The following is a 72,089-nucleotide window of genomic DNA, read 5'->3' as shown; positions in this document are numbered from 1 at the left end:
GGAAAGCGTATCTATCTTATACGTACGTGAGAGCAGAAGAGTAACTCCTTACCTCCCCTCTCATCCGCAGATGAGTTATTCTGTAATATTTGGATTTTATTCCACAATTTAATTTCCCCAAAATTGCAATTTTCATTAGTTTTTACTCTTTTTTTCTTTTTTGTTGTTTTTGCTTTTTCAAAATTCTATTTAAATAATTTGTCAAATTTATTCCTGGAATATTTGGATTTTATTCCACAATTTAATTTCCCCCAAATTGCAATTTTCATTAGTTTTTACTCTTTTTTCCTCTTTTGTTGTTTTTGCTTTTTCAAATTTCTATTTAAATAATTTGTCAAATTTATTCCTGGAATATTTGGATTTTATTCCACAACTTAATTTCCCCAAAATTGCCATTTTCATTAGTTTTTACTCTTTTTTCCTTTTTTGTTGTTTTTGCTTTTTCAAAATTCTATTTAAATAATTTGTCAAATTTATTCCTGTAATATTTGGATTTTATTCCACAACTTAATTTCCCCAAAATTGCAATTTTCATTAGTTCTTACTCTTTTCCCCCCTTTTTAGTTGTTTTTACTTTTCCAAATTTATATTTAAATAATTTGTCAAATTTATTCCTGTAATATTTGGATTTTATTCCACAACTTAATTTCCCCAAAATTGCAATTTTCATTAGTTTTTACTCTTTTTTTCCTTTTTTGTTGTTTTTGCTTTTTCAAAATTCTATTTAAATAATTTGTCAAATTTATTCCTGTAATATTTGGATTTTATTCCACAATTTAATTTCCCCAAAATTGCAATTTTAATTAGTTTTTACTCTTTTTTTTCCTTTTTTGTTGTTTTTACTTTTCAAAATTCTATTTAAATAATTTGTCAAATTTATTCCTGTAATATTTGGATTTTATTCCACAATTTAATTTCCCCAAAATTGCAATTTTAATTAGTTTTTACTCTTTTTTTTCCCTTTTTTGTTGTTTTTACTTTTCAAAATTCTATTTAAATAATTTGTCAAATTTATTCCTGGAATATTTGGATTTTATTCCACAATTTAATTTCCCCAAAATTGCTATTTTCATTAGTTTTTACTCTTTTTTCCTTTTTTTTGTTGTTTTTACTTTTTCAAATTTCTATTTAAATAATTTGTCAAATTTATTCCTGTAATATTTGGATTTTATTCCACAATTTAATTTCCCCAAAATTGCAACTTTAATTAGTTTTTACTCCTTTCCCCCTTTTTTTGGGTTGTTTTTACTTTTTCAAAATTCTATTTAAATAATTTGTCAACTTTATTCCTGTAATATTTGGATTTTATTCCACAACTTAATTTCCCCAAAATTGCAATTTTAATTAGTTTTTACTCTTTTTTTTCCTTTTTTGTTGTTTTTACTTTTCAAAATTCTATTTAAATAATTTGTCAAATTTATTCCCGTAATATTTGCTAGGTTAATTAGCAACTCCAAATTGTCCATAGTTATGAATGTGAGTGTGAATGGTTGTTTGTCTATATGTGCCATATATAATATATATATAATTCCAAATGAACATCCGGCAACTTTGCATTGGGAAGCAATGATGCCCGGGTTGGGGTATTATGCGGCGGCGGCGGCGGCGTAGTATGAACCTCAAAAAACACATAAAGGTGCGCATCTGGGAAAGCGCATCTATCTTATACGTACGTGAGAGCAGAAGAGTAACTCCTTACCTCCCCTCTCATCCGCAGATGGGTTATTCTGGCGATGGCGCTGACAGGCCATGGTTTGGATTTTGATTTATGTTCCCGTGAAGCTCAAATCAAAGATTCCATCTACTGCTGCTTTATGGCAGCTCGGATGATGAATGGCGTAGTCTCTCGGTCAAAGCGAGCCTCTGTGTCTTTGGCCCACATTTTAATTGCTAAAGTAGCCAGTCATCGCTCAGCCCTCCTACCCGATTCCCTGCCTCCCAAGCTTTAGATTTTTTTTTTTTTTTTTTTACTGCGCCCATTGTCTTTCGCCCCTCGCCCTCATTCACGCTCGATAATGTTACCTTTATCTCCTCGCATGTATGTGTGTCGCTTTCCTGCGTAAAGCATCAAATTGGCACCCGGAGAGTCGCCATGTGAAAAAATTAATAATGACTGCCGATGATTGCCGAACTTTTTCAGTGTATGCAAAGGTCTGAATATTTTTATTTTGTAAAGTGGCAAAAAAAAAAAAAAAATACTGTATTAACAAATTTTAAAAAATAATATTCATTATATAATATTGAAAAAAAAATTATGTATGGATTTTTACTGTCTCAAAGTTATGTTTTCTGTTATGTTATGCTTCTCAAATTATTTTGTAATATTTTAGTTTATTCCCATAATATAAATCACTTTTTCACCATCCCAATTTTTTCCCCCAAATTTAAAAAAATATATATATATTGTGAATTTTTTTTTCACAATATTAATTTATTCTGATAAAATTATGACTTTCTCGTCCTTGTATTCTGACTTCATTTTTTTCCAAATGAATGCAGATTTTTTTTCAATTTTATTTTCAATATTTAAAAAAAAATATTGTGAAAAAAAAAAATTTCAAAAAAAATATTGTGAATTTTTTTTTCTTCACAATATTAATTTATTCTGATAAAATTATGACTTTCTAGTCCTTGTATTCTGACTTCATTTTTGTCCAAATTAATGCAGAATTTTTTTGGAAAAAATGTACCATATTAACATGTCTCACTTTGTGAGACAAATTTTAAAAATAATATTGATTATGTGATATTGAATAATATTGAAAAAAAATTTATGTATGGATTTTTACTGTCTCAAAGTTATGTTTTCTCATAATATCATGTTGTCTATATGTGCCAAATATAATATATATAATATATAATTCCAAATGAACATCCGGCAACTTTGCATTGGGAAGCCGCATGCACCGCGCCGTGTCTGTTTTCTGGCTTCCAGATGATAATAATGATAATAATAATATAATAATAATAATAATAATAATAATAATGATAATTTACCTGCCACTAAAAAACAAGCTTCTCAAATTATTTTGTAATATTTTAGCTTATTCTCATAATATAAATCACTTTTTCACCATCACAAATTTTCCAAAAATTGCTCTTAAAATTTTATTTTTTTTCATTACATTAATTTATTCTGATAAAATTATGACTTTCTAGTCCTTGTGTTCTGACTTCATTTTTGTCCAAATTAATAAAGATTTTTTTTGTAAAAAAATTACTGTATTAACATGTTTTAAACAAATTTTTAAAATAATATTGATTATATAATATTGAATAATATTGAAAAAAAATAATGTATGGATTTTTTTTCAAATTTATGTTTTCCTAATAATATCATGTTGATTGTTTCATTATTTTTAGAATGTGGAGCAGGCCAATAAAAACAGCAGCTTTGGACAAAAAAAATAATAATAAAATAAATAAATAATTTAAAAAAAAATTACTTTATTAACATGTCTCACTTTGTGAGACAAATTTTGAAAATAATATTGATAATTTACCTGCCACTAAAAAACAAGCTTCTCAAATTATTTTGTAATATTTTAATTTATTCCCATAATAAAAATCACTTTTTCAATCACAATTTTCCAAAAATATTTTTTTTCCTAATTTATGATAATAATTTAGTTTTATTCTGATAAAACTATGGCTTTCTAGTCCTTGTATTCTCTACATTTTTGTCCAAATTAATGCAGATTTTTTTTTTCTTGTTATAAAGTTTTATATTTATTTATTATTATATTTTATATTATAAATATATTATTACTATATAATATAATAATATTATTTACATAATATTATAACCTCAAAGACATACGCAGGGATCTATTTTCTATCTATGTTACCTTTATCTCCTCACATGTCCGTGTGTCGCTTTCCCTCATAAAGCATCAAATTGGCACCCGGAGAGTCGCCATGTGAAAACATTAATAATGACTCTCAGCACTCTCGGCGGTGGAGAACAATGGCGGCTTTCTCGAATATTCATTTACAACACGTACGGGAAACACGGAAATAAAAGGGCTGCATCAACGCGTCGACATAAAAAGCCTGCTGAGATGCCAACCTCTGATGGAGTTTATGTTTGTGCTCTATTTTTCAAAAGTAAACACATTCTGCGGTACATGACATTACTAAGTAGGTTAAGTATAGCTTCGGGCTATCATCCATCAGGACGGAATATGAAGCGAGCATATTCTGCCCGACGAGAGGTGAAAGTTTTTTTCCACTGTGCCGCCATGACATTTAATTTTTCACATCTCCCGCGTCTTTCCTGGGATGAATTTTGGCACACTTGGTGCAATTTAGCCGCATGGCAGTTTGAAATTGGGCGATGAATCACAACACCGATTCAATGGGACGCAAGTCGCTGTCTAATATTTTCTCGGTGTCAGAACAGAAAAAGAGGAGAGGTACAAGTGGGAGGACGACATAGAGAGAGATGCAACGGTAGAGGCTGGGGATTGTGTTCTAGAATCATACCCCCCTCCGCCGTCCGGCCGCCCGCCCGCCCTTGCCGCCGCCACCCGGCTTCAAAAACAAAGCACCGCACCGTTGAGTATTATTAGATATCTTGATATGTTCTGTCAGGACTTGGCTTGACCCGATATGTTCTGTCATGACTCGACTCGATATGTTCTGTCATGACTCGACTCGTGACTCGATATGTTCTGTCATGACTCGACTCGATATGTTCTGTCATGACTCGACTCGTGACTCGATATGTTCTGTCATGACTCGACTCGTGACTCGATATGTTCTGTCATGACTTGACTCGATATGTTCTGTCATGACTCGAGACCTGACTCGATATGTTCTGTCATGACTCGACTCGATATGTTCTGTCATGACTCGACTCGATATGTTCTGTCATGACTCGACTCGATATGTTCCGTCATGACTCGACTCGATGTGTTCCGTCATGACTCGACTCGATGTGTTCTGTCATGACTTGGCTCGATATGTTCTGTCATGACTTGAGACTTGGCTCGATATGTTCTGTCATGACTTGGCTCGATATGTTCTGTCATGACTTCACTCGACATGTTCTGTCATGACTTCACTCGACATGTTCTGTCATAACTTGAGACTTGACTCGATATGTTCTGTCATGACTTGAGACGTCACTCGATATGTTCTGTCATGACTTGACTCGATATGGTCTGTCATGACTTGACTCGATATGGTCTGTCATGACTTGACTCGATGTGTTCTGTCAGGACTTGAGACTTGACTCGATATGTTCTGTCATGACTCGATATGTTCTGTCATGACTCGAGACCTGACTCGATATGTTCTGTCATGACTCGATATGTTCTGTCATGACTCGAGACCTGACTCGATATGTTCTGTCATGACTCGATATGTTCTGTCATGACTCGAGACCTGACTCGATATGTTCTGTCATGACTCGATATGTTCTGTCATGACTCGAGACCTGACTCGATATGTTCTGTCATGACTCGATATGTTCTGTCATGACTCGAGACCTGACTCGATATGTTCTGTCATGACTTGACTCGATATGGTCTGTCATGACTTGACTCGATATGGTCTGTCATGACTTGACTCGATGTGTTCTGTCAGGACTTGAGACTTGACTCGATATGTTCTGTCATGACTCGATATGTTCTGTCATGACTCGAGACCTGACTCGATATGTTCTGTCATGACTCGATATGTTCTGTCATGACTCGAGACCTGACTCGATATGTTCTGTCATGACTTGAGACTCTATATGTTCTGTCAGAAGCTGGGGATTGTGTTCTAGAATCATCCCGCCCGCCCCACCTCCACCGCCCACCCGGCTTCAAAAACAAAGCACCGGCACCATTGAGTATTATAAGAGGAGTCGTGTGTGTGTGGCTGCGAACGCGGCGGAGGTCTTTAAGGGCCGCGCTTGGATATTTTTGACAAAGAGCACTGGAGAAAGAAATCAATGAAGTCGGGACTTTGCCAGTCAGCGAGCAGCGCAACGGCGAATGCAAAGTTGGAAAGTCAAGCTCAGTCAGACGTGACTCGATATGTTCTGTCATGACTCGACTCGATTTGTTCTGTCATGACTCGACTCGATTTGTTCTGTCATGACTCGACTCGATTTGTTCTGTCATGACTCGACTCGATTTGTTCTGTCATGACTGCATATGTTCTGTCATGACTGCATATGTTCTGTCATGACTGCATATGTTCTGTCATGACTCGAGACGTGACTCGATATGTTCTGTCATGACTCGAGACGTGACTCGATATGTTCTGTCATGACTCGACTCGATATGTTCTGTCATGACTCGACTTGATATGTTCTGTCATGACTCGACTCGATATGTTCTGTCATGACTCGACTCGATATGGTCTGTCATGACTCGACTCGATATGGTCTGTCATGACTCGACTCGATATGGTCTGTCATGACTCGACTCGATATGGTCTGTCATGACTTGACTCGATATGGTCTGTCATGACTTGACTCGATATGGTCTGTCATGACTTGACTCTGTGTTCTGTCAGGACTTGAGACTTGACTCGATATGTTCTGTCAGAAGCTGGGGATTGTGTTCTAGAATCATCCCCCCACCTCCACCGCCCACCCGGCTTCAAAAACAAAGCACCGTTGAGTAAGAGGAGTTGTGTGTGTGGCTGCGAACGCGTCGGAGGTCTTTAAGGGCCGCGCTTGGATATTTTTGACAAAGAGCACTGGAGAAAGAAATCAATGAAGTCGGGACTTTGCCAGTCAGCGAGCAGCGCAGCGGCGAATGCAAAGTTCGAAAGTCAAGCTCAGACAAACTCCAAATGAGCAACCGATAGACTGACTCAGCCTCTGACACAAGCCATTTATTAGCCCGGCAGCAGAATATGCTGCATTGCACAGCTGATGGGCTGTATCTGAGAAAAGGGGGGACCGGGGGGGTTTTGGAGACCACCCCCAATGCGTACATTACTCGGTAAAAAGGCCACAATGCATCTTGGGGATTTACAGGACGAGTGTCGATGACATACATGCGTGCTCGATATTTGCATCATCTGCTCCACTGAACGCTGCAAAAAAAAAAAAAAGATCTCTGATGATTGTTTTGTGTGCGTGACCATGCACTGCGACCTCTTCGCCGAACGGGGGTCGTGGCGTGATGCGACGACAGGAAGAAGAGACTATAAATAATATACGTTTAAATGACCGACAAGTATATTGGGAGCAAAAGAGTAAAAGGGCAACGTTTATATATAGGCCTTGTGCGACTTATATGCCAGTGCGACTTATGTATGTTTTTTTATACATAATTATGCATTTTTGACCTTGTGCGACTTATGTATGTTTTTTTTCTACCTAATTATGCATTTTTGGCCTTTTGCGACTTATACTCTGGAGCGACTTATGTATGTTTTTTTTTCTACCTAATTATGCATTTTTGGCCTTGTGCGACTTATATGCCAGTGCGACTTATGTATGTTTTTTTATACATAATCATGCATTTTTGGCCTTGTGCGACTTATGTATGTTTTTTTCAAGCTAATTATGCATTTTTGGCCTTGTGCAACCTATGTATGTTTTTTTCTACCTAATTATGCATTTTTGGCCTTGTGCAACTTATGTATGTTTTTTTTTCAACCTAATTATGCATTTTTGGCCTTGTGCGACTTATACTCCAGCGTGACTTATGTACGTTTTTTTCTACCTAATTATGCATTTTTGGCCTTGTGCGACTTATGTATGTTTTTTTCTACCTAATTATGCATTTTTGGCCTTGTGCGACTTATGTATGTTTTTTTTCTACCTAATTATGCATTTTTGGCCTTGTGCGACTTACATGCCAGTGCGACTTATGTATGTTTTTTTCTACCTAATTATGCATTTTTGGCCTTGTGCAACTTATACTCCGGAGTGACTTATATGTTTTTTTTCTACCTAATTATGCATTTTTGGCCTTGGGCGACTTATACTCCGGAGTGACTTATATACGTTTTTTCTACCTAATTATGCATTTTTGGCCATGTGCGACTTATACTCCGGAGCGACTTATGTATGTTTTTTTTCTACCCAATTATGCATTTTTGGCCTTGTGCGACTTATACTCCAGCGTGACTTATGTACGTTTTTTTCTACCTAATTATGCATTTTTGGCCTTGTGTGACTTATACTCCAGCGTGACTTATGTACGTTTTTTTCTACCTAATTATGCATTTTTGGCCTTGTGCGACTTATGTATGTTTTTTTCTACCTAATTATGCATTTTTGGCCTTGTGCAACTTATGTATGTTTTTTTTCAACCTAATTATGCATTTTTGGCTTTGTGCGACTTATACTCCAGTGTGACTTATGTATGTTTTTTTTCTAACTAATTATGCATTTTTGGCCTTGAGTGACTTATACTGCGGAGTGACTTATGTATGTTTTTTTCTACCTAATTATGCATTTTTGGCTTTGTGCGACTTACACTCTAGTGTGACTTATGTATGTTTTTTTCTACCTAATTATGCATTTTTGGCCTTGTGCGACTTACACTCTAGTGTGACTTATGTATGTTTTTTTTCTACCTAATTATGCATTTTTGGCCTTGAGTGACTTATACTCCGGAGTGACTTATGTATGTTTTTTTTCTACCTAATTATGCATTTTTGGCCTTGTGCGACTTATACTCCAGTGTGACTTATGTATGTTTTTTTTCTAACTAATTATGCATTTTTGGCCTTGAGTGACTTATACTCCGGAGTGACTTATGTATGTTTTTTTTCTACCTAATTATGCATTTTTGGCCTTGTGCGACTTATACTCCAGAGTGACTTATATACGTTTTTTTCTACCTAATTATGCATTTTTGGCCTTGTGTGACTTATGTATGTTTTTTTTTTACCCAATTATGCATTTTTGGCCTTGTGTGACTTATACTCCGGAGCGACTTATGTATGGTTTTTTTTTTACCTAATTATGCATTTTTGGCCTTGTGCGACTTATACTCCAGTGTGACTTATGTATGTTTTTTTTCTAACCAATTATGCATTTCTGGCCTTGAGTGACTTATGTATGTTTTCTTTTTACCCAATTATGCATTTTTGGCCTTGTGCGACTTATACTCCGGAGTGACTTATGTATGTTTTTTTTCTACCTAATTATTAAGTGTTATTTTACATAAACACTGGACACCAACACTTCTAGAACCTTCCTCATTTACCATGAATTCTATTGTGTTTCTCACCTCCAACAAAGTTGTGCCATCATTTTGATAAAGAAAGTAACTCTATTGAATTGTAGAACTATCTCATGGCAAAACAGGAAGGTGGTGTTTTCGTCATGGTTATGGTTTCATTTTATTTGAACACACACATAATTCACGACCAAACTGTCATCAGTCTGTGATTGTGATTCTGACCTAAGATTCCACAGGATATAAATACACAAGCAACAAGAACATTTAACTTTGGTTCCACCTAGTTCCTTAACACTTGGTAACTTGCTCCATGGTTTTATCCTGTGGGAGAACACGGCCCAGTTCTTGTGTCCTTATATCGTGAACCGCCCAAGGCACACCTGAGGACGATTCAGCCGTCCAATCAGCACCTTGATTGGCCTCACCTGTGAGCTGCATGCTAACACATAAGTGTGTTTATATTCAACTAGATCCAACTAGATAATATCCAATCAAATTCAGTCATGCTATATGGACATAAATTATATATTTTCAGGCCTTTCCGTGGAAACCAAACAAGGAACTAAACGCGTTTTCACTGCCATTGCTCTTTTTTTTTTTTTTTTTTCCTTGCTGCCAAAGAAGCCAAACTCAATTTATGTCAAACAAGGTTTAAAGGACCTTGGGATTAAAGCTATAAACTGGCTGCTGTCAGACCTGAAGCTCTGCTAACAATTTAGTGCCAAAGCCACGTTGTTCGATATCATTTCATATTATATCATGTCACCGCAACGGTGACAGCTACACATCAGCCCAGTCACAGCTGGTTTGCCCTGAAGTACTCCTCCGATGTCGGCTCCGATCGAAGCTCGGGATTTGAACTGATCTGAAATAGTCTGCAGGCTGGAGGAGCTCCAGAACAGATTGATGAAGTCATGGACGGAGATATTTTTGAATGATGCCCGGTGAGGTGTTGAGGCCTTGCAGGGATACGTCTGCTAATTGTATGCTAATTGATGACATGCCAAAAAAAGTCCGACACACCGAGATACTTCCCAGTTGAGTGACACTTTTTGACCGAACGTCCGACCTCGTGATTGTCGTCATTTTTTTACGAAATAATTTGGTTCTGCATTCGCACAAATGTGTAATATTGTTATTCTCACTTTATACCATGGGTCTCAAACATGCGGCCCGCGGGCCAAATGTGGCACGCAGGACACTACTTTGAGGCCCCCGCCTTGATATGAAAGTTTAATGTCGGTATCATGTACCCGAAAAAAATTATTACGTTTTAATTAATGTTCATGTTAAAGGTTAAATAACTGTTAATAGTTATCCTCACTATCCGTGTGGAAGTGGTAAGTTTTTGGCGGTTTAAGTTTAAAGGAAATAACTTGAAGGCTACCGTTTAGGTCGCTAGTGCGCTAGTTTGCGAGTTAGCATGTGTCTCGAGACCCTGCAGTTACGCAATATGTTGTAAATCACGGGTCTCAAACACGCGGCCGGTGGGGCAATGTGGCCCGCAGGACTCTACTTTGAGGCCCCCGCCTTGATATGAAAGTTTTATGCTAGTTTGATATGGATGCTGTATGGTATCATGTACCCGGAAAAAATTATTACGTTTGATTAATGTTCATGTTAAAGGTTAAATAACTGTTAATAGTTATCCTCCCTATCCGTGTGGAAGTGGTAAGTTTTTTGGCGATTTAAGTTGAAAGGAAATAACTTGAAGGCTACCGTTGAGGTCGCTAGCGCTCGAGTTTGCGAGCTAGCATGTGTCTCAAGACCCTGCAGTTGCGCAATATGTTGTAAATAAAAAAGTATTAATGTGAGTATAGTCGTGTTTTGTCATGTCTACAGGGCTCTAATAATGTCATGATTTGAGACTTGAGTTGATATTTTCTGTCATGACTTGAGACTTGACTCGATATGTTCTGTCATGACTTGAGAATTGATTCGATATTTTCTGTCATGACTTGAGACTTGACTCGATATGTTCTGTCATGACTTGAGACGTCACTCGATATGTTCTGTCATGACTTGAGACTTGACTCGATATGTTCTGTCATGACTTGAGACGTCACTCGATATGTTCTGTCATGACTTGAGGCATTGACTTGATATGTTCTGTCATGACTTGAGACTTGACATGTTCTGTCATTGAGATTTGACTTGATGTTTTGTCATGACTTGAGTTTTGACTCGATATGATCTGTCATGACTTGAGACTTGACTTGATATTTTCTGTCATGACTAGAGACTTGACTTGATATTTTCTGTCATGACTAGAGACTTGACTTGATATGTTCTGTCATGACTAGAGACTTGACTTGATATGTTCTGTCATGACTTGAGAATTGATTCGATATTTTCTGTCATGACTTGAGACTTGACTCGATATGTTCTGTCTTGACTTGAGACGTCACTCGATATGTTCTGTCATGACTTGAGACTTGACTCGATATGTTCTGTCATGACTTGAGACGTCACTCGATATGTTCTGTCATGACTTGAGGCATTGACTTGATATGTTCTGTTATGACTTGAGCATTGACTTGATATGTTCTGTCATGACTTGAGACTTGACATGTTCTGTCATTAATTGTGATTTGACTTGATGTTTTGTCATGACTTGAGTTTTGACTCAATATGATCTGTCATGACTTGAGACTTGACTTGATATTTTCTGTCATGACTAGAGACTTGACTTGATATTTTCTGTCATGACTTGAGACTTGGCTCGATATGTTCTGTCATGACTTGAGACTTGACTCGATATGTTCTGTCATGACTTGAGACTTGACTCGATGTGTTCTGTCATGACTTGAGAATTGATTCGATATGTTCTGTCATGACTTGAGATTTGACTTGATATTTTCCGTCATGACTTGAGATTTGACTGGATATGTTCTGTCATGACTTGAGACCAAGCGTAGAAAAATTAACCGTAGGAAATTAAAGCAGGAAGTCCATGTAAACACTACAGAAATAGGTGCAGAATCTGGAAGCTCTAGAAAGCTTTAGTTTTTTTTACCAATTATTTTTTATAAATGTTATGTGACGGTCCATGAGAAGCATTCCCTCCACTATCATCTGGAATTGAGTCGGTTTAGACGGACTGCAGCAGTTCCACGAACATTATTTTCATATTCGGCCACTCACGCTGATTGATTTACTAAAATTAGTTCATTAAATGTTAGCAATGCGATCAGCAATAATTCATCTTGACATATTCAAATGTCAAGTCATGCCATAATTGTAAGGATTATATTTTGCCCATTTTGTTTGGACTACAAAAGCAGATTATTAAAAAAAAGATGACATACACAGGCCACAACATTAGGTACACTTGTGCTTTTCCAATTCTTTCAGTTTTGATTGACACTGTCAGGGAGGTGTTAATTAGGGATGAGACGATTTCTTGTTATAAACGAGTAATAATGCATTTTTGCCAGATTTGACTTGACTTGATATGTTCTGTCATGACTTGAGATTTGACTTGATATGTTCTGTCATGATTTGAGACTTGACTTGATATGTTCTGTCATGATTTGAGAATTGGCTCAATATGTTGTCATGACTTGAGACTTGATTTGATATGTTCTGTCATGACTTGAGACTTGGCTTGATATGTTCTGTCATGACTTTAGAATTGACTTGATATGTTCTGTCATGACTTGAGACTGGACTTGATATGTTCTGTCATGACTTCAGACTTGACTTGATATGTTCTGTCATGACTTGAGACATGACTCGATATGTTCTGTCATGACTTGAGACTTGGCTCGATATGTTCTGTCATGACTTCAGACTTGACTTGATATGTTCTGTCATGACTTGAGATTTGACTTGATATGTTCTGTCATGATTGGAGATTTGACTTGATATGTTCTGTCATGACTTGAGACATGACTCGATATGTTCTGTCATGACTTGAGACTTGGCTCGATATGTTCTGTCATGACTTGAGAGTTGACTTGATATGTTCTGTCATGACTTGAGATTTGACTTGATATGTTCTGTCATGACTTGAGAATTGGCTCAATATGTTGTCATGACTTGAGACTTGATTTGATATGTTCTGTCATGACTTGAGACCTGACTCGATATGTTCTGTCATGACTTGAGAAATGGCTCAATATGTTGTCATGACTTGAGACTTGATTTGATATGTTCTGTCATGACATGAGACTTGACTTGATATGTTCTGTCATGACTTGAGACTTGACATGTTCTGTCATGAATTGAGACTTGACTCGATATGTTCTGTCATGACTTGAGACTTGACTTGATATGTTCTGTCATGACTTGAGACTTGACATGTTCTGTCATGAATTGAGACTTGACTCGATATGTTCTGTCATGACTTGAGACATGACTCAATATGTTCTGTCATGACTTGAGACTTGATATGTTCTGTCATGACTTGAGACATGACTCAATATGTTCTGTCATGACTTGAGATTTGACTCGATATGTTCTGTCATGACTTGAGACTTGACATGTTCTGTCATGAATTGAGACTTGACTTGATATGTTCTGTCATGATTTGAGACTGACTCGATATGTTCTGTCATGACTTGAGACTTGACTCGATATGTTCTGTCATGACTTGAGACTTGGCTTGATATGTTCTATCAGGACTTTAGACCTGACTCGATATGTTCTGTCATGACTTGAGACATGACTCAATATGTTCTGTCATGACTTGTGACTTAACTCGATATGTTCTGTCATGACTTGAGACATGACTCAATATGTTCTGTCATGACTTGAGATTTGACTCGATATGTTCTGTCATGACTTGAGATCTGACTCAATATGTTCTGTCATGACTTGAGATTTGACTCGATATGTTCTGTCATGACTTGAGACTTGACATGTTCTGTCATGAATTGAGACTTGACTTGATATGTTGTCATGACTTGAGCATTGACTTGATATGTTCTGTCATGACTTAAGACTTGACTTGATTTGTTCTGTCCTGACTTGAGACCTGACTTGATATGTTCTGTCATGACTTGAGACTTGACTTGATATGTTCTGTCATGACTTGAGACTTGACTCGATATGTTCTGTCATGACTTGAGACTTGACTTGATATCTTTACTTGAGACCTGATTGGAGACTTGCCCCCCCCCCTCGGAGTATGCTACCCGATGTTAGCATGTCACAGTTTTCCCTTTCACACAGCAATCACTGCAGTTTGGATGGTCAGCAAAAGGTGGAAACCAAGGAAACGATCCGTGTCTCGCACTCGGCGACACAATGTTTGTGTATCTGTTGCTACGTGTGAGTCACTGAAAATGAAACATCTTCCGCAGGGGTGCAGGACGGAAAGGTGGGTGGAGGAAAAAAAAAAAAAAAAAAAGGCTGCAGGAGCAGAAGGACAATGGGACAACTTGAGGAGGGTGGGAGCGTACGTGTTTGATGCCGATTGGAGACGTCGCTTGCACAAACGGTGAGGAAGGGGATGACAGCATCTTCTGCATGACGAGCGTATTCGTGAAGGCTGCACTCACACAGCGAGACGCCACTCCGAATCATCCTCACGCCGAGACGCGAGCACACAATGACACACGCATCCAAACACACATGCGTGCACAAAGGGGATTTCACTTCACATTTTCCAGCCTGACATGCGAGTGCGTTGCTACCAAAAGATGGAGGGAGGAGACTTCGGGTCACTTTGAAAGAGCGATGCGTCTACGCTGTGTCTATCGCTCGGCATCGAGTGGAAAGAAATGACTTGTCGTTCTTGAATGCAGCGGATTCCGCTCTTGTGGGGCCACGTTGATATTTTCTAATGTGGCTATGCTAAGGAGTTATAAACAGTATTGTTAATATCAACTTCATTTTTACTCTTTTTTTCACTTTTTTTTGTTTTTACTTTTTCAAATTTCTATTTAAATAATTTGTCAAATTTATTCCTGTAATATTTGGATTTTATTCCACAACTTAATTTTGCCAAAATTGCAACTTTAATTAGTTTTTACTCTTTTTTTCCTTTTATTTTGGTTTTTACTTTTTCAATTTCTATTTAAATAATTTGTCAAATTTATTCTTGTAATATTTGGATTTTATTCCACAACTTAATTTTGCCAAAATTGCAACTTTAATTAGTTTTTACTCTTTTTTTCCTTTTATTTTGTTTTTACTTTTCCAAATTTCTATTGACCGTAATATTTGGATTTTATTCCACAACTTAATTTCCCCCAAATTGCAACTTTAATTAGTTTTTACTCTTTTTTCCATTTTTTTTTTTGGTTTTTACTTTTTCAATTTCTATTTAAATAATTTGTCAAATTTATTCTTGTAATATTTGGATTTTATTCCACAATTTAATTCCCCCAAAATTGAAACTTTAATTAGTTTTTACTCTTTTTTCCCTTTTTTTTGTTTTTACTTTTCCAAATTTCTATTTACTGTAATATTTGGATTTTATTCCACAACTTCATTTCCCCCAAGTTGCAACTTTAATTAGTTTTTACTCTTTTTTCCATTTTTTTTTGGTTTTTACTTTTTCAATTTCTATTTAAATAATTTGTCAAATTTATTCCTGTAATATTTGGATTTTATTCAACAATTTAATTTCCCCAAAGTTGCAACTTTAATTAGTTTTTACTCTTTTTTTCCTTTTATTTTGTTTTTACTTTTCCAAATTTCTATTTACTGTAATATTTAGATTTTATTCCACAACTTAATTTCCCCCAAATTGCAACTTTAATTAGTTTTTACTCTTTTTTTGGTTTTTACTTTTTCAAATTTCTATTAAATAATTTGTCAAATTTATTCTTGTAATATTTGGATTTTATTTCACAACTTAATTTTGCCAAAATTGCAACTTTAATTAGTTTTTACTTCTCCAAATTTCTATTTAAATAATTTGTCATCTTTATTCCTGTAATATTTGGATTTTATTCTACAACTTAATTTTGCCAAAATTGCAACTTTAATTAGTTTTTTACTCTTTTCTTCCCCTTTTTTTGTTTTTACTTTTCCAAATTTCTATTTAAATAATTTGTCAAATTTATTCCTGTAATATTTGGATTTTATTCCACAACTTAATTTTGCCAAAATTGCAACATTACTTAGTTGTTACTTTTTTTTATTTTTTTATTTTTTTTACCTTTTTTGTTTTTACTTATCCAAATTTCAACTTAAATAATTTGTCAAATTTATGCCTGTAATATTTGGATTTTATTCCACAACTTAAATTTTGCCAAAATTGCAAATTTAATTAGTTTTTACTTTTTTTTTTTTACCTTTTTTTTTTTTACTTATCCAAATTTCTATTTAAATAATTTGTCAAATTTATTCCTGTAATATTTTTATTTTATTCTACAACTTAATTTTGCCAAAATTGTAACTTTAATTAGTTTTTACTCTTTTTTTCCCTTTTTTTGTTTTTACTTTTTCAAATTTCTATTTAAATAATTTGTCGAATTTATTCCAGTAATATTTGGATTTTATTCCACAATTTAATTTCCCCAAAATTGCAACTTTAATTAGTTTTTACTCTTTTTTCCTTTTCTTTTGTTTTTACTTTTCCAAATTTCTATTTACTGTAATATTTGGATTTTATTCCACAACTTAATTTCCCCCAAATTGCAACTTTAATTAGTTTTTACTCTTTTTTTGGTTTTTACTTTTTCAAATTTCTATTTAAATAATTTGTCAAATTTATTCCTGTAAATTTGAATTTTATTCCACAACTTAATTTTGCCAAAATTAAAACTTTAATTAGTTTTTACTTCTCCAAATTTCTATTTAAATAATGTGTCACATTTATTCCTGTAATATTTTGATTTTATTATACAACTTAATTTTGCCAAAATTGTAACTTTAATTAGTTTTTACTCTTTTTTCCATTTTTTTTGTTTTTACTTTTTCAAATTTCTATTTAAATAATTTGTCAAATTCATTCCTGTAAATTTGAATTTTATTCCACAACTTAATTTTGCCAACATTAAAACTTTAATTAGTTTTTACTTCTCCAAATTTCTATTTAAATAATTTGTCAAATGTATTCCTGTAATATTTGGATTTTACTCCACAACTTAATTTTGCCAAAATTAAAACTTTAATTAGTTTTTACTCTTTTTTCCCTTTTTTTGTTTTTACTTTTCCAAATCTCTATTTAAATAATTTGTCAAATTTATTCCTGTAAAATTTGGATTTTATTCCACAACTTAAGTTCCCCAAAATTGCAACTTGAATTAGTTTTTACTCTTTTTCCCCTTTTTTTGTTGTTTTTACTTCTCCAATTTTCAATTTAAATAATTTGTCAAATTTATTCCCGTAATATTTGGATTTTATTCCACAACTTAATTTTGCCAAAATTGCAACTTTAATTAGTTTTTACTTCTCCAAATTTCTATTTAAATAATTTGTCAAATTTATTCCCGTAATATTTGGATTTTATTCCACAACTTAATTTTGCCAAAATTGCAACTTTAATGAGTTTTTACCTTTTTTTCCACTTTTTTTTTTTACTTTTCCAAGTTTCTATTTAAATAATCTGTAAAATTTATTCCCGTAATATTTGGATTTTATACCACAACTTAATAAATTTTTTTTCCCCTTTTTTTGTTTTTACTTCTCCAAATTTCTATTTAAATAATTTGTCAAATTCATTCCCGTAATATTTGAATTTTATTCCACAACTTAATTTGTTTATGTATTTTTCATCTTATTTTGTGCAGAAAAATAAAAATATAAAATATTTGAGAACAGTGTCCCCCAGGTAAATTGAGTTTGCGACCCCTGCCTTAAACAGTCATCATCACGTTGCTGCGATGATGTCGACATCCGCTTTCCGATCTGGTGATAAATCTGCTTCGCTGAGCTCTACGAAAAGCCCGAAACACGCGTTCTGAGGAACCCGTTACCATGACGAATGCTCCCGCTGACAGCCAAAGATAAGACTTATCCTTCACCTCAGCACAGCCATTTCTCAGCAATAATACTCGTAATTGAGTGCTCCGATGTCATTATTGTTTGAATATATTAAAACGTGATTTAAGTTATCGGGTAGCAAGGTCACCGGTGAACAACACACCGATAAAAAATATTGCATGCATATGCGTGCAGAAACAAAATAATCCGATGAGAGCTAAGAGCTAAGAGGTTCAATTAGATGTACAGGCGACATCTGTTCTTAAAGGGAAAGCGCAACTCTGGCACATTAATTCAGTTTTGTAATGAATGAACGGACGTCGGTGTGGGCTGCAAAATCATCACAAGGGGAAGTGAGTGTGCAACATAGTGACGCTTTTCCATCTGTTTGGCGAAAAAAAAAAAAAAAACAACATTCACACTAGTGTGCAGTAGCCAGAATGAGGAGGGATTCAAGATGGCCTAATGCTGATTGGAATGCAGTTTGAGTGAGGGAAATGAAACAAAGATGGAGTGGACATTATGCTGCTGAATCTTAGTTAAGGATGCTTCACGAGTGTGTGACAGTGTCATTAATCTTTTGAAATTACAAAAAATACAACACAATAGCCAGCTGGTGTTGGGGGGGGGAAAGACCACCTTTGTGTGGTATGGATTTGCTGCAAATAAGCAATCATGAGCTTTTTTCCTGGATATGGTGTACTTCCTGGTTATAGCTTTAGGGCAGGGGTCTTAAACTCAATTTACCTGGGGGCCACTGGAGCTAAAAAAAAAAAACGCATTTATTAAAAACAGAAAAATATACACAATTTTTCAGTGCTTTGGTTCCGATTTCAGAATATTTTCATTTTTATTTTTCTGCACAAAATAAGATGAAAAATAACTAAATCAAGAATAAAGAAAATCAATCAGTAATAAATATAATAATAATAATAATAATATAATAATAACAAACCACATATAGTTGGTGGGTAGACAAATTATTTTTTTCCACATTAAAATTAGCAAAGCATTATTAGAGCCCTGTAGACATGACAAATAGTCACTTTTATACTTTTTTATTTACAACATATTGCGCAACTGCAGCTTCTTGAGAAACATGCTAACTCGCAAACTAGAGCGCTAGCGACCTAAACGGTAGCCTTCAAGTTATTTCCTTTCAACTTACATCGCCAAAAACTTACCACTTCCACACGAATAGGGAGGATAACTATTAACAGTTATTTAACCTTTAACATGAACATTAATCAAACGTAATAATTTTTTTCTGGGTACATGATACCATACAGCATCCGTATCAAAATAGTGTCCTGCGGGCCACATTTGGCCCGCGGGCCGCGTGTTTGAGACCCCTGCCATACAGCATCCATATCAAACTTGCGCGGGCCGCAATAACATTAAACTTTCATATCAAGGCGGGGGCCTCAAAGTAGCGTCCTGCGTTCCACATTTGGCCGGCGGGCCACGTGTTTGAGACCGATGCCATACAGCATCCATATCAAACTTGCGCAGGCCGCACTAACATTAAACTTTCATATCAAGGCGGGGGCCTCAAAGTAGTGTCCTGCGGGCCACATTCGGCCTGCGGGTTGCGTGTTTGAGACCCCTGCCATACAGCATCCATATCAAACTTGCGCGGGGCGCACTAACATTAAACTTTCATATCAAGGCGGGGGCCTCAAAGTAGTGTCCTGCGTGCCACATTTGGCCGGCGGGCCGTGTGTTTGAGACCCCTGCCATACAGCATCCATATCAAACTTGCGCGGGCCGCACTAAAATTAAACTTTCATATCAAGGCGGGGGCCTCAAAATAGTTTCCTGCGGGCCACATTTTGGCCCGCGGGTTGCGTGTTTGAGACCCCTGCCATACAGCATCCATATCAAACTTGCGTGGACCGCACTAATATTAAACTGTCATATCAAGGCAAGGGCCTCAAACTAGTCTCCTGCGGGCCACATTTGGCCCGCGGGCCGCGTGTTTGAGACCGATGCCATACAGCATCCATATCAAACTTGCGCGGGGCCGCACTGACATTAAACTTTCATATCAAGACGGGGGCCTCAAAGTAGTGTCCTGCGTGCCACATTTGGCCCGCGGGCCGCGTGTTTGAGACCCCTGCCATACAGCATCCATATCAAACTTGCGTGGACCGCACCAATATTAAACTTTCATATCAAGGTGGGGGCCTCAGACTAGTCTCCTGCGGGCCACATTTGGCCCGCGGGCTGCGTGTTTGAGACCCCTGCCATACAGCATCCGTATCAAACTTGCGTGGGCCGCATTAATATTAAACTTTCATATCAAGGCGGGGGGCCTCAAAGTAGTCTCCTGCGTGCCACATTTGGCCGGCGGGCCGCATGTTTGAGACCCCTGTTGTAGATTATAGTGGTGTGTAATTCTGCAATCAAGGCTTATAATCAAGGATTATAAGCGTTTTTTAATGTAGTTTCTGATGGTTTGGATCCCACAAAGAGACGTTATTGTTTCTTTAACAATTTACGGCTAAACATAATTTCCTGTGCTCCGTATTAGAAATTTCGTTGTGTGCAGATGGATAAAAATGTGAGTGACTTGAGTCCAAAGGGACCACTTGGCACCTGAAGTGACAGGCTGCCATCAGCGTGCAAAGATGCTAATATGAATTCTGATCACTCCCTCCAATAGCCAAGGGACTTTCTGCCCATCACCGTCTTCTACGCTGCTCCACACATGGCGGTGTCAAGGGGGGGGGGGCATGCAGTAAAAACCCTGGCAAATGGAGTTGGCACGGCAGCCAAAGCCAGATTCTGCATTGACACTTCCCTCACCCTTCTTAAGTGATAATGCGGCAAAATGTACTCCGTAATGTCGTAAACGCGGCGCTCTGCCCTCAAGATTTTCAGCCTGATGAGAAATTCCGATGACAAATCAAGCGCTTAAACTATGTCTGTCCTTCATCGGAAGCAAATGTGCGAGCGCTGGATGGTCAGAGGCTAATTACCAACCGGGATAAGAGGCAGGGAGGCCGGAGAGACGGAAGAGTCACAAGTTTAATTGGTGTAAATTTATGCAGATTTTTTTTTTTTTTTTGTCTAAGACTGGAATTCAAAAGAACACCTCGTTTTGTTTATTAATCCATAGTCAGGCTCAAAAGCAGGTCTGGTTTAAGACCAGTTTATGTTGACGTCATACAAATAACAGCAGGTGCATTTTATTGATATTATTATGCAAAAAAAATGTTAGTCGGATGTAAAAAAATGTGTTTTACTTTTAATTTATAGTAATAATTTCACTCTGATGGTTTTTGTACAAGGCAAAGTGTGAGAAGTTTCAAGTCATTCATTCTGAAGCGTTGGGGAGCATTTTGATTTTTGTAAAAACTTGAATTATTTGTGGAAAATTGAAAAAAATAAAGTTTCAAGATAATCCAGTCCCCTTTTTGATTGGAAATGTTTGTGTTACAAGCTATTATTAGTGAAAATATGAATAATAATTGTCCTTCCAATACTGTCCTTCCCCGAACCCAAACCCAAACTCAAAAACCCCAAAACCAAAACCAAACCCTTTGTTCCAACGATGGACAATGACAGTCACGACTGATTTTGAATGGACTCCCAATCCAAGACGCTTAGGCGCGTTTAAACATTTGTTTTTCCGTTCTTAACCCGAACCCAAACTCGAACCCGAACTCGAACCCAAACGCAAAACCAAACCCAAACCCTTTGTTCCAATGATGGACAATGACAGTCACGACTGATTTTGAACGGACTCCCAATCCAAGACGCTTCGGCGCGTTTTAATGGTCGTTTTTCCATTCTTAACCCAAACCCGAACTCAAACCCGACCTCGAACCCGAACCCGAACCCGAACCCGAACCCGAACTCGAACCCGAACTCGAACCCGAACCCAAACTCGAACCCGAACCCGAACCCAAACCCAAACGCAAAACCAAAAACAAACCCAAACCCTTTGTTCCAACGATGGACACGACTGATTTTGAATGGACTCCCAATCCAAAACGCTTAGGCGCGTTTAAACATTTGTTTTTCCATTCTTAACCTGAACCCAAACCCAAAACCAAACCCAAAACCAAACCCAAAACCAAACCCAAAACCAAACCCAAAACCAAACCCAAAACCAAACCCAAAACCAAACCCAAAACCAAAACCAAAACCAAAACCAAAACCAAAACCAAACTCTTTGTTCCAACGACGGACAAAGACTGATTTTGAATGGACTCCCAATCCAAGATGCTTAGGCACATTTAAACGTCCGTTTTTCGATTCTTAACCCGAACCCAAACTCGAACCCAAACTCAAACCCAAACTCGAACCCAAACTCAAACCCAAACTCAAACCCAAACTCGAACCCAAACTCGAACCCAAACTCGAACCCAAACTCGAACTCAAACCCGAACGCAAAACCAAACCCAAACCCTTTGTTCCAACGATGGACAATGACAGTCACGACTGATTTTAAATGGACTCCCAATCCAAGACGCTTAGGCGCGTTTAAACGTTCGTTTTTCCATTCTTAACCCGAACCCAAACCCAAAACCAAACCCAAAACCAAACCCAAAACCAAACCCAATACCAAACCCAAAACCAAACCCAAAACCAAACCCAAAACCAAAACCAAACCCAAACCCAAACCCAAACCCTTTGTTCCAACAATGGACAATGACAGTCACGACTGATTTTGAATGGACTCCCAATCCAAGACACTTAGGCGAATGTTCGTTTTTCCATTCTTAACCCAAACTCAAACCCGAACTTGAACCCAAACTCGAACCCGAACTCGAACCCAAACTCGAACCCGAACCCGAACTCGAACCCGAACTCGAACCCAAACGCAAAACCAAAACCAAAACCTAAACCAAACCCTTTGTTCCAATGATGGACAATGACAGTCACGACTGATTTTGAATGGACTCCCAATCCAAGACGCTTAGGACCGTTTAAACGTTTGTTTTTCCATTCTTAACCCGAACCCAAAACCAAACCCAAACCCTTTGTTCCAACGATGGACAATGACAGTCACGAATGATTTTGAATTGACTCCCGATCCAAGACACAAGGCGCGTTTTAATGGTCGTTTTTCCATTCTTAACCCGAACCCAAACTCAAACCCGAACTTGAACACGAACACGAACTCGAACCCGAACTCGAACCCGACCTCGAACCCGAACCCGAACCCGAACTCGAACCCGAACTCGAACCCAAATGCAAAACCAAAACCAAACCCTTTGTTCCAACGATGGACAATGACAGTCATGACTGATTTTGGATGGACTCCCAATCCAAGACGCTGAGGCGCCTTTAAACATCCGTTTTTCGATTCTTAACCGGAACCCAAACTCAAACCCGAACTCGAACTCGAACTCGAACCCGAACTCGAACCCGAACCCGAACTCGAACCCGAACTCGAACCCGAACTCGAACCCGAACTCGAACCCGAACTCGAACCAGACCTCAAACCCGAACTCAAACCCAAACGCAAAACCAAAACCAAACCCAAACCGTTTGTTCCAACAATGGACAATGACGGTCACGACTGATTTTGAATGGACTCCCAATCCAAGACGCTTAGGCGCATTTAAACATTTGTTTTTCCATTTTTCCCAAAACCAAACCCAAAACCAAACCCAAAACCAAACCCAAAACCAAACCCAAAACCAAACCCAAAACCAAACCCAAAACCAAACCCAAACCCAAACCCAAAACCAAACCCAAAACCAAACCCAAAACCAAACTCAAAACCAAAACCAAAACCAAAACCAAACCCAAACCCAAACCCAAACCCAAACCCAAACCCAAACCCAAACCCAAACCCAAACCCTTTGTTCCAACGATGGACACGACTGATTTTGAATGGACTCCCAATCCAAAACGCTTAGGCGCGTTTAAACATTTGTTTTTCCATTCTTAACCTGAACCCAAACCCAAAACCAAACCCAAAACCAAACCCAAAACCAAACCCAAAACCAAACCCAAAACCAAACCCAAACCCAAAACCAAACCCAAAACCAAACCCAAAACCAAAACCAAAACCAAAACCAAAACCAAAACCAAAACCAAAACCAAAACCAAACCCTTTGTTCCAACGACGGACAAAGACTGATTTTGAATGGACTCCCAATCCAAGATGCTTAGGCACATTTAAACGTCCGTTTTTCGATTCTTAACCCGAACCCAAACTCGAACCCAAACTCAAACCCAAACTCGAACCCAAACTCAAACCCAAACTCAAACCCAAACTCGAACCCAAACTCGAACCCAAACTCGAACCCAAACTCGAACTCAAACCCGAACGCAAAACCAAACCCAAACCCTTTGTTCCAACGATGGACAATGACAGTCACGACTGATTTTAAATGGACTCCCAATCCAAGACGCTTAGGCGCGTTTAAACGTTCGTTTTTCCATTCTTAACCCGAACCCAAACCCAAAACCAAACCCAAAACCAAACCCAAAACCAAACCCAAAACCAAACCCAAAACCAAACCCAAAACCAAACCCAAAACCAAACCCAATACCAAACCCAAAACCAAACCCAAAACCAAACCCAAACCCAAAACCAAACCCAAACCCAAACCCAAACCCAAACCCAAACCCTTTGTTCCAACAATGGACAATGACAGTCACGACTGATTTTGAATGGACTCCCAATCCAAGACACTTAGGCGAATGTTCGTTTTTCCATTCTTAACCCAAACTCAAACCCGAACTTGAACCCAAACTCGAACCCGAACTCGAACCCAAACTCGAACCCGAACCCGAACTCGAACCCGAACTCGAACCCAAACGCAAAACCAAAACCTAAACCAAACCCTTTGTTCCAATGATGGACAATGACAGTCACGACTGATTTTGAATGGACTCCCAATCCAAGACGCTTAGGACCGTTTAAACGTTTGTTTTTCCATTCTTAACCCGAACCCAAAACCAAACCCAAACCCTTTGTTCCAACGATGGACAATGACAGTCACGAATGATTTTGAATTGACTCCCGATCCAAGACACAAGGCGCGTTTTAATGGTCGTTTTTCCATTCTTAACCCGAACCCAAACTCAAACCCGAACTTGAACACGAACACGAACTCGAACCCGAACTCGAACCCGACCTCGAACCCGAACTCGAACCCAAATGCAAAACCAAAACCAAACCCTTTGTTCCAACGATGGACAATGACAGTCATGACTGATTTTGGATGGACTCCCAATCCAAGACGCTGAGGCGCCTTTAAACATCCGTTTTTCGATTCTTAACCGGAACCCGAACTCAAACCCGAACTCGAACCCGAACTCGAACTCGAACCCGAACCCGAACCCGAACTCGAAACCGAACTCGAACCCGAACTCGAACCCGAACTCGAACCCGAACTCGAACCCGAACTCGAACCAGACCTCAAACCCGAACTCAAACCCAAACGCAAAACCAAAACCAAACCCAAACCGTTTGTTCCAACGATGGACAATGACGGTCACGACTGATTTTGAATGGACTCCCAATCCAAGATGCTTAGGCGCATTTAAACATTTGTTTTTCCATTTTTCCCAAAACCAAACCCAAAACCAAACCCAAAACCAAACCCAAAACCAAACCCAAAACCAAACCCAAAACCAAACCCAAACCCAAACCCAAAACCAAAACCAAACCCAAAACCAAACTCAAAACCAAAACCAAAACCAAAACCAAAACCAAACCCAAACCCAAACCCTTTGTTCCAACAATGGACAATGACTGATTTTGAACGGACTCCCAATCCAAGACGCTTAGGTGCATTTAAACATTCGTTTTTCCATAAACGCTATTGTTTGTCAGCTTCCATCACTTTGCAAGGACTCCACATGGTCCACAAAAATGCCACATTTGCGCGAAAGGAGACGACGCCATGTCGACAACACTGTCCTTCCCCTTCTCGTCTCCCCCGCTCGCGAATACTTGCCTGACTTGGGAGACTGATGATCCTGTCGTTCCTGCTCAGGCTCCCGCTGCTTGACATCTTGACATGAAGAGAAGGATGTTCCTGTCTGTCTCGTCACATCACAGCCTTCCTGATTCGGATCCCTCCCATCCCGCCGCCGTGTGACGCCTCACTTTAAAAAAGCTGCCCGTCCATCATAAACATCTTTCCTTTTATGTTGGCCGTCTGAGCGGGAAGGGCAGAGAGAGAGATCAGCCTATCAACGACATGTTGACAGTCAGGAAGAGTGACGGAACATCACAAGAGCAATGTGCCAGACGTAGACGGGAATTTCACTCACGGGGGCCCGACGCAATTATTAGACGCTCAGTAAATTTCTCCGGGATGTTGAGCATCGTCCAGCGTATCGTACGTTTTGGTTACAGGCTGGGTAACGTTTAAGTTCCGTAAAAAGGAGCGTCCACACTTTTTCCGGCGAGGAAAAATGAAGAATGCACTTGGATATTTTGTTGTTATCCATATATTCCAAGGAAAAACTGTAGGTGGAAAATATATAAAATTAGTCCCAACTTTGCTCCATTTTTATTAATTTTTTTAAATTTTTTCAAGTGCTTTAACGTTCTTATTAAATGATTTTTGTAAATAATGTAATATTAGGACTTCCCATAATATTTTGACTTTATTCCCATATTATTATAACCTAATTTTCCAAAAATTATAACTTGGTTTAGTTTGTTTCTTTAATTATATTTCTTCAATATTATACTAAAATTATATAATTCTAATTATATACTAAAAAATATGTTTTCTCATAATATTATGAGTTCATTCTCGTAAAATTGCAACTTATTTTCTCGCTATTTTCTCTTAATATTTTGATCTTTTTTTTCAAGTGCTTCAATGTTCTTATTAAATGATATTTGTAAATAATGTAATATTAGGACTTCCCATAATATTTTGACTTTATTCCCATATTATTATAACCTAATTTTCCAAGAATTCCAACTTGGTTTAGTTTGTTTCTTTAATTACTTTTCTTAAATATTATACTAAAATTATATAATAGTAATTATATACTAAAAATTATGTTTTCTCATAATATTATGAGTTCATTCTCATAAAATTGCAATATTTTGTTTTTATTTATTTATTTTTTCAAGTGCTTCAACATTCTTATTAAATGATCTTTGTAAATAATGTAATATTAGTACTTCCCATAATATTTTGACTTTATTCCCATATTATTATAACCTAATTTTCCAAGAATTCCAACTTTGTTTAGTTTGTTTCTTTAATTACTTTTCTTAAATATTATACTAAAATTATATAATTGTAATTATATACTAAAAAAATATGTTTTCTCATAATATTATGAGTTAATTCTCGTAAAATTGCAACTTATTTTCTCGCTATTTTCTCTTAATATTTTGATTTTATTTTTTATTTTTTCAAGTGCTTCAATGTTCTTATTAAATGATATTTGTAAATAATGTAATATTAGGACTTCCCATAATATTTTGACTTATTTTTGACATATTATTATAACCTAATTTTCCAAGAATTATAACTTGGTTTAGTTTGTTTCTTTAATTATTTTTCTTCAATATTATACTAAAATTTTATAATTGTAATTATATACTATTACGCTATTTTCTCTTAATATTTTACTTTATTATTTTGGAATTACAGCTTTTTTGTCTATTGCTTTTTTTTAATCTTCCTACCATTTATTATTAATTATGACTTTATTCCCATAATATGTTAGTTTTAAATTGTTTTGTTTATGGCACTAAAATATGCTACTCAACTTTATGCTACTGATATTATTTTTTTCTCAATATTACAACCTTCGTCTTAGTACTTTATTTGCGTGTATTCTTGTAAAATTATTTTCCCATTTCTGCTGTTTTTGAATGGTTTTGAGTTAATTATATTATTAAAATGTGTAGCGGGCCAATAAAAAGAGTCATGGGCCGCATGTTGGACACCACTTAAAATTGTTACTACTTTTTTTGTTTATTCTTGTAAAATTGTTTTCCCATTTCTGCTGTTTTTGAATAGTTTCTAGTTAATTATATTATTAAAATGTGCAGCGGGCTAATAAAAAAGTCGTTGGCCGCATGTTGGACACCACGTAAAATTGTTACTACTTTTTTTGCGTGTATTCTCTTTAAAATTATTTTCCCATTTCTGCTGTTTTTGAATGGTTTCTAGTTAATTATATTATTAAAATGTGCAGCGGGCTAATAAAAAAGTCGTTGGCCGCATGTTGGACACCACTTAAAATTGTTACTACTTTTTTTGCGTGTATTCTTGTAAAATTATTTTCCCATTTCTGCTGTTTTTGAATAGTTTCTCGTTAATTATATTATTAAAATGTGCAGCGGGCTAATAAAAAAGTCGTTGGCCGCATGTTGGACACCAGGTAAAATTGTTACTACTTTATTTGTGTTTATTCTTGTAAAATTATTTTCCCATTTTTGCTGTTTTTGAACGGTTTCCAGTTTATTATATTATTAAAATGTGCAGCGGGCTAATAAAAAAGTCGTGGGCCGCATGTTGGACACCACGTAAAATTGTTACTACTTTTTTTGCGTGTATTCTCTTTAAAATTATTTTCCCATTTCTGATGTTTTTGAATGGTTTCTAGTTAATTATATTATTAAAATGTGCAGTGGGCTAATAAAAAAGTCGTTGGCCGCATGTTGGACACCACTTAAAATTGTTACTACTTTTTTTGCGTGTATTCTTGTAAAATTATTTTCCCATTTCTGCTGTTTTTGAATAGTTTCTCGTTAATTATATTATTAAAATGTGCAGCGGGCTAATAAAAAAGTCGTTGGCCGCATGTTGGACACCACGTAAAATTGTTACTACTTTTTTTGCGTGTATTCTTGTAAAATTATATTCCCATTTTTGCTGTTTTTGAATGGTTTTGAGTTAATTATATTATTAAAATGTGGAGCGGGCTAATAAAAAAGTCGTGGGATGCATGTTGGACACCACGTAAAATTGTTACTACTTTATTTGTGTGTATTCTTGTAAAATTATATTCCCATTTTTGCTGTTTTTGAATGGTTTCGAGTTAATTATATTATTAAAATGTGCAGCGGGCTAATAAAAAAGTCGTGGGATGCATGTTGGACACCAGGTAAAATTGTTACTACTTTTTTTGCATGTATTCTTGTAAAATTATTTTCTTATTTCTGCTGTTTTTGAATGGTTTCGAGTTAATTATATTATTAAAATGTGCGGTGGGCCGCATGTTGGACACCACCGGTTTAAGTCCCTAATCAGTCTTTTACCGAATATTCTGAGCGGGTCTGCGAGTCTTAAATTAAAACCCTCACCTTGACGCCGTATAAATGTAATACTGTCAATAAAGTAGTTATAAATAGATGGAGGTGTAACCATTCATAATCCAGCTGAATATTTTAAGAGGGTCTTTTTGGGCGAGAAAAAAAAAAGGCGAGCAAGACTTGATCAATCGTCTGACTTCAGCCTCTCCAATCAGAGGTGTGCTAATTGAATTAGCGGAGAGTGATATTCCCGCCCTAAAGGAGGAACCTCATGTAATTTACCCCCCCCCCCCCCCCCCCCCGCCCCCATTGAATAATCCTTTTGTATTTATATTTGCGTGTCTTGTGTCTACGGCGGTCCCGATGAGTCCCAGAGTTGCGTGTTGAGTGTCTGTGGAGAAACGCTGATAAATGTTAAAGAGACCTTTTCAGCGTCTGACCTCTTCCCGTTTGGGAATGTTAGCCTTCTTTAATGGAGACATGGATGCTCGCTTCGGGAAGCGGGGGCGGGGTAAAGATATTGCTGTTCATGAAATATGCAGATGGTCAAAATTTTTAAGAATATCATGAGTGTTTAAGGTAGATTGGGAAAGTGTGTGTGTGTGGGGGGGGGGGGGGGGCATGTGAGACTTCATCACATGTCCACCTTTTCCGAGTCTTTCTTTCTTTCTATTTTGAGAGTGAAGCTAATGAATCGGGATACGGAAAAGGTTTCTCTGCAGGCTCCCAGTGAGAAATGATAAGAGATTATTTTAGAATGAAGATCAACGACTAAAGTCCGAAAGACGACGGCGTCTTAATGTAAGATGAGTGGAACGACACACACAACGCCGAGGCCAAAGGCGAGCGCTTCATCTCCTCAATTCAATTCACAGGAGTGGAAATTAGTCGGTGCCATACATAGCTGATTTATACAAATGAATTACCTGGTATATTAATAGGCGGAGACGCATTTATTAAACACTACGAGTAAAGGTAGCGTTAATTATGCATTTCTGCTCAAAAACCTGTTTGACTTAACTGTCTGGCGCATTGGGTGCATTGTTCGCGGTAGATAGATCAGGGGTCTCAAACATGCGGCCCGCGGGCCAAATGTGGCACGCAGGATACTACTTTGAGGCCCTTGCCTTGATATGACAGTTTAATATTAGTGCGGTCCACGCAAGTTTGATATGGATGCTGTATGGCAGGGGTCTCAAACATGTGGCCCGCGGGCCAAATGTGGCACGCAGGACACTATTTTGAGATCCCCCGCCTTGATATGAAAGTTTAATGTTAGCGCGGCCCGCGCAAGTTTGATATGGATGCTGTATGGCAGGGGTCTCAAACATGTGGCCCGCGGGCCAAATGTGGCACGCAGGACACTATTTTGAGATCCCCCGCCTTGATATGAAAGTTTAATGTTAGCGCGGCCCGCGCAAGTTTGATATGGATGCTGTATGGCAGGGGTCTCAAACACGCAGCCCGCGGGCCAAATGTGGCACGCAGGACACTACTTTGAGGCCCCCGCCTTGATATGAAAGTTTAATGTTAGTGCGGCCCGCGCAAGTTTGATATGGATGCTTTATGGCAGGGGTCTCAAACACGTGGCCCGTGGGCCAAATGTGGCACGCAGAATACTACTTTGAGGCCCCCGCCTTGATATGAAAGATTAATGTTAGCGCGGCCGGCTCAAGTTTGATACGGATGCTGCATCAGATAGATCGGGGGTCTCAAACACGCGGCCCGCGGGCCAAATGTGGCACGCAGGACACTACTTTGAGGCCTTGAGGCCTTGATATGAAAGTTTAATGTTAGCGCGGCCGGCGCAAGTTTGATACGGATGCTGTATGATATCATGTACCCAGATAAAAAATTATTACGTTTGATTAATGTTCATGTTAAAGGTTAAATAACTGTTAATAGTTATCCTCCCTATCCGTGTGGAAGTGGTAAGTTTTTGGCGATTTAAGTTTAAAGAAATAACCTGAAGGCTACCGTTTTTAGGTCGCTAGCGATCTAGTTTGCGAGTTAGCATGTGTCTCAAGACCCTGCAGTTGCGCAATATGTTGTAAATAAAAAAAAGTATAAATAATAAAACCAAAGCAAAGTTTATTAATTTTTCTGTTTTTAATAAATGCGTTTTTTTTTTTTTGAAAACCTGATGAAATATTGGTTTGCTGTACAATGCTAAAACATTGTTAGCATATCAATACGTGGAGTCAAATTATGAAAAGGACGAAACCCAGACCTCAAACAACGTACGGGTGGTTCTCAGGTTACGGCGTTCCGTCTTCCGACGTTCCCAGAAATTCAGAAAAAACGTGATTTTTCTTTGAAAATACGAGACTCGGATGCGCAGTTACACAGAGGAAAGCTAACATTGCGTTTTAGTTGGGTTGTCTTTTTAATCAATTAATCACCGTTTTTAAATTAATCGTGATTAATGTGTGAAATATTCAATTTTTTTTACCTTATGTGATTAACATAAATAAAAATGACTGGATTGGATTGGTTATATTTGTATGCATTAACAGGAATGGGGTTGCGTTCAAAGACACCACGTAAACCGAAGTTAAATTCACATGCTTGGAGTGTATTTTCCTGGAATTACGAGCACACTTTAATACCGTTTTTCTTTGTCTTTGTTTATTTTATGTATCCATACGAGCACCGTAAAATATTGTTGTGATGTCCGAGCGACAGTGAATGCACCGCACGGTAGTGTGGTAAAAAGAGGAAGATCCGTTCTAAGGATCATTTGTTCCTTTTCCAGTTGGAACGTCGGAATGTCGGAACACGGGAAGCAAACAGTATCAGTAATTACTGGAGCGCGGATCACATAAGTTGTGCTTCTTCCTGCTACTTTTCGGTTGCGTGTAATGATTGTCAGTGTAACGTACTCGCGTGTACCAAACTAAACTTTGATGTTCAAGGAACCGCAAGAACCCTGGTGTGGTTCTGATAGCATCTCAACAACGTTAGCTTGATTAGCTGCATTGTTAGCTTAAGTACAATCGCAAAAAACGACAACAATAACAATTACACCAACGTACTGATGTTCGTGCGTCACGGGACGTTTTGGCCCCGACATGAGCGAGAGTTCCTGCCCGGCCCCTTTCTGTTGTCTGAAGGGGGTCCGCTGCGCTGACAATGGTGTCAACTCTCCCCTGGGGGAGCACAAAGGGGGGGGGGGCACCGTGAAGTGATTTGTGGTTGGGCAACACTGATGAAGTGCTATTGCCACCCTGTTTCTTTGCAAGATCAATTCCACATGTAAGAGTTGGCTTTATGAATGATGGAGACCTCCTCAAGTCATCCATACTGCTGCCCACAGACACGACCCCCGGTCCCCGGTCCCCGGTTGCATCCGCGAGGCTGGAGTAAAGCAATCGCTCTTGTCAATGGGGGCCATGCATTACGTATCAACACCTGCATATCAACATGGCGCCATGAATACACAGATCCGCCAACACGGACAACATACAGATAAACCTGTGTACCTTTTTATTATGTTTACAATTTCATATAAATGTTCAAGATACGGGGGCATCATATTAATATGAGCATCATAAATAATTTAATATTTTTTATCGATTTTTTTTTTTTACAAAAAAAATCACTGACAAATTGTATATAATAGGGCAAAAGCAGGCTAATATTAGCCTAGCCATAGACATACACTTCCTTTATTGTCATTGCGCAATAACACAGCAGTGAAATTCCCAACGAAATATCATTGCCTGGCTCCCGTATAATAATAATAAATAATAATAAAAATAAATAGATGACATCAAATATGAACAACAATGTACAGCATAAACAGTAAATTATACACATAATTTTAATAATTTAGTAGTAATAGTAATAATTAAAAGAATAATGGAATTGGAATTGAGTAATTGAGTAAGTACCGTATTTTCCGGACTACAAGTCACACTTTTTTTCATAGGTTGGCTGTTCCTGTGACTTATACTCCAGAGCGACTTATGTTATTTTTTTTCAACCTAATTATACATTTTTGGCCTTGTGCGACTTTTTCTCCAGAGTGACTTATAGTCCAGAAAATTACAATATATACCGTATTTTCCGGAGTATAAGTCGCACTTTTTTTCATAGGTTGGCTGTTCCTGCGACTTATACTCCAGAGCAACTTATAAATTAAAAAAGTGTTTATGTTACATAAACCACTGGATCTTTTCTGTTCATGTTTATTTTTTGTGTAGCTGAATAATTATTGTGTTAGCAAAAAATGTGACTTTTACTCCAGGGTGACTTATGTATGTTTTTTTCTATTTAATTATTAATTAAATAATTTTTTTGTAATTTTTTTTTTTTTATTAAAAAAATTAAGCATTTTTTTTTTACCTTGTGCGACTTATACTCCAGAAAATACAGTAATTTTTGTGATTCAAAAACTGCACTCCCAGTATGGGAAAGTCAAATGCGACAACATTGCTGTTTGTTGTTTTGCCATAAATCTCCATAAATAAAAATATTATATTATTATATATTATAAAAAAGTATTCCGAGGTAGGCTATATAACGTAGAAATGTATGTATGCAGGGTTGTCTTGATTACCTTCAGTCACGATCGATTCCCCCTTGCAACATCTCCGCATAGCCACTGCCGTTTGACACCCCTGCACAACCAGAAGCAGAATTACAGCAACATTAGAAGCCATCACGAATATAAGCCGGGAGATAGATAGACGTTGCGTATGCAATCATGATTAATGTGTGAAATAATCATTTTTTTTACTGTATGTGATTAACAGAAATTAATGAAATTAATTAATTTGAATTGATTAATTGAAATTAATCATGATTAATCACCATTTGCAGTAAGTGTGAAATATTTTGTTTTTTACTATACATGATTAACAGCAATAAAAATGACAGCAATTAATCACAGTTTTCAAATTAATCATGATTAATGTGTGAAATATTCAGTTTTTTACTGTATGTGATTAACAGAAATGAATTAATTTGAATTAATTAATTGAAATTAATCATGATTAATCACCATTTGCAGTAAGTGTGATTTTTTTACTGTGCATGATTAACAGAAATAAAAATGACAGTATTGGATATATTTGTATGCATTAACAGCAATGGGGTTGTGTTCAAAGACACTTATGTTATATTTCATGCATGAGAGGAAAGCAAGACCGATGGCGTTGTGATAACTTCCATTTCCAGTGTAAGCCGGGAGAGACGTTGCATATGCAAATTAATCATGATTAATGTGTGAAATAATCAGTTTTTTACTGTATGTGATTAACAGAAATTAATGAAATTAATTAATTTGAATTGATTAATTGAAATTAATCATGATTAATCACCATTTGCAGTAAGTGTGCAATATTTTGTTTTTTACTATACGTGATTAACAGCAATAAAAATGACAGCAATTAATCACAGTTTTCAAATTAATCATGATTAATGTGTGAAATATTCAGTTTTTTACTGTATGTGATTAACAGAAATTAATTAATTTGAATGGATTAATTGAAATTAATCATGATTAATCACCATTTGCAGTAAGTGTGAAATATTTTGTTTTTTACTATACGTGATTAACAGCAATAAAAATGACAGCAATTAATCACAGTTTTCAAATTAATCATGATTAATGTGTGAAATATTCAGTTTTTTACTGTATGTGATTAACAGAAATGAATTAATTTGAATTAATTAATTGAAATTAATCATGATTAATCACCATTTGCAGTAAGTGTGATTTTTTTACTGCACATGATTAACAGAAATAAAAATGACAGTATTGGATATATTTGTATGCATTAACAGCAATGGGGTTGTGTTCAAAGACACTTATGTTATATTTCATGCATGAGAGGAAAGCAAGACCGATGGCGTTGTGATAACTTCCATTTCCAGCGTAAGCCGGGAGAGACGCCGCGCAGAGGCCGTATACTATTTATGGGTTAATCGATACAGTCCCCGGATGACACCATGTCCCCGCTACTTTCTGTCACCATGATGGCTCACTCATTTTTTTTTTGGAGAGGCTGCTTTCTCCCTCTTCCACGATGCTTTTCATTTTAGCTGTAAAAATGCCAATCACTATGGTTACTTCTTGTTCCTGAGGGAGGTCACCACGAGGGCAAGTCCATAGGAGGAAATATATTCACATAGTTCTCTTTAGAAGCTAACCGCTAACCCCCTGACATCCCATTTGGGTTGTAACTTCATGTTGTTAAAGTGACAGGGAACCGGCCGATGTGCTCTTAGAGAGGCTGGGGCGCCGGCCAACTCCTGGTCAGAAGCACCCTTAAACTCGTTACGCTCGGCGGGTGTGCTGTCCCACTGAGATCAGGCCATTTTGAAAAAGTCTATTTGCATGTAACGTTCATGACACATCAAGTAGTTTGCTAGCTCAAAAAAAGCGATTCCGACTGGTTTTTTTGCCTTTGGATGCTTTCATTTTTCACAATGTGGACACTCCCGATTTATTTATTTGGCTTTGGAAAACAACGTTCCTCCTGCGATGTAATGGGAATAGGAATAATCCATTCCCAGGCCAAGCTGATCCTGGAAATATAATATCAATTGCAATAAATACAATGCTAAAACACTGTTAGCATAATAAATACGTGGAGTCAAATTATGAAAAGGACGGAGCCCAGACCTCAAAGAACGTAAGGTTGGTTCTCAGGTTACGGCGTTCCATTTTCCGATGTTACGTGCCCAGAAATTCATAAAAACTGTAATTTTGCTTGTCACACAGAGGAACGATAACATTGCGTTTTAGTAGGGTTGTCTTTTTAATTAATTAATCACAGTTTTGAAATTAATCATGATTAATCACCATTTGCAGTAAGTGTGAAATATTTTGTTTTTACTGTATGTGATTAACAGAAATTAATCACAGTTTTCAAATTAATCATGATTAATGTGTGAAATATTCAGTTTTTTTAACTGTATATGATTAAAAGAAATTAATGAAATTAATTAATTTGAATTAATTAATTGAAATGAATCATGATTAATCACCATTTGCGGTAAGTGTGATTTTTTTTTACTGTACATTATTAACAGAAATAAAAATGACAGTATACGGATATACTTGTATGCATTAACAGCAATGGGTTTGCGTTCAAAGACACCACGAAACCGAATCAAAAATATAACCGAGACTCTGATGCGCAGTCACACAGAGGAAAGATAACATTGCGTTTTAGTAGGGTTGTCTTTTTAATCAATTAATCACAGTTTTAAAATTAATCATGATTAATGTGTGAAATATTAATTTTTTTACTGTATGTGATTAACAGAAATTTATTTTAATTAATGAATTGAAATTAATCATGATTAATCACCATTTGCAGTAAGTGTGAAATATTTTGTTTTTTTAACTGTTCATGATTAACAGAAATTAAAAAATGACAGGATTGGATATATTTGTATGCATTAAAAGCAATGGGGTTGCGTTCAAAGACATCACGTAACCGAATCAAAAATATAACCGAAAATATGAGACTCTGATGTGCAGTCACACAGAGGAAAGATAACATTGCGTTTTAGTAGGGTTGTCTTTTTAATCAATTAATCACAGTTTTAAAATTAATCATGATTAATGTGTGAAATATTCATTTTTTTACTGTATGTGATTAACAGAAATTAATTTTAATTAATGAATTGAAATTAATCATGATTAATCACCATTTGCAGTAAGTGTGAAATATTTTGTTTTTTTAACTGTTCATGATTAACAGAAATAAAAAAATGACAGGATTGGATATATTTGTATGCATTAAAAGCAATGGGGTTGCGTTCAAAGACATCACGTAACCGAATCAAAAATATAACCGAAAATATGAGACTCTGATGTGCAGTCACACAGAGGAAAGATAACATTGCGTTTTAGTAGCGTTGTCTTTTTAATCAATTAATCACAGTTTTCAAATTAATCATGATTAATGTGTGAAATATTCAGTTTTTTACTGTACGTGATTAACAGAAATTAATGAAATTAATTCATTTTAATTAATGAATTGAAATTAATCATGATTAATCACTATTTGCAGTAAGTGTGAAATATTTTGGTTTTTTTTACTGTACATGATTAACAGAAATAAAAATGACAGTATTGGATATATTTGTATGCATTAACAACAATGGGGTTGCGTTCAAAGACACCACGTAACCGAATCAAAAATATAACCGAAAATATGAGACTCTGATGCGCAGTCACACTAAAACATTGCGTTTTAGTAGTGTTGTCTTTTTAATCAATTAATCACACTTTTGAAATTAATCATGATTAATCACAATTCTCAGTAAGTGTGAAATATTTTTTCCCGTTTTTTTACTGTATGTGATTAACAGAAATTAATGAAATAAATTAATTAATTGAAATTAATCATGATTAATCACCATTTGCCGTGTGAAATATTTTGTTTTTTTACTGTACATGATTAACAGAGATAAAAATGACAGTATTGGATATATTTGTATGCAGAAATGGGGTTGCGTTCAAAGACACACAGGCCATTTCTAAAGTCTGATGTGTGTATTTTGCATGTAATGTGCATGACGCATCAAGCAGTTTGGAATTTGTGTGTGTGTGTTTTTTGGCGGGGTCAAATGCCCCCCCAGAACGACCCCCCCACCACCACACACACATCATAAGCTCAAAGAGCGATTCGGACTGTTACTTAGTCTCCTGAGATACTGCTGGCTCAAGGAAAAAAAAAAAAAAGCGAGGGCGAGAAGTGATGAAAAACTCTCATTACCTTGTTACTAAGACTTGACGCCGCTTCCTTGAACTGACTTTGATCTCCCCTAACGTGGATATATGGGAGAACTGATGCTTTTACTGTGATGAAAGCCAACATTTAACAGCTCACATTAAGTTGGGGAGAAAAGGGCATCAGGCATGTTTGCATTTCAGAGGGAGTCGGCTGTGGGGGTCGGACACCATTTTTTTTGCACCACTTACCGGCAAATTGGAGCTTTTTTGTTAGCTTGATTTCCCTGTAAATTTAAAAAGGTGACATATGTTAATACGTCAATAGGAAGTAAAAGGGAACATGTTTAAAATCTTTTTTATACATTAATTCTTCATATAATATTCATATTCCTCAATAAGAGTAAATGCCGTGTTGCAATAAATGTGACAGGAAGTGACGTCGGGGGTTCAGAGTTGAGTTTCAGCACCCTGCGTTGTTTTGTTTATTATGTTTGTTATTGTTATTGTGCCTGTTGGAGATCATTTAAAGCTGTAACTAAGTCCTGTTGTTCTGGCGACCGACACCTAGCAAACAATTTAGAATAGTATCATTTTTATGCTTGAAAATGCTTCATTTAGACATAAAGCTAACTTTTATGTACAATTGCTGATAAATGACTGATCGCTGTGGTCTCAAACATGCGGCCCGCGGGCCAAATGTGGTCCGCAGGACACCAATTTGAGGCCCCCGCCTTGATATGAAAGTTTAATGTTTGATACGGATGCTGTATGGTATCATGTACCCAGAAAAAAATATTACGTTTAATTAATGTTCATGTTAAAGGTTAAATAACTGTTAATAGTTATCCTCCCTATCTGTGTGGAAGTGGTAATTTTTTTGGCGATTTAAGTTTAAAGGAAATAACTTGAAGGCTACCGTTTAGGTCGCTAGCGCTCTAGTTTGCGAGTTAGCATGTGTCTCAAGACCCTGCAGTTGCGCAATATGTTGTAAATAAAAAAAATATAAATATGACTAAGTCATATTTTTTCATGTCTACAGGGCTCTAATAATGCTTTGTTAATTTTAATATGAAAAAATAATTTGTCTACCCACCAACTATATGTGTTTTTTTAAGTTTTTATTATTTGCCCTTTATTATTATTATTATTATTATTATTATTATTATTATTATTATTATTATTATATTTATTTATTACTGATTGATTGATTTTCTTTATTCTTGATTTGTTCAAAAGAAAAATAGTTTTAAAAAATCCAAAGACAGTTCATACATACTTATCACTATTATTATATATTATTTTTTCAATCATAATTTGTCCTGTAAAATAAAAAATAAAAACATAAATAGGGAATCAGGAAGTTAAAAACAGCTCGAACCACACAGCAATCGCAGTGGGGGGGTGAGAGGGGGGGTTGGGGTGTAAATGTGTCAAAACATGTGTGTCATAATTATTATTTTGCTATGTACAGTATTCATTTCTTGTTGTACTCGATGTTGTCATGATGATGATGATGATGATGATGATGATGTGGATATTGTGTATCGTGTGTGTACACACACAAGAGTTGTGAGTCACACGCACACACAAAAAGTGTAACGCGCTTCTTTCTGCACATGTTGAATTGTGAACACTGTAAACTCGTGATGTACTTGAAAGCAATCTTCCTGTGTATGTTCAAACAAAAACCAGTCATGGCGTCCGTCACCTGGCGGGGCACACGAGGAATATCGAGGAATATCGAGGAATATGGATACCATGATACCACGCGTACACGGCCGTAAAACTAAGTCGATATCGGTGCCTTGTTTATTTACTCCATCATTTCCTGTGTACTATTTACCATTTCCTGTACTATTACCTGTGTATTTTATTTCATTAAGTAGTAGTTTAGTATCGTTTAAGCACCAGTACCATTTCAAAACACATTTGGTTCTGGTATCGGACGATATATGGAAACCAGGCAGAACGGAAAAAAGAGGAATAGAGAGAAGGAAATTGGGAATAAAAAATAGAAGATGAGTGGAAAGAAGAGGAATGAAGAGAGTGGAGAATAGAGGAATAGAGGAGTAGAGGAATAGATGAATAGAAGAGTAGAGGAATAGAGGAGTAGAGGAATTGAGGAGTAGAGGAATAGAGGAGTACAGGAATAGATTAATTGAGGAATAGAGGAGTAGAAGAATGGATGAATAGAGGAGTAGAGGAATAGATGAATAGAGGAATTGAGGAGTAGAGGAATAGATGAATTGAGGAATAGATGAATTGAGGAGTAGAGGAATAGAGTAGTAGAGGAATAGAAGAATTGAGGACTAGAGGAATAGAGGAGTACATGAATAGATTAATTGAGGAATAGACGAGTAGAGGAATAGATTAATTGAGGAATAGAGGAGTAGAGGAATAGAGGAGTAGAGGAATAGATGAATTGAGGAATAGATAAATTGAGGAGTATAGGAATAGATGAATTGAGGAATAAATGAATTGAGAAGTAGAGGAATAGAGGAGTAGAGGAGTAGAGGAATAGAGGAACAGAAGAATAGAGGAATAGAGCAATAGAGTAGTCGATGAATTGAGGAATAGATGAATAGGAGTAGAGGAGAAGAGGAATAGATGAATAGGAGTAGATGAGTAGAGAAATAGATGGATTGAGGAATAGAGGAGTAGATGAATAGAGGAGTAGAGGAATAGAAGAGTAGAGGAATAGAGGAATAGAGTAGAAGAATAGAGGAGTAGCGGAGTAGAGGAATAGATGAATAAAGGAGTAGAGGAATAGATTAATAGAGGAATAGAGGAGTAGAGGAATGGAGGAATAGAGGAACAGAGCAATAGAGTAAATAGATGAATAGAGGAGTAGAGGAGAAGAGGAATAGATGAATAGAGGAATAGAGGAGTAGAGGAATAGATGAATAGAGGAATAGAGGAGTAGAGGAATAGATGAATAGAGGAATAGAGGAGTAGAGGAATAGAGGAACAGAGCAATAGAGTAGTCGATGAATTGAGGAATAGATGAATAGAGGAGTAGAGGAATAGAGGAGTAGATGAATAGAGTAGAAGAATAGAGGAGTAGCAGAGTAGAGGAATAGATGAATAGAGGAGTAGAGGAATAGAGGAGTAGATGAATAGAGTAGAAGAATAGAGGAGTAGCAGAGTAGAGGAATAGATGAATAGAGGAATAGAGGAGTAGAGGAATAGAGGAACAGAGCAATAGAGTAAATAGATGAATAGAGGAGAAGATGAATAGATTAATAGGAGTAGATGAGTAGAGGAATAGATGGATTGAGGAATAGAGGAATAGAGGAGTAGATGAATAGAGGAATAGAGTAGAAGAATAGAGGAGTAGCGGAGTAGAGGAATAGAGGAGTAGAGGAGAAGAGGAATAGATTAATAGGAGTAGATGAGTAGAGGAATAGATGGATTGAGGAATAGAGGAGTAGATGAATATAGGAATAGAGTAGAAGAATAGAGGAGTAGCGGAGTAGAGGAATAGAGGAGTAGAGGAATAGAAAGAGGATGAACGTGAAGTGTCCATAGAGGGGAGAGAAAAGGAGGAAAGAGGAGGCGTCCACTCCCCTTTCTGTCTAGTAAAGAGTTAAAAAGGGGGCGGTGGGTTTGCCCATTCTCCCACTTTGAGTGACGTGATCATCTCTCTTATCCACAAGTTTGCTTCTTACAAAGCAGGCGGCCGAGCTGGACGCAGGCTGCGTGTGTGCGTGTGCGTGTTTTTTTGTGTGTGTGTGTGTGAGAGAGAGAGAGAGAGAGAGAAAGAGAGAGAGATCCTCCTTGAACGCACCACCAGACGACAACATTATTGACGTGCCCACGCCGCGTGTGCACACTTCTTCCGCCGAACCATCATGACTTTTTCCTCTCCCGTGCTGGAACCGTCCTCGTCCTCGTCGCGCCGTGACGTGAATCTTTCTCTCTGAGCAGAGGCGTGGATCTTCCCGTCAGCGACGAGGGACGAAAAGGAGGAGTTTTGGGCGGAAATCCCCGCAAATCCGGTCCCCAAATGCCGCGGAGGAAACAAGAAGCGCCGAAGCGCGCGGCAGGTACGTATCCACGATGACGTGCGTGAAAATAGCGTCAAACTCTCACACGTCAGCGACTGTTGTGGTGTCTTTTTAAAGCCCCCCCCCCCTTTTCGTGTTTGATTCCGTGCTGTAACAATAACACGCTAGCCGCTTCATCTTCCACGCATAACTTCTTTCCACAAACTATCCGTAGCGTTCTTTCTCTTCCCCTTTCAGTAAGATAAACAATTTAGTAGCACACAATGGAGCTCTGTGGGCTGGAAGGAGCCATAATCGACACTTGCCATGTCCGATTTGACGGTTGATTGATTGGCTGTCACGCGGCTTTGATCCGATCTCTCTCCATTTGCATCAGAAAATCACTTCCCACTATGCGGTGACGTCACATTTGGACCACTTCAAGGTTTCAGTACTTTTGAGCCTCGCTCGCTGATGGTCAAGAGACTCGGAAAAAACAGTCAAAATGTACCCGCAAGCGTTCTTTTAAAGGCGTAGTTGGAAGATGCACTTTCGCTCCGTGACAACAGGTGGCGATATAACCTTCGATTGTGATTTGGCGGATTTAGATAGCTGGAAAAGTCACTTTAAATCGTCTTTTGAGGAAGTGTTACCAGTGAAGAGGAATTTTATACGGAGTGGGCTTCCTTCCACATTCCAAAAACTGTCCATAATGGGAATAGTTGTTGGTTTAAACGCGCCCTGGGATGCTACATTGTCAATGTTGTGCCGTAGTGGAAGTATACAGAGATGTAGCTTAACTTCCTGTTTGTGCTTCTTTGAACAGTAAAATAGTAGCGACTGACTCAACAGCGCCACTAGTGGCTGCACTGTGTTTTACATGAAAAATCAAAAATCCTGAACAAATTATTCATTAATTATGAATCAATTATGACGCTCTTGCTTAACAAGGGGACGAATTTAAACTGTGACATCATACCCGTCTAAACGCAGTTGAGATGTAGCTCAACTTCCTGTTTGTGATTTATTTAAACAGTAAAATAGTAGTGACTTACTCAACAGCGCCTCTAGTGGTTGTGCTGTGTATTACATTAAAAAATCAAAAATCCTCAACAAATGATTCATTAATTATGATTCAATTATCACGCCCTTGCTTAACAAGGGGACGAATTTAAACTGTGACATCATACCCTATGCAGAGATTTAGCTCAACTTCCTGTTCAGATTACTGTTCCTATTTAAACAAGTAAAATAGTAGCGACTGACTCAACAGCGCCTCTAGTGGTTGTGCTGTGTTTTACAATAAATAATAATACATTTTATTTGTATAGCGCTTTTCAAAATACTCAGACACTTTACAAAAGAATGGAGTTGAATAAAAATACAACATTCGTTGGTTAATACAGAGTTAAAACATGAGTAAACATGAGTTTTACATGAATAATAAAAAAATTAGTAATTATTAATTGCTTAACAAGGGGACGAATTTAAACTGTGACATGATACCCGTGAAAACGCAGTGTTGTGGCAACTCCCATCCGGGGCGTACTTTTATTAGCTTTGTGCCTTGTTCACTTCCTGCTTTCCTAATGTAGTTTAAGTTGTTTTTATTTTATTTTATTTTATTTTCTACCGCTTTTTCCTCACGAGGGTCACGGGCGGGGGGGTGCTGGAGCCTTACATTTGTTCACTTCCTGCTTTCCTAATGTAGTTTAAGTTTATTTTATTTTATTTTATTTTATTTTTATTTTTATTTTTATTTTTATTTTTATTTTTATTTTTATTTTTATTTTTATTTTTATTTTTATTTTTATTTTTACTTTTACTTTTATTTTTATTTTTATTTTTATTTTTATTTTTATTTTTATTTTTATTTTTATTTTTATTTTTATTTTTATTTTTATTTTTATTTTTATTTTTATTTTTATTTTTATTTTTATTTTTATTTTTATTTTATTTTATTTTCATTCATTCATTCATTTTCTACCGCTTTTTCCTCACGAGGGTCGCGGGGGGGTGCTGGAGCCTTACATTTGTTCACTTCCTGCTTTCCTAATGTAGTTTAAGTTGTTTTTATATTGATATTGATATGAAAGTTTAATGTTAAAGTTTGATACGGATGCTGTATGGTATCATGTACTCAGGTTAAATAAAGGTTAAATAACTGTTAATAGTTATCCTCCCTATCCGTGTGGAAGTGGTAAGTTTTTGGCTATTTAAGTTTCAAGGAAATAACTTGAAGGCTACCGTTTAGGTCGCTAGCGGTCTAGTTTGCGAGTTAGCATGTGTCCCAAGACGCTGCAGTTGCGCAATATGTTGTAAATTAAAAAAAAGTATTTTTAATTTTAATCGGAAAAAAAACTATATGTGGTTTCTTAAGTTTTTATTATTTGCCGTTTTTTTTATTATTATTATATTTATTTATTACTGATTGATTGATTTTCTTTATTCTTGATTTATTTATTTTTCATCTTATTTTGTGTAGAAAAATAAAAATGAAGATATTTGAGAACAGTGGAATGTTTTATCAGAGCTTTTATTGTAGAAAATTGGAACCAAAGCACTGAAAAAATTTGTATATTTTTCTGTTTTTAATAAATGCGTTTTTTGCCCGAATTTTGTTTTAACTTGCCTCCTATCCGTGTGGAAGTGGTAAGTTTTTGGCGATTTAAGTTGAAAGGAAATAACTTGAAGGCTACCGTTTTATTAAGATATTTGAGAACAAATGCGTTTTTTTGTTTTAACTTGCCTCCCTATCCGTGTGGAAGTGGTAATTTTTTGGCGATTTAAGTTGAAAGGAAATAACTTGCCGTTTTTTTTATTATTATTATATTTATTTATTACTGATTGATTGATTTTTTTTTAAGTCTGTATGTCGGTGTGGACATGACACTCCCATGTGCTCGCAGGGGCGGCGAGAATCGGGAGTCGGGAGGCGGGTATAAGGATGTTGTAAAAGGAGCTGTGTGCAATGTAATGGAGGGGAGGAATGGGTTTGCTCTGTCAGACCGGGGCCGCCACAACGGCTTTGTTTCATGTTTGATTTAATTGTCTCCACCCTGACAGGCCCATTCATCAATGGCTTTAATGGTCAATCAGAGACAGGCTGAGTGAGTGCTCCCATTCTGTTTAGCCATAAGCCGGCCCGGGCTTTTATTTCATCAAAATGCCCCGGCTCCTAATGTACATGCTCACTGGCTCAGAGTGGCCGCGGGGAGCACATAAAGAATGACTGAAAGCTTTCTGATTTCAGATCAGTGAGAAGGATGTTTTCTTTTTTTTTTTCTTCTGTTTGTGTGTCGATGAAAGCGAATAAAAGACCTCTAATACAGATCGTTTTAGTGTTTTTAGAAAACAACTTTTTTTTTTTTTTTTTTTTTTTTCCCGATCCGAAACCACGCTTCTTTGTGCGTTCATTCATGCATCGTTTTTTTTTTTTTTTTTTCGTGCTCCCCTCGCACCCCCTTGTCAGTCAGCCGGTGCAGCTGCAAGTTATAAAGTTGTCAACTGTTCAGTGGCACACAAAGGGTGATGATGAATTGATTGCAGCACAGAGCGCGGTGATAGAGAGAGCAAAGAAAAGGATGACAGATGATGGGCCTTGATTAGGGACTTAGAGGGGGGGGGGGGAGTCGGCCCGCTGCAACCTTGAGACTTGCATGAAAAATCTACCTCCCCCATACACACACACACACACACACTTCATTGTCTTCTCACGCATACACTTTCCGCCTCTTCTACTGTCTGAGTCTCTTACGCAGTATAAAAAAAAACTTGTTTTGCCTTGCTTCATTAGCATCGCTCCAATTAGCCGAGAGGCTGATGGAGTCCTGACAGGCCTCGCGATTGGATATGACAAGCTCGGGGTGCCCGGGCCCCGATGAGGTTTGCCACCACTTTGATGTAATCAACTTGATATTACACAGAGACGCTCGCCTTTGGTCCTTTGGTTGTGGTGTAACTCAATTTGGCGCTAGAGGTGACAAATGTAGTGCGCGTACCTGATTCGGGTCTGAGTGAGGGCAATCGGAAATGTAACGGATCCCTGTAAACATGACTTTGTGGTTGGTTAAGAACCGATGGCGATGGAGCGACTTTGGCGAATTAACAAAAAAAAACAACATTGGCTTTACAACTTTTGGTGTAAATATGGACCATAATCAGATGTTTATACCCAAACTACACTAGCCGCATAGCAGAGTTGCTATATGAAAGGTGGAATCTCTAAAAAACAGAAATCAGAACCTGAAGGCACCATAAGTTTGTGTGACCGTTCCCATCCGGGGCGTACTTTTATTAGATTTGTGCCTTGTTCACTTCCTGCTTTCCTAATGTAGTTTATTTTATTTTATTTTATTTTATTTTATTTTATTTTATTTTATTTTATTTTATTTTATTTTATTTTATTTTATTTTATTTTATTTTATTTTATTTTATTTTATTTTCTACCGCTTTTTCCTCACGAGGGTCGGGGGGCGGGTGCTGGAGCCTTACATTTGTTCACTTCCTGTTTTCCTAATGCAGTTTAAGTTGTTTTTATTTTATTTTATTTTATTTTATTTTATTTTATTTTATTTTCATTCATTCATTTTCTACCGCTTTTTCCTCACGAGGGTCGCGGGGGGGTGCTGGAGCCTTACATTTGTTCACTTCCTGCTTTCCTAATATAGTTTTATAGATTTTTTTGTTTTAATTTTATTTAATTTTATTTAATTTTATCATCCTTGTATTTAGCAAACATCAACTGCTTGTATTGTTTCTTGAATTGGCTCATTTATTTTATTTTATTTTATTTTATTTTATTTTATTTTATTTTATTTTATTTTATTTTATTTTATTTTATTTTATTTTATTTTATTTTATTTTATTTTATTTTATTTTATTTTATTTTCATTCATTCATTTTCTACCGCTTATACTCACAAGCAGGGGTCTCAAACATGTGGCCCGCGGGCTAAATGTGAGCTTCAGCACCCTGTGTTGTTTTGTTTATTATGCTATTGTTATTGTACCTGTTGGAGATCATTTAAAGCTGCAACTAAATCCTGTTGTTCTGGCGACCGACACCTAGCTAACAATTTAGAATAGCATTCCTTCTATTTGTGTTTTGGTTCATTTCGCCATTTTTATGCTTGAAAATGCTTCATTTAGACATAAAGCTAACTTTTATTTACTATTTCTAATAAATGACTGATAGCAGTGGTCTCAAACACGCGGCCCGCCGGCCAAATGTGGCCCGCAGGACACTACTTTGAGGCCCCCGCCTTGATATGAAAGTTTAATGTTAAAGTTTGATATGGATGCTGTATGGTATCATGTACCCGGAAAAAAATATTACGTTTGATTAATGTTCATGTTAAAGGTTAAATAACTGTTAATAGTTATCCTCCCTATCCGTGTGGAAGTGGTAAGTTTTTGGCTATTTAAGTTGAAAGGAAATAACTTGGAGGCTACCGTTTAGGTCGCTAGCTGTCTAGTTTGCGAGTTAGCATGTGTCTCAAGACGCTGCAGTTGCGCAATATGTTGTAAATAAAAAAAAAGTATTTTTAATTTTAATCGGAAAAAAAACTATATGTGGTTTCTTAAGTTTTTATTATTTGCCGTTTTTTATTATTATTATATTTATTTATTACTGATTGATTGATTTTCTTTATTCTTGATTTATTTATTTTTCATCTTATTTTGTGTAGAAAAATAAAAATTAAGATATTTGAAAACAGTGGAATGTTTTATCAGAGCTTTTATTGTAGAAAATCTGTTGATTTTTGAGAAAAAAAATTCTGTTTTTAATAAATGCGTTTTTTGCCCAAATTTTGTTTTAACTTGCCTCCCTATCCGTGTGGAAGTGGTAAGTTTTTGGCGATTTAAGTTTCAAGGAAATAACTTGAAGGCTACCGTTTAGGTCGCTAGCTGTCTAGTTTGCGAGTTAGCATGTGTCCCAAGACGCTGCAGTTGCGCAATATGTTGTAAATAAAAAAAAGGATTTTTAATTTTAATCGGAAAAAAAATAATTTGGCTTTTCTTTTAAACCTTGTTTAAAGTGTTTATGACCGAGATAGAAGAAGACGGGTGGGGGGGGGGGGAGTCGGTCCGCTTTGGAACATCCTCCATGGTAACAGTCTCCTGTTTCTGCAGGGTTAGATTGAAAGTGCCAGACTGGCAGCCATCACTCGTGAATGTACGTATCAGTGGACTTGCACTTTCTTATTTGCTCGCTTGGACCACGCTGAGCGTGGTGGACATGGGCGGCCAATGAGGTGTTTGTAACCGCAGCCTACTTGCTTGAATTTACCCTTGTGTCTTCTTCATCTATGCCAAGTCAGAAACACATTTGAATTTATTGCTCCGGTTTTAAGAAAATCAGTAACTGTTACATTTGTTCACTTCCTGCTTTCCTAATATAGTTTTTTTTTTTAGTTTTAATTTTTATTTTTATTAAATTAAATTAAATTAAATTAAATTAAATTAAATTAAATTAAATTAAATTAAATTAAATTAAATTAAATTAAATTAAATTAAATTAAATTAAATTAAATTAAATTAAATTAAATTAAATTAAATTAAATTTTTTAGTTTAGTTTAGTTTAGTTTCATCCCTGTTCCCAACTGCTCTGGCATAAGATCTGGGTTTGATTCTCAGTCACTATTAATGGTAATGGTAATGGTTTTTATTACAGATTACAATCGAGTGCATCCCATAATCAGTTCCCAGTTCCACATGTCCAAAAAGGAGTAGGAAGAAACAAAGCTTATTAAATCCTACCCCTCCATCTGGTACAATCAGTAACTGTTACATTTGTTCACTTCCTGCTTTCCTATTTTATTTTATTTTATTTTATTTTATTTTATTTTATTTTATTTTATTTTATTTTATTTTATTTTATTTTATTTTATTTTATTTTATTTTATTTTATTTTATTTTATTTTATTTTATTTTATTTTATTTTCATTCATTCATTTTCTACCGCTTTTTCCTCACGAAGGTCGCGGGGGGTGCTGGAGCCTTACATTTGTCCACTTCCTGCTTTCCTAATATAGTTTTATAGATTTTTTTGTTTTAATTTTATTTAATTTATTTAATTTTATTTAATTTTACTTAATTTTATTTAATTTTATTTAATTTTATTTAAATTAATTTAATTTTATCATCCTTGTATTTAGCAAACATCAACTGCTTGTATTGTTTCTTGAATTGGCTCATCGTTGTGCATTGTTTGATTCCCTTACTCAATCCATTCCATAGTTTGATTCCACATACTGAAATGCTATGGCTAGCATAACGTAGTCCTAGCATAGAAGTGTTTCAAGTTTTTTGATTTTATTTTATTTTTTGTCTATTTGAGTCGTAATTGAGTCGTTATATTACAGGAATACTGTGAAAATATGGCAATAAAGTCAGCAAGGAGTACTTTATGTAGTTTAAGTTGTTTTTATTTTATTTTATTTTATTTTATTTTATTTTATTTTATTTTATTTTATTTTATTTTATTTTATTTTATTTTATTTTATTTTATTTTATTTTATTTTATTTTATTTTCTACTGCTTTTTCCTCACGAGGTGTCGAAGGTGCGGTGTGGTTGTAAGGCTTCTCGTCTTATTCACACGTGCAAGTGAATATTTGGGCCTCGCAGGCCTTTGGTCGCTAATGAAAATCTTTTGGCTGGATTCCGTTGAGGTTGAGTCACGTCTGTGATCTATGTGTCTGATAAGTGCATACCTAATGAGGTTCTGAGCACCAGTGGAACGAGCGAGGCTGTGTTTCCCACTGGTATTGACAGATGCCTTTTTTGTTTTTGCCATAGGCCTTGAATCCATAAATCCTACCCTGGTAATGATAACATTACCACCCTACCAGGAAGTGAGTGTAAGAGAAGAAAAAAGGGCAGAAAGTGGGAGTAACAAACACTTGGCAGATGTCACGGCTCCGGAATCGAACAAAGTGCAGTGTCACAAAATAGAAAAGTGTTATGCATCCACTTTTTCGGCTTTCAGATGAGCTTTTCAGTCGGGGACTTTGTAAAAATAGCGACAATCGGGACACACTGGATCACTCCATTCACTCGTTTTTAGGGGGAAACCGAGCTGCGCCAGTCATCGTGGGGGGGTTGGGGGGGGGGGGGTGTCTGAAACCCAATCCAGAAGGAGAATAGCTCCGGCCATGCCAGAGAGCCGATTTCCTTTTCAACAGAGTCATTTATCACTGACCCACCCTTCGCTTCTGACATGGTGACGTGTGTCATTTATCAAACTGGCTTTAGCAGACACACATGGGAGGGAGGTGTATACGTGGGGGGGCGGGGGGGGGGGGGGCACTGAGTCAAAGACAGAGTCAACGAGACAAAGACAAGACAAAGAATTGGGAAAGAGGTTGAGAAATGACGTGCAAAAAAAATACACTCTTGTATGTCATATTTGGGAGATTTTCCAGTTTTCCTGAAACTGTTAGGTTATTCCGAGATCTTTTAATGAGTGTCGGAATTTTCTTGAGAAACTGTCAGTCGGTATCACGTGATGTTGATGTTTACGTTTTACTGGGCATGCCCTATTGACTAAAAAAAAAAGGCTCAAAAAAACTTTTTTCAGCCACGGCACGTTTTTTACATTGGAAAAATTTTACTGGGCATGCCCAAAAAAAAATTCAAGACTGGACAGACGAAAAACTGGCAATACTGGCGTTATTCCGACAAGTGGAAGAAAAACTCACGGAAGCCGGTATCACGTGATGTTGATGTTTACGTTTTACTGGGCATGCCCAGTAACATTTTTCCAATGTAAAAAATGTGCCGTGGCTCAAAAAAGGTTGAAAAACACTGCTCTAGACCAGTGTTTTCAAAAAAGCTTTTTTGAGCCATGGCATGTTTTTTTACATTGGAAACATTTTACTGGGCATGCCCCCCAAAAATTTCAAGACTGGACAGACGAAAAACTGGCAATACTGGAGTTATTCCAACAAGTGGAAGAAAAACTCACGGAAGCCGGTATCACGTGATGTTGATGTTTACGTTTTACTGGGCATGCCTAATAAAATGTTTCCAATGTAAAAACGTGCCGTGGCTCAAAAAAGCTTGAAAAACACTGCTCTAGACCAGTGTTTTCAAAAAAGCTTTTTTGAGCCATGGCACGTTTTTTACATTGGAAAAAATTTACTGGGCATGCCCAAAAAAAATTTCAAGACTGGACAGACGAAAAACTGGCAATATTCTGACATGTGAAAGAAAAACTTGTCGGAAGCCGGTATCACGTGATGTTGATGTTTACGTTTTACTAGGCATGCCCAGTAAAATTTTTCCAATGCAAAAAAACGTGCAAAGTTTGTTTTTGATTCAAACTAAATTTCAGAGAAAAACTCGTCGGAAGCCGGTATCACGTGATGTTGATTTTTACGTTTTACTGGGCATGCCCTATTGCAGTGATTTTTCAACCACTGTGCCGCGGCACACTAGTGTACCTTGAGAAACCAGTCAATTGTGCCGTGAGGAATTATCCAATATCACTTTTTTTATAATTTCATCACGTGATGTTGATGTTTACGTTTTACTGGGCATGCCCAGTAAAATTTTTCCAATGTAAAAAAAAACGTGCAAAGTTTGTTTTTGATTCAAACTAAATTTCAGAGAAAAACTCGTCGGAAGTCGGTATCACGTGATGTTGATGTTTACGTTTTACTGGGCATGCCCTATTCACTATTTTGGTTGATTTTCACGCCGCGTGTAGACAAGAGATTGGAATATTGCTTCCGTGTGAGTTTGTGGTGACATTTTGTAACATTTTTTGTTACAAGTGTTGTGCCACAAGATTTTTCTCATGTTTGATTTAGTTTTTGGCTCAAAAAATGTACTTTTTTAAATATACTTTTTTTGTGTGTACTCTTATTTCAGTGTATACAAGCTGAACTCTTTAAGAAGCATTGTGTGTGTGTGTGTGTGACCATATGGCGCCAGTGTTTAATGTGGTATGTGTGTGTGTGTGTGTGGGTCCCTGATGAGCAGGGCTGACAGGTATCACTCACTCAGCAAGCTTGGCCTTTAAATGAACCCGGTGCTGCTCGGCTCTCCTGTGGCCCTAACAGGCTCTCTGAAAGATGGATGCTTCTTTAAAAAATCAGATTAATGATGGATACCGGGCTTATAGTGCCATTTATCATGAAGAATATTATTTAGGTCGCTGGTGTATGGCTGTAACTGGAGAGCCAGGACGAGAAGAAGCAGGGTGGAAAAAAAAAAGCCTTAGACAGACACTCACTGTTTGATGGATGGTTGAGCGTTCTCTCTGAGTGTTACTAGACACCAGTGCCGCAGCAGTAGACCATAATCAGATAGCCCAGGGATGTTTATACCCAAACTACACTAGCCGCATAGGAGAGTTGCTATATGAAAGGGGTCTCAAACATGTGGCCCATGGGCCAAATGTGGCCCGCAGGACACTACTTTGAGGCCCCCGCCTTGATATGAACGTTTAATGTCAGTGCGGCCCGCGCAAGTTTGATATGGATGCTGTATGGCAGGGGTCTCAAACACGCGGCCCGCGTGCCAAATGTGGTCCGCAAGACACTACTTTGAGACCCACGGCTTGATATGAAAGTTTAATGTCAGCGCGGCCCACGCAAGTTTGATATGGATGCTTCATGGCAGGGGTCTCAAACACGCGGCCCGCGGTCCAAATGTGGGCCCGCAGGACACTACTTTGAGGCCCCCGCCTTGATATGAACGTTTAATGTCAGTGCGGCCCGCGCAAGTTTGATATGGATGCTGTATGGCAGGGGTCTCAAACACGCGGCCCGCGGGCCAAATGTGGCCCGCAGGACACTACTTTGAGGCCCCCGCCTTGATATGAACGTTTAATGTCAGTGCGGCCCGCGCAAGTTTGATATGGATGCTGTATGGCAGGGGTCTCAAACACGCGGCCCGCGGGCCAAATGTGGGTCCGCAAGACACTACTTTAAGGCCCCCGCCTTGATATGAAGGTTTAATGTTAGTGCGGCCCGCGCAAGTTTGATATGGATGGTGTATAGCAGGGGTCTCAAACACGCGGCCCGTGGGCCAAATGTGGCCCGCAGGACACTACTTTGAGGCCCCCGCCTTGATATGAAAGTTTAATATTAGTGTGGCCCGCGCAAGTTTGATATGGATGGTGTATGGCAGGGGTCTCAAACACGCGGCCCGCGGGCCAAATGTGGTCCGCAGGACACTACTTTGAGGCCCCCGCCTTGATATGAAGGTTTAATATTAGTGCGACCCGCGCAAGTTTGATATGGATGGTGTATGGCAGGGGTCTCAAACATGCGGCCCGCGGTGTGAGAACTGGCTGTTTATTATCCTTCCATGGCAACATATGCCACTATCATTAATCATTGGGCGAATGGGTGAATGGGATGACAATATGAAAGCATCTGAAGTATCTTGAAGGTATAAAACTACTATAGAACATCAACAGAATGCCAAGTACCACACCGACAAAGAACAACTGCGAATAATCACGGCTAAAAACGGTTGTTTTTGTTCTTTGTCCATTGCTCACCTTCATGTCCTATGCTTCAAGATTTATGGTGGCAATCCATCTTCAGGCTGCGTCCATCACCTCCTCGTTGCTAGGCAATCATGGCAGCAGCTGCATGATGGGAGAGGGGTTACGTTGTCCCTGTTTTGACTTCCCCACCCCCCTAACGCCCAAGCATTACCCTGAGATTCAACTTTAGACCCATGCTGAAAATGCTAAGATTCAAATTCTTCACAGCCGTACAGAACAAAAAACATCATTTAGAACAGGAGTCTCAAACTCAATTGTTTGAATCTGGCTTATTATTAGTAAAAAATAATAATAATAATAATAAAATATAATAATATACTATAAAATATTATATATTTATAATAAATACAATTATTATTATTATAATTATATTATTAAAAATACAATTATAATAATAAATAACAATATAATTAATAAATAATAATATAATTAATAAATAATAATATATTAAAAATGTAATAATAAAATTAAGCAAATTGTACTCACTCGAAGCATAATTATTTTCAAGCATAATAATGGCTAAATTAACTGACTAAATAATAATATTATTAAAAATATAATAATAATACATAAATAATAATAATAATAAATAAATGATAATATATTATAAATATAATAATAAAATTAAGCAAATTGTACTCACTCGAAGCATAATTATTTTCAAGCATAACAATGGCTAAATTAACTGACTAAATGAGCTAAAAATATAAAATATAAGGCAGAAGAAGCATTGAAATGGGGAATGGAGTATTCTACATTGGCCACTAGGTGTCAGTAATTGTTCGGTGAGACGAGCACAATTCATTGCGGATTTAAATAATCTCATAATCATAATAGTCATAATAATAATGAGGCAAGCTAAAAGTAATCTCTGAACCTCAGCCACGTCACTTCCTGTCCTCCACACGTGTCAGTCAAAATAAAATGGTCCCACTGTATCTTTCTCTCTAGCCACCCCCCCCACCCCCCCCACCCTTTCCTCCTCCCCATGTGAGGTGCATTGACAAGGTTCAGCCCTAAAGCTTTGCTTGGGGCCAGAATAATCTCTTCTGTTTTTCTCATCTCCCGTATCACACATCCTGCACTACAATCAGCGGACACAATGTATTCACAATGCCATCGGGGGGTAGAGAACACACACAAATAACAAATGAGAAAAGGCTGCGTGATCACAGTCAACGTGATAGTTTGCACGAGGATAATGTCGCAGCAGAAGAGTGAATAAAAAACCAGTTGATATTCTGCATGACGCAATGTTGCCGAGTCAGGGCAGAAGTATGAATATGAACTTTATAGTTTATATACAGTGGAATTGTGGTTTTCATATGGTCCAGATGCAGTTCCTCAGTTCCTCAGTTTACACTGGTTGCAAGGAGATGTTTAAATAGAGACGTTACGTAGCGAGTCAGGCTCACTGGAGCTAGGGTCTGGGCAAGGCTGGGCCGCATCAGGTTTTCCAAAAAAAAAAAAAAACATAAAAAAAACACATTTATTAAAAACAGAAAAATATACAAACTTTTTCACTGCTTTGGTTCCGATTTCAGAATATCTTCATTTTTATTTTTCTGTACAAAATAAGATAAAAAATAAATAAATCAAGAATAAAGAAAATCAATCAATCAGTAATAAATGAATATAATAATAATAATAATAAAACGGCAAATAATAAAAACTTAAGAAACCACATATAGTTGGTGGGTAGACAAATTATTTTTTTCACATTAAAATTAACAAAACACGACTATAGTCACATTTATACTTTATTTATTTACAACATATTGCGCAACTGCAGCGTCTTTAGCCACATGCTAACTCGCAAACTAGAGCGCTAGCGACCTAAACGGTAGCCTTCGAGTTATTTCCTTTAAACTTAAATCGCCAAAAACTTACCACTTCCACACGGATAGGGAGGATAACTATTAACAGTTATTTAACCTTTAACATGAACATTAATCAAAAGTAATAATTTTTTCATTAAACTTTCATATCAAGGCGGGGGCCTCAAACTAGTGTCCGGCGGACCACATTTGGCCCGCGGGCCGCGTGTTTGAGACCCCTGCCATACAGCATCCATATCAAAACTTGCGCGGGCCGCACTAACATTAAACTTTCATATCAAGGCGGGGGCCTCAAACTAGTGTCCGGCGGACCACATTTGGCCCGCGGGCCGCATGTTTGAGACCCCTGCCATACAGCATCCATATCAAAACTTGCGCGGGCCGCACTAACATTAAACTTTCATATCAAGGCGGGGGCCTCAAAGTAGTGTCCGGCGGGCCACATTTGACCCGCGGGCCGCATGTTTGAGACCCCTGCCATACAGCATCCATATCAAACTTGCACGGGCCACACTAACATTAAACTTTCATATCAAGGCGGGGGCCTCAAACTAGTGTCATGCGTACCACATTTGGCCCGCGGGCCGCATGTTTGAGACCCCCGTCATACAGCATCCATATCAAACTTGCGCGGGCCGCACTAACATTAAACTTTCATATCAAGGGGGGGCCTCAAAGTAGTGTCCTGCGGACCACATTTGGCCCGCGGGCCGCGTGTTTGAGACCCGTGCCATACAGCATCCATATCAAACTTGCGCGGGCCGCACTAACATTAAACATTCATATCAAGGCGGGGGCCTCAAAGTAGTGTCCTGCGGGCCACATTTGGCCCGCGGGCCGCGTGTTTGAGACCCCTGCCATACAGCATCCATATCAAACTTGCGCGGGCCGCACTAACATTAAACTTTCATATCAAGGCGGGGGCCTCAAACTAGTGTCCTGCGGACCACATTTGGCCCGCGGGCCGCGTGTTTGAGGCCATCCACGCTAACCAAGGTTCCCCTCTTAACGTATGCTGCATGTTCCTCCTGGAACAGAGAAGCATTCAAGTTCCATGCTAGTGATCTCCTGTTTTGACAGCGACATGATTATTCCTGAACTGATTAAAAAAAAAAAAAGTTTTAGGCTCCTGGGAAATGTGATATTCCGGGTCGAAGTTCTGCGGTTTGTTTGATTGTAACTAAGGTGACTTCCTGTCCTGTTGAGGGGCTGTTTCCTGTGGGTAAGAACCCCCTGCCGAGACGCTATGTTGACTTGAAGTGTGCAGTGTAGGAATACTGTATGAATGTTTACACCAGGGGCAGGGGTCTCAAACACGCGGCCCGCGGGCCAAATGTGGTCCGCAGGACACTACTTTGAGGCCCCCACCATGATATGAAAGTTTAATATTAGTGCGGCCCGCGCAAGTTTGATATGGATGCTGTATGGCAGGGGTCTCAAACACGCAGCCCGCAGGCCAAATGTGGTCCGCAGGACACTACTTTGAGGCCCCCGCCTTGATATGAAAGTTTAATGTTAGTGCGGCCCGCGCAAGTTTGTTATGGATGCCTTGTGGCAGGGGTCTCAAACACGCGGCCCACGGGCCAAATGTGGTCCGCAGGACACTACTTTGAGGCCCCCCGCCTTGATATGAAAGTTTAATGAAAAAATTATTACTTATTTTGTGCAGAAAAATAAAAATTAAGATATTTGAGAACAGTGGAATGTTTTATCGGAGCTTTTATTGTAGAAAATCATTTTTCTGTTTTTAATACATTTTAATAAATACATTTTTGTTACGATAAAAATGCTAAACTATGCTTTGAGTATTAGAGAGAATATTAGAACCTTTGAACTTACCGTGTCGTGAGAGTTTTTGGTTGTTTAACTGTATGAGACCACCCACGGAGGTAACTTCCTGTCTGCTCTGCAGACTAGCAGTTGCTATTTTTTTAGCATTAAGGGCAGTTCATTGTGTGATCGGTTATTTCCCTAATTAAGCTACCAATCATGACTAAAAAAATGCACATTTACCAGTTGTATTTGAACGCATCTGAACAAATGAATGAAGTAAATAAATGGCTGCATATTAAACCGCATATTAAATAACTACAGTTTTTTAGTTATTTTTTTTTTTTTAGGGGGGGGGGCAAACTGAGCCAGACCCAGGTAGAGTATTTAATGACGCATCCTGTTTACTACGCAGCTCTTGGGTGGGATCTGGCTCCCAGATGGTTTTCACAGCTGTGAAGACTCGGAAAACTCGGATCATTTTGGGACTGATTTAAAGTTAAAAAAAAAAAACACAAGAATTAACAAAGAGTGCAAATACTTCTAATTGAAAATAAATCCTTATTTTTTGAGTATTCTTCATATAATCGCTCACGTATGCAAATGGTGTTAAAGTGCTAATCATGGCGTCCCTGCAAACGTGTGTTGTTCCTGATGGTCGGTGCAAAACTGCAGTCTTTCTATATCTGATCATCATCTCTCCCTTTGCTGGTCAGCGGGCCCTCATGTTTACGTAAATGATACTCCTCAGGAATGCTTCCTGCGTGCCAAGATGGGACTGTCTTTCCTCATCGGCGGCATTCGTGCGCGTGTGTGTGATTATGTTTGTGCAGGAAAAGGTGCCGTGCTAACTGACTGATTTACTTTATTTTGACATACATGGGGGGGGGGGTGAGTTGGGGGGGTTGAGACCGTGTCCAGTGGTGAAATATGCCTTTTTCTATCCAAAAAGATTAGAACATTAAACTTTCATATCAAGGCGGGGGCCTCAAAGTAGTCTCCTGCGGACCACATCTGGCCCGTGGGCCGCGTGTTTGAGACCCCTGCCATACAGCATCCATATCAAACTTGCGCGGGCCGCACTAACATTAAACGTTCATATCAAGGCGGGGGGCCTCAAAGTAGTCTCCTGCGTACCACATTTGGCCCGCGGGCCGCGTGTTTGAGACCCCTGCCATACAGCATCCATATCAAACTTGCGCGGGCCGCACTAACATTAAACGTTCATATCAAGGCGGGGGCCTCAAAGTAGTGTCCTGCGTACCACATTTGGCCCGCGGGCCGCGTGTTTGATACCCCTGCCATACAGCATCCATATCAAACTTGCGCGGGCCGCACTAACATTAAACTTTCATATCAAGGCGGGGGCCTCAAAGTAGTGTCCTGCGGACCACATTTGGCCCGCGGGCCGCGTGTTTGAGACCCCTGCCATACAGCATCCATATCAAACTTGCGCGGGACGCACTAACATTAAACTTTCAAGTCGGGGGCCTCAAACTAGTGTCCTGCGGACCACATTTGGCCCGTGGGCCGCGTGTTTGAGACCCCTGCCATACAGCATCCATATCAAACTTGCGCGGGCCGCACTAACATTAAACTTTCATATCAAGGCGGGGGCCTCAAAGTAGTGTCCTGCGGGCCACAATTGGCCCGTGGGCCGCGTGTTTGAGACCCCTGGTGTAAACCATTCATACAGTATTCCTACACTGCACACTTCAAGTCAACATAGCGTCTCGGCAGGGGGTTCTTACCCACAGGAAACAGCCCCTCAACAGGACAGGAAGTCACCTTAGTTACAATCAAACAGTCATAACTGCATTATAGATTGAGAGCCAAAAAAGTGAAAAATAATGATAGTCATTCACTTGTTGATGTGTTGTTATTTTTCTCGCTTCCTGAAAGTATGTTAGTACCGTTCAATACCACGGTTAAGTATAGTATTTCTGTGAGTTACTTTGTTTTTTTCCAATAACATACGCCAGGGGTCTCAAACATGCGGCCCGCGGGCCAAATGTGGCCTGCAGGAGACTACTTTGAGGCCCCCGCCTTGATATGAAAGTTTAATGTTAGCGCGGGCCCGCGCAAGTTTGATATGGATGCTGTATGGCAGGGATCTCAAACACAAAGCCCGCGGGCCAAATGTGGTACGCAGGAGACTAGTTTGTGGCCCCCGCCTTGATATGAAAGTTTATTGTTAGCGCGGGCCCACGCAAGTTTGATATGGATGCTGTATGGCAGGGGTCTCAAACACGCGGCCCGCGGGCCAAATGTGGTACGCAGGAGACTAGTTTGAGGCCCCCACCTTGATATGAAAGTTTAATGTTAGCGCCGCCCCGCGCAAGTTTGATATGGATGCTGTATGGTATCATGTACCCAGAAAAAATTATTACGTTTGATTAATGTTCATGTTAAAGGTTAAATAACTGTTAATAGTTATCCTCCCTATCCGTGTGGAAGTGGTAGTTTTTGTCTATTTAAGTTTAAAGGAAATTAACTTGAAGGCTACCGTTTAGGTCGCTAGCTGTCTAGTTTGCGAGTTAGCATGTGGCTAAAGACCCTGCAGTTGCGCAATATGTTGTAAATAAATAAAGTATAAATGTGACTATAGTCGTGTTTTGTCATGTCTACAGGGCTCTAATAATGCTTTGTTCATTTTAATGTGAAAAAAATAATTTGTCTATTATTTTTTTAATTATTTGCCGTTTTATTATTATTATTATATTTATTTATTACTGATTGATTGATTTTCTTTGTTCTTGATTTATTTATTTTTCATCTTATTTTGTGCAGAAAAATAAAAATAAAAAATTATCAGAGCTTTTATTGTAGAAAATCGGGAACCAAAGCACTGAAAAAGTTTGTATATTTGTCTGTTTTTAATAACCCCTAATAACGTACGCAGTTCCCATATTGTTTATTATCCATACGCATATACACATCAAGGAGATAGTTCCATAATCTTTCTGTTGTGTTTTTTTTATACTAAGGGAGCCTCCATACTCCCATCACCTTTTATTAGCTTGATAAATCACCTCTGTTGTCAGTCAAGCCAGGGAGAATAATTGGATGTGGTTGTCGCCCTACGTGATGGATTATCAGTCATTGGGGATTAAATTAACAGATAGCGCTCAGACATAATGGTTTTTGTTTTGCATTTTAAATTGCCTGGGAGCACGGATACACTCTGTAGGTTTTTATAGCTCGTCCTTTCGGACTTCACACCCCCACTCTGTGCAATTTAAGCTTAATGACAAATGAACATTAGCGATGCTGCAGTCCTTTTTTCCCCGGGATTAAACACATGGATCCTTTTTGGGAAAGCTTGCGAATGTGACGCGGTGACAGTAAATAGGTTACAGCGTTAAATGCGTGAATGTGTCAAAGCAACACACAACGGATACGTGGCGTAAATTCACACCGAGGAAGAGACAAGTGACCTGACAAGTTGGTCAAACGGTGATGCGGACTCGCCTGATGCAAGATGACGTCTGTGACTAGTTAGTCGGGATGCAAATATATTACAGAGACTACCTCATCCGGACTGGATTTCCTTTCCCAAATGAGAATCTGACGGCAATTCCTTCTGGAGTAGAAACGCATGAGAACCTAAAGCAAGGGGTCTCAAACTCAATTTAAGTGGGGGCCACTGGAGATAGGGTCTAGGCGAGGCTGGGCCGCATCAGGTTTTCCAAAAAAACAAAAAAAAACCAAACGCATTTATTAAAAACAGAAATATTCTCATTTTTATTTTTCTACACAAAATAAGATCTAGAATAAAGAAAATCAATCAGTAATAAATAAATATAATAACAATAAAACGGCAAATAATAAAATAAAATAAAATAAAATAAAATAAAATAAAATAAAATAAAATAAAATAAAATAAAATAAAATAAAATAAAATAAAATAAAATAAAATAAAATAAAATAAAATAAAATAAAATAAAATAAAAAATTAAGAAACCACATATAGTTGTTTTTAATAATTTATTAAAAACAGAAAAATATACAAACTTTCAGTGCTTTGGTTCCAATTTTCTACAATAAAAGCTCTACAAAATATCTTAATTTTAATTTTTCTGCACAAAATAAGATGAAAAATAAATAAACAAATCAAGAACAAAGAAAATCAAAAAATCAATTTTTTTCATATTAAAATGAACAAAGCATTATTAGAGCCCTGTAGACATGACAAAACACGACTATAGTCACATTTATACTTTTTTTATTTACAACATATTGCGCAACTGCAGCGTCTTGAGACACATGCTAACTCGCAAACTAGAGAGCTAGCGACCTAAACGGTAGCCTTCAAGTTATTTCCCTTAAACTTAAATAGCCAAAAACTTACCACTTCCACACAGATAGGGAGGATAACTATTAACAGTTATTTAACCTTTAACATGAACATTAATCAAACGAAATAATTTTTTTTTTTGGGGGGTACATGATACCATACAGCATCCATATCAAACTTGCGCGGGCCTTTCATATCAAGGCGGGGGCCTCAAACTAGTGTCCTGCGGGCCACATTTGGCACACGGGCACATGCTAATTCGCAAACTACAGAACTAGCGACCCTAAACGGTAGCCTTCAAGTTATTTCCTTTAAACTTAAAAAAAAAGCCAAAAACTTACCACTTCCACGCGGATAGGGAGGATAACTATTAACAGTTATTTAACCTTTAACATGAACATTAATCAAACATAATAATTTTTTCTGGGTACATGATACCATACAGCATCTGTATCAAACTAACATTAAACTTTCATATCAAGGCGGGGGCCTCAAACTAGTGTCATGCGGGCCACATTTGGCACGTGGGCACATGCTAACTCGCAAACTACAGAGCTAGAGACCTAAACGGTAGCCTTCAAGTTGTTTCCTTTAAACCTAAAAAAACAAAAATTTACCACTTCCACACGGATAGGGAGGATAACTATTAACAGTTATTTAACCTTTAACATGAACATTAATCAAACGTAATAATTTTTTTTTGGGTACATGATACCATACAGCATCAAACTTGCGCGGGGCGCGCTAACATTAAACTTTCTTATCAAGGCGGGGGCCTCAAAGTAGTGTCCGGCGTACCACATTTGGCCCGCGGGCCGCATGTTTGAGACCACTGAAGTAAAAAAGGGAAAAAGGGTGTGGTAGAGGTTTGCCGCCTGGTAGCAATGTTCCCTCCCGTGTTTGGCCGAGCGTGAGCAATTTAGCCCCTTGCCCCCTTCCTTCGTCGCCCCAGACCCCCTCCCTCACTTCCACGTCCGCATTATCATAATTGTGTCCAGAACATGAGGGGCCGGGGAAGTGATCATGTCATTTTATTTACACCCTGCTTGGCCCTTTTTACAAACGACACGCCACCGACTGCCAAACGGATTGGGGCCCGGCGACATCTTTTGATCAGGGCTGTCGGGGCCTATCAGCTGAGAATGGCAGGTAATGGATACCCGGTGACACACCAAATCTCCGCGAGGACACAGAGTGGGCTGCACCTGCCAGGTCTCCATTAGGCTGGCCAGTGCTGTGTAGATGCCGACTGAGTTTGCCCCCGGGGGCCCAAATCAGACCAGCGCCAGGCGCATGGATGTCTGGAGATTGGCTGTTAGCACTGGAAATGAGAGTTATTTCTGCTATGACATTTTTGTTTAGACTGGACGTGTGTGTGTATGTGTGTGTGTGTGTGTGTGTGTGTGTGTGTAGTAAGATTTAGTCACGGTGTTTGTGTGTTCAAACGCACAATTTAGACTTTCTGAGCAAACAAAGCCGTCTCAGTTTACACTCTCGGTTTCTTTTATAGACCATTTGTCTTAGTTTATAATAGCTGTCAAAAGACTTGGTTCATATTCACAATTTTCAACATTTTTTTTTATTAATGTCCAGCCTAACGTTGCAGACGGGCTTAGCGGTGGATGACTTTGGATTTTTAGCATTATAATGCGCTCAATAATGTATATACATCAATAATGTAATGGTAATGGTAATGGTTTAATTTCATTTGAACATGCATCAGATGACAATTGAGTGCATCCCATAATAAGTTCCCAGTTCCACATGTCCGAAAGGAGTAGGAAGAAGCAAAGCTTATTAAATCCTACCCCTCGTATCTGGGACTTTTACAATCAGTAACTGTTACATTTGTTCACTTCCTGCTTTCCTAAGTTTTTTTTATAAATTTTTATTTTATTATTATTATTTATTTATTATTATTATTATTATTTTACAGATAAGACGTATGCATTTAAGTCCTTAAGCTTCACTGATCATGTTTTTTTTGTTGAGATTTCTCACCTTGAACGCACAATATAGTTTTAAGTTTTTATTTATGTATTTATTTATTTTGTTTTATTTTTAAAAATTGTATTATTTTGAAATTATTTTTTATTATTTTTTTACTTTTATTTTTTATATTAAAAAATAATAATAATAAAATAAAAAATTATAAAAAAAATTTAAACTATATTAGGAAAGCAGGAAGTGAACAAATGTAACAGTTACTTATTATAAAAGTACCAGATATGAGGGGTAGGATTTAATAAGCTTTGCTTCTTCCTACTCCTTTTTGACATGTGGAACTTGGGAACTGATTATGGGATGCACTCAATTGTAATCTGATGCATGTTATTAAACATGAAATTAAACCATTACCATTACCATATTATCACATATTTACCATATTGTGGACTCGCATTATTAAAAAAAAAAACAAAAGAAAAACCTAAACTGTATTATGGAAAGCAGGAAGTGAACAAGTGAAGTTTTTTTTAATGGAAAAAAGATTTGAATTTTAGTTTTTTTCGTTTAATTTAATTTTGTTTTATTTAGTTTTATTTAATTTAATTTGATTTAATTTATTTATGTATTTTTTATGAATCCATTCCGTAGTTTGATACTGAAATGCTATGGCTAGCATAACGTAGTAGTCCTAGCATAGAAGTTTTACTTCTTCCCTGAGATTATATTTCTCCTTTCTTGTAGAGAAGTATTGGATGACATTTTTAAGTAATTGGTTATTTTTAGCCTGTTACATTTGTTCACTTCCTGCTTACCATAATCTTTAAGGTTGTTGTTTTTTTTTTTTTTTTTTTTTTTAGTAATGCACCTCGGTACAAGGTACAAGGTACAATCAGTAACTGTTACATTTGTTTTTTTAGTTTTAATTTTTATTTATTTAATTTTATTTAATTTTATTTAATTTTGTTTTATTTTATTTTATTTTATTTTATTTTGTTATTTTTTTTGTCCAATACCGAAGTAGGAGATGATATGAGCATCCAATGACATAATGGGTACCATAGTAAGTGTCAATATAGTGATATATATAGCACATCATGACTGGTTCAAGACTCTTCATCCTTGTATTTAGCAAACATCAACTGCTTGTATTGTTTCTTGAATTGGCTCATCGTTGTACATTGTTTGATTTCCTTACTCAATCCATTCCATAGTTTGATTCCACATACTGAAATGCTATGGCTAGCATAACGTAGTAGTCCTAGCATAGAAGTGTTTCAAATGTACTTCTTCCCTGAGATTATATTTCTCCTCTCTTGTAGAGAAGTATTGGATGACATTTTGAAGTAATTGGTTATTTTTAGCCTGTTACATTTGTTCACTTCCTGCTTTCCATAATACAGTTTAAGGTTTTTTTTGTTTTTGTTTTTGTTTTTGTTTTTGTTTTTTTTTTAGTAATGCACCTCGGTACAAGGTACAATCAGTAACTGTTACATTTGTTCACTTCCTGCTTTCCTGATATAGTTTAGTTTTTTTAACTTTTATTTATTTAATTTTATTTAATTTAATTTTATTTTGTTTTATTTAATTTTATGTAATTTTATTTAATTTTATGTAATTTTATTTAATTTTATTATAATAAAATTATTATTATATAATGCACATCATCACTGGTTCCTTGTATTTAGCAAACATCAATTGCTTGTATCGTTTCTCGTTTTTTGACTCATCGTTGTGCATCGTTTGATTCCCTCGCACTGCAACCGGCGCGGCACTCAGAAGCTGTTGAGCTTTGCGCAAAAAAAAACGAAACTTGCACACATTAGCAAACTGGCTTCAGTCCGCTAACGGATGTCTGGACAACATTTTCCCATTCCTCAACGTCGTGTGCGAGTGCAAAGCGGGTGGAAGTGTGTGTGTGTGTGTGTGTGTGTGTAGAGTAGATCACAGAAAAGGGCAGATGAAGAGGCGTCAGACATATTAACTGACAGATGGAGGTTGATCCAACTCATTTATTACCCCAGAGGAGAATGCCACAGCGAGATTGGGCTTCATTAATTTCAGATTTAGTTTTCATTTCAAGCTGTTGCGCCCTGAGATAAATAAAATGGTGCATTATGTTTTTGCCAAGATATTTCTTTTTTTTTTTTGTTGTTTTTTTTTTGTTTTTCTCCAATACCGCGACTGAAAAAGAAAAGGGGGAGGCATAAGTTCCATGTGGCTGGGGTAGTATATAAATACAGGCTCGCCTGGAGGAAAATAACACCTCAACGGTTGATGAGGTGAAATGGGATGACTGTAATTTCTCAGCTCGGCTTTTAAAGGCTCCCACACAGATGGCTCATTTATCCCGGGGAGTCCTCGGGCACACATTGCCGAGAAACTTTTTTTCGGTTATTTTAACACTCCCTGAAATTTTAACTCATCTCGTTCTGTCTCCGTTTCGCCTCGCAGCTTATTCTCCCGAGGAGCTGACAAAGCACGCTGCAGAGGATGAGGACTCGGAAGCAAGCGACCCGCCCTCAGATCCTCGGGATGACCTTCCCGTGAAAGATGACATTGTCGAGGAAAACGCAGATCCTGCCAAGATCCAAGCATGTGACCGGGAGTCAGCGGGGGCCGCGGAGGACATTGACAGCGAGTCGCATGTGAGCGAGATCAGCGATTGTCTTTCAGACGTCGACAGCCCGCCTCAAAAAGCGGAAGCGGCGCCTCTAAACGGCGGCACTAAGACGCCCCCCATCGGGATGGACACCTTAGAACATATGAAGGCTATCTACTCCAGCTTCCTAACAAGTCCGCTATGGACGCCTGTGAGTTTCAACCCCAAACAAACGCAGTTACCGCCATCGGTTTCCACGGAGAAGCCGACTCGTAGCAATAGCACGAGTAGCAGCAGTAGCTGCAGTAGCAGCAGCTACGACTGGCATCAGTCCGCCGTAGCGAAAACGCTTCAACAGAATCCGCCGCAGAGTCGCCACACCGCTCAATCCGAACCCGGACTCTTCAGCACAGTCCAGCTCCACAGGCAAAACCCAAAACTGTTTGGTTCAATCTTTACGGGGGCTAGCAAGTTTCGTTGCAAGGGTTGCAGCGCCGCTTACGATACGTTGGTTGAACTCACCGTTCATATGAACGATACGGGTCACTACCGAGACGACAACCAGGACAAGTCAGGAAGCGGCGCAAAACGTTGGTCCAAACCGCGAAAACGGTCGCTTTTGGAAATGGAAGGCAAGGAAGACGCCCAGAAGGTTTTGAAGTGCATGTACTGCGGTCACTCCTTTGAATCGCTTCAGGATCTCAGCGTCCACATGATCAAGACCAAACATTATCAGAAAGTGCCTCTGAAGGAGCCGATGGCCCCGGTGGCTACGAAAATCCTGTCATCGAAAAAACGGTCCCTCGTGGGGTTAGATCTGACGCCCTCGCAACGTTCCAGAGAAGGAACCCCGAAAGCTAAGCACTCGCATTCAGAATCGAGCGAACCCTCACTGAAACGGTCGTCCAGCCCTTACTCGACGTCTACCAATCGATACGCTCACCAGAACGGTGCCAGCTACGCTTGCCAGTTTGAATCCAACAAATTCCAAATCCTCAAATGCATGGAGTGCGGGAGTTCCCACAATACTTTGCAAGAACTGAGAACCCACATGATGGTAACCGGACACTTTTTAAGGGTGACTAACTCTGTGGGGAAGAGAGGGAAGCCGCTCCCTGAAGCCACGTCGCCCAATCCCGGTAGAGTCACTACACCAACGGAACCGAGAGTTCAATCCGTTCCGCTAGCACCCTCGACCTTCTCGCCTCCACCTCTTCAAACCACCGCAACTTCCCCTGCTGTCTCTCCTCCTCTTAAGGAGATCAAACGGGAGGACGTTGAGGAGGAGTGCACCAAACCGGAGGTCCCTGGAAATGAAAAAATAGTCACGGTTTCATCCAGGAAGGACGAAGATTCCGACAAGGAGGAAAAATACGACATATCAAAGTATAGCTATCTTACCGAAGAGGACTTGAAGGAGACTCCTAAAGGGGGTTTGGATATTCTAAAATCTTTGGAAAACACGGTGACATCCGCGATCAACAAGGCCCAGAGTGGGAACCCAAGCTGGGGTGGCTATCCCAGCATCCATGCAGCGTACCAGTTCCCCAGTGCCATGAAGATCCAACAGAGCGGCATGGAAAAGAACTCCCCGATGAAGTTCCTATTCAACGGGGGCGACGGAGTCTTGTCGTCGCTCGCCAACAACCAGCCTCTAATCAGCCCCCCGCTTACACAGTCGTCCCCCTTTCCCAGCAACAACTTCCAGGCGATGGAGGACTTGGTGAAGAAAGTGACTGAGAAAGTAGCAAAAGTAGAACAAAGGGTGAAGAGGTTGTCTCCCAACAGGGAGAACCGTCTCTCGCCGTGTAAAAGTGAAACAGGAGGACCGCGTAACTGCGAGGAGGCTGAGTCACCTCGGGAATTCAGGGCAGTCACCCCGGCCGCCCTTGAAAGGGGGAACCATAGCGACCGAGCGTCCCCGGCAACAGATCCCAAGAGAGAGACAGTCAGGTCCCCGCATGACTCGGGTTTGAAATGCAGCACCGCTATCATCACGGGTCATAGTCCTCCAGAGCAGCCCTTCGTCAACCCCCTAAGCGCTCTTCAGTCCGTAATGAGCATTCATTTGGGGAAAGCGGCCAAGCCCTCCTTGCCGAACCAAGATCCCTTGAGTTTGCTGTCCAGGTTCAGCCACAGCATCGCGGAAAGAGCCGCGGTGGCCGCGCCTCCGTCGCAGAGCAAGAAGTCTGAAACCGTCGTGGGCGGCGGTTTTTGTCAATCCGGTGATGACCAACCGATGGACCTTACGAAAGCGAAAAGCGAGAAAGTGTCCGCTCCCTTAACGCCTTCTTCCACCGCCTCTTCCATTTCACCGTCCTCTCTCGTCACCCCCGCGCAGCTAACGGTGGTTTCTCCGTATAACTCCAGCAGTCCTTTACACGAGAATGCGCTCTCTGATATCTCAGACATGCTAAGGAACCTGACGCAGTCGCAACCAGTACCCAAACCGGTGTCCAGATCGCGGGTCAACGATAAAACCGAGGGTCTGCTCTCTCCGTGCGAGGACGACGATGCGTCTCTGCACGGACACAAACGCAAGGGTCGTCACTCCAGCTGGAACCCACAGCACCTGCTCCTCCTTCAGGCGCAGTTTGCGTCCACTTTGAGGCAGACCTCCGAGGGGAAATACATCATCAACGATCTCAGCCCCCAGGAACGAATGCACGTGTCCCGATTTACTGGTCTCTCCATGACCACCATTAGCCACTGGCTAGCGAATGTCAAGTACCAGCTCCGAAGAACAGGCAGAACTAAGTTCTTAAAGAATTTAGACTCCGGTCAGCCTGTATTTTTTTGCAGTGACTGCGCCTCGCAGATCCGAACCCCGGCAGCGTATGTCGGTCACCTGGAAGCTCACTTGGGTTTCCGAGTCAGGGACCTAGCTAAGCTCTCCCCCAAACAAACCGTCAGGGACTCCCACGGTTTGAGTGAGAAACTGTCACCCCTGGAGTCGTCGTACGTGTCGCCGCAAGAGGACTGCAACGCTAACGGAACCGTGTACCGTTGCCAGCTCTGTGTCCGCAAATTTGCCACTAAGCACGCGATTAAACTTCACCTCAGTAAGAGTCACGGGAAGTCGCCGGAGGATCACTTGCTTTTTGTGTGCGAAGTCGACAAACACTAGCATGTTTTTTTCGGAAGTCGAAAAACTGAACGAACTTCTGTAGAATTTGTTAAAAAAAATAATAACAAATATAAATTGTGGTATAATGCACTAAGATGCCAAGAACTACTGTTAAAAGTGTCAGCACAATAAGTTTACGTCAATTCGGCCGATAATATTTTTGCTTTTTATGTATTTTAAAAAAATAATAAAAAATGTCACATGTTGGAGTTTACTGTATGTCAACAATATTTTGCCCAATTTGTGTCGTCTTTCTCACGTCACCGTCGGCAGACCAAAAGTTAACAAATAACTTGATTAAGTGTATTTATTTTTAATTTTTATGATTTATTTTGTGGTAGAAGCAAAAATTTCTATTTAAAAAATTGTCAAATTTATTCCTGTAATATTTGGATTTTATTCCACAACTTAATTTCCCCAAAATTGCAACTTTGATTATTTTTTTATTCTTTTTTTCCCTTTTTTTGTTTTTACTTCTCCAAATTTTTATTTAAATAATTTGTCAAATTTATTCCCATAATGTTTGGATTTTATTCCACAACTTAATTTTGCCAAAATTGCAACTTTAAATATTTTTTACTTGTTTTTTCCCCTTTTTTTGTTTTTACTTTTCCAAATTTCTATTTAAATAATTTGTCAAATTTATTACTGTAATATTTGGATTTTATTCCACAACTTAATTTTGCCAAAATTGCAACTTTAATTGGTTTTTACTATTTTTCCCCCTTTTTTGTGTGTTTTTACTTTTCCAAATTTGTATTTAAATAATTTGTCAAATTTATTCCTGTAATATTTGGATTTTATTCCACAAGTTAATTTTGCCAAAATTGCAACTTTAATTAGTTTTTACTCTTTTTTCCCTTTTTTTTGTTTTTACTTTTCCAAATTTCTATTTAAATAATTTGCCAAATTTATTCCTGTAATATCTGGATTTTATTCCACAACTTAATTTAGCCAAAATTGCAACTTTGTTTAGTTTTTACTCTTTTTTTTTCTTTTTTTTTTTGTTTTTACTTTTCCAAATTTCTATTTAAATAATTTGTCAAATTTATTCCCGTAATATTTGGATTTTATTCCACAACTTAATTTTGCCAAAATTGCAACTTTAATTAGTTTTTACTCTTTTTTTTCCTTTTTTTTCGTTTTTACTTTTCCAAATTTTTATTTAAATAATTTGTCAAATTTATTCCCGTAATATTTGGATTTTATTCCACACTTTAATTTTGCCAAAATTGCAACTTTAATTAGTTTTTAACTCTTTTTTTCCTTTTTTTTGTTGTTTTTACTTTTCCAAATTTTTATTTAAATAATTTGCCAAATTTATTCCCGTAATATTTGGATTTTATTCCACAACTTAATTTCCACAAAATTGCTAAATTGATTCGTTTTTATTCTTTTTTCCCTTTTTTTTGGTTTTTACTTCTCCAAATTTCTATTTAAATAATTAGTCAAATTTATTCCCGTAATATTTGAATTTTATTCCACAACTTAATTTTCCCAAAATTGCAACTTTAATTAGTTTTTACTCTTTTTTTTTTCATTTTTTTCTTTGTACTTTTTCAAATTTCTATTTAAATAATTTGTCAAATTTATTCCCGTAATATTTGGTTTTTATTCCACAACTTGCCCGAAGACAGCTGGGATAGGCTCCAGCACCCCCCGCAACCCTCGTGAAAATGAATGAATGAATGAATCAACTCTTACATTTGTACAGTTCTGTCTTGTTCTACCCAAATTTTAATATTTAAATTTTCTATTTGGTCATTGCATCATCTTCCCACAACCAAATACTCTTAAAAAAAAAAAATTGCCAAAACAGCAACATTTCATAATTCCGAAAATAATATCCAAGTGTCACTTTTTTATTTGATTGTAAACAATGTTTATTTTATTTTTCATGACTGAATGAAAGACATCATGCAGGTCTTTTTTTTTGTGTAAAAAAATGTACATAAAGTGTATTATATGCTTACAACTTGCTGTTTAAATTATGCATACTTGTTATATTTCTTAATTTAAAAAGGACTACGACTATCCACTGGTGCAGAGCCTTGAAGAAGAATAAAAGGACAATGTTTTGCACACTAGTTTTATAAATGTTATTTGATAAAGAAAAAAAAAACACACACAACTATGTTAATGCCTTGTGCTTCTATTATTAAACTGAATTAATGCTGCATAAAATATTAGTTTTGTTTCATTTTTGATTGATTTTTGATCGAAACTAATTGAAGATTTTGAATGCGTATTTTTCGTCAGTGTCTGATTTTTTTGTCGCCTCATCGGGTCTGGCTAGGGAGGTGCAAGCGGTGCCACTGCCTGCAAGGCGTCTGGCAGGTGGTGTGCGCTGCATGTAAACCACCAGATGTTTCTGAAACGAGTCACTGGAGGAGGAGGAGGTGGAGGAGGAGGAGGAGGAGGTGGTGGTGCCGCAGCAGCAGCAGCAGCAGGCGGAGTGAGCTGATTACCACGGGGGCTTGGGTGCCATCAGGAGCCCCGGGCGCACACAGCAAATCTGGCACGCACCTGTACTCCAAGACTGTCCCTTGGAAAAAAATAAAATGGATGCTGTAAACCAGGGGGCTCAAACTCAATTTACATGGGGGTCATTGGAGGTAGGGTCTAGGCAAGGCTGGGCCGCATCAGGTTTTTTAAAAAAAAAATAATAATAATTTTTTATTAAAAACAGAAAAATATACAAACTTTTTCAGTGCTTTGGTTCCGATTTCAGAATATTTTCATTTTTATTTTTCTGCAAAAAATAAGATGAAAAATAAATAAATCAAGAATAAAGAAAATCAATCAATCAGTAATAAATAAATATAATAATAATAATAAAACACCAAATAATAAAAACTTAAGAAACCACATATAGTTGGTGGGTAGACAAATTATTTTTTTCACATTAAAATGAACAAAGCATTATTAGAGCCCTGTAGACATGACAAAACACGACTATAGTCACATTTATACTTTTTTTTTATTTACAACATATTGCGCAACTGCAGCGTCTTGAGACACATGCTAACTCGCAAACTAGAGCGCTAGCGACCTAAACGGTAGCCTTCAAGTTAT

General features: G+C 37.9%; 2 protein-coding genes across 2 annotated transcripts; one reads left to right on the top strand and one right to left on the bottom strand.

Annotated features, from left to right (window-relative positions):
* Window positions 1-40,262: 40,262 nt before the first annotated feature.
* On the bottom strand, window positions 40,263-41,450 carry LOC131138356 (dynein heavy chain-like). The gene has a single exon (XM_058087198.1). It carries the CDS (start codon window positions 41,448-41,450, stop codon window positions 40,263-40,265), a length of 1,188 nt encoding a protein of 395 aa, XP_057943181.1.
* Window positions 41,451-41,564: 114 nt separating this feature from the next.
* tshz3a (teashirt zinc finger homeobox 3a) lies at window positions 41,565-71,410 on the top strand. Its single transcript, XM_058087575.1, has 2 exons — window positions 41,565-41,970; window positions 65,740-71,410. The coding sequence occupies exons 1-2, from the start codon at window positions 41,931-41,933 to the stop codon at window positions 69,012-69,014; spliced, it is 3,315 nt and encodes a 1,104-aa protein (XP_057943558.1). The 5' UTR covers window positions 41,565-41,930; the 3' UTR covers window positions 69,015-71,410.
* Window positions 71,411-72,089: the final 679 nt, after the last annotated feature.

Source organism: Doryrhamphus excisus, chromosome 11 (genome assembly GCF_030265055.1).
Source record: "Doryrhamphus excisus isolate RoL2022-K1 chromosome 11, RoL_Dexc_1.0, whole genome shotgun sequence".
NCBI lineage: Eukaryota > Metazoa > Chordata > Actinopteri > Syngnathiformes > Syngnathidae > Doryrhamphus > Doryrhamphus excisus.
Note: the sequence above shows the minus strand (reverse complement) of the source record. Positions and strands in the feature narration are given on the sequence as shown.

Coding starts and splice junctions, on each gene's coding strand:
- LOC131138356 (XM_058087198.1), bottom strand. CDS start 41,450: ATGGACACTTCACGTTCATCCTCTTTCTATTCCTCTACTCCTCTATTC.
- tshz3a (XM_058087575.1), top strand. CDS start 41,931: ATGCCGCGGAGGAAACAAGAAGCGCCGAAGCGCGCGGCAG. Junction 41,971..65,739: donor AGCGCCGAAGCGCGCGGCAG/GTACGTATCCAC, acceptor TTCGCCTCGCAG/CTTATTCTCCCGAGGAGCTG.